Raw genomic sequence first — 72,089 nt, forward strand, 5'->3', positions numbered from 1 at the left:
AATATATTCAGAGATTTCATAATGTCCGCAGCCAATGTTATGGTTTGAGCCTAAGTGATGAGCAACTAGCCGATCTCGCATTCCAAGGATTGTCAGCACCTATCAGAGAGAGATTCTTTTGCCACGAGTTTGACAGCCTTGTTCATCTAATGGAAACAGTATCGGCTCATGAAAGCCGATTGCAAGAAGCAAAGGAAGATTAGTTTTGGAGTTATCAAGACAAGAAATTTTGAAGCATGAATTCTCATACTCCAAAACTGGGGGGGCATGTGTTAACAGTGAAATTTGGAAAGCCTGGAGTAATCATCGGTTTAGAGTCAGCATCGGCTTCGAAGTCCTAAGATTAGCCGATGAGAGTTATCAAGTCGTCGGTTATCGGATTCTTGCTATATTCGGTTAAGGAAATTGATCTACTAAAGGAAGCTTATCCAGAAGAGACCGAGTTCAAAGAGAATGCGGCATGGCAAGTTATCTATTAATTAGGAATAGTTTGTTAGTTTCCTTTTTTCGGAAAGTTTGTTTAGTGTCCTATAAGGACTTTATCTTTTCCTTTTTTTTCTTTAGTTTCTTTCTTGTCCGACAAGGACTAGTGTCTCCCTATGGGTATAAATATGTATACTCGGGGTCATTGTAATCTATCAATCTATCGATCAATATAACTACTCTCGGCGCATCGCCACCCTCTTTACCGAGGTTTTTACTTATCATCCGATGGAACTTGGCACCTCACGCGGGGCTGCATCGATTCAGTTTGATCTCCGGCGAACGGGTAAGTCCTACGTTCCGCCGGCCCTGTTGAATCTATCGGCTACGTTGGTGTTGTTCAAGGGTTTTGTTGATATATTTGCGTACTTGATATCTCAATTCTATCTCTAGTTGCATTGTGTTTAGAGACGCATCGGTTTAGTTGGAACTGTCTCGGTTAGGTTCGATCTCCTGTCTTAGCCAATATATCTGTACAATCACAATGCTGTTATAAATAGATTTGTTATATCTATCACATTAGACAGATCTATCGGCTCATCGAGTACTATATTATCATATACAATCTCGTGCAACATCGGTTAGGTTCGACCAACTAGATTGTTGTTGATAATATAAGTCTTGTTAAGCCGATAGGTTCATGCTAGTGTTTTATCGGGGTGCTAGCCGATAAGTTATCTGGATGTTGCATCGGCTTATAAGGATTGCATATACATATAAGTTGGATTTAGCCAATCGCAGCAAAGGCTTCATTGATCAATTTAATCTTGTGGATTTTATGACATCGGACCTCCAGCCGATGTATGCTTTAACCTTCGGATCAATGCTTGTTCTACTATATCATATTGTTAGCCGATTGGTTTCTACTGGATTATATTGCTATATTATATTATCATCAGCCGATTGCCTTCATATCATTATATACATTGGACATATAGCCAATAGCTCAAAACCCTATCGCTATCAGCTGGCATTTGCTATCGGCTGGCATCGGCTATCAGCTGGAATTACTACGTCGGCTTATCAGCCGATCGGCTATTTGATCTACTATTTACATATCTTGTCAGTTGCAGGATCAAACTGACTAGCATGCCCGCATCTCATCAACCTTTAGACCTACACTGGAGCTAAGCAGATCTCCCATGCCAGTGTGTGTTTTTCGCATCAACAAACCACCTATTCAGCCCCCCTCTAGTCGGCCTCCTTGATCCTATAGCTCTGCCCTCTTTCCTTTGCACGCCTTCCTCCGCACATCGCCACAGCTGCGCCCCCGCCCAGTCCGCCGCCAAATTTGCCCCTCAAGCCACAGCGTCCTTGCCCAGAACGGCGCCGGCGCCGACCTAACGCTCGCCCTTGCGCATTTATCAACACCACCATCTACCCACCGCACCAACTCGCCCTAGCGCCATCGCCGATTCAACTTTAGCACCGTCGCCGTTTCACCACCGCCACGTCGCGTAAATCGTCTACCCGATTCACCGGCGGTCTCCGGTCCCATCAACGACAATGACAAACTAATATACTGCAACGGGTGAAAAACTTATATACGTTTTTCATACATAACAATGCCAATGACAATATTTGTATGGATCATTTGTAGCTAAGACAATAAAAAAATGGAACATCTTCAATGAAATAGCCCAACCTCGATGATGACAACATCACCGATGCTTGCTTTACCCAAAAATAATTGGATTATTCATGTGATAACATGAATATAATCTAAAAACTCTTTGAATCTCATTCTTGCAACCAATAATAGGATCAATCAAATCATATATTGTCTCGCATGGTCAAGTCTACACAAAATAGAGTCACTGTGCACTCTTCTCTAAATAACAATTAAAAATATGTTTATTTTTAATATTATATCCATATCATATGTTATCAAGAATAGTAGCTATACTTAACAAATATAGTCTGATAATTGCATATAGATACATGCAGGGTCTCCAATACAGGAGAATAGATAACGAAACAAAAGTCGTGTAGGAGATGCAAAAAAAATCGATGGATGCTATCTAACCCAAGCGTCTATCAATTTAGCTTTTTTTTCTGACAGTTTTTTCATAGCAGCTTGTTTTTTTACGGTGTTTTTTCTTGCGAGGTTTTTTCAAACCAGTTTTTAGAAAATTTTTTCCTCGCATGTACTTTTTTAAAATTTTTACAAATGATGGAAATATTTTTTTTCTCGCCCATTTTTTTATTTTTTACGGACGATGGAAACCTTTTTTAGCACTTTTCTCTGGCATTTTTTTCTCACGCGTTTTTTAACCGTTTTAATTTCTCACGCCTTTTTTTCTTTTTAGTTGTACGATGAAAACATCTATTTTTAAATAGTTAGATTATATTAGAGATAGAGAAGAGATATATATGGACTACTAAAATGAATAGAAATCGAACTTTTTTGCCGCGCTTTTTTCCACCCTTATTATTATTTTTTTCTCGTTCGTTTTTTATTTTTAGGAACCCTTTTTTTGCCACTTCCTTAGGGAATCGAACAGACCTTTTTAGATGTGAATTTTTTAAGTAGGGATGAAAGTAGAGATAAAGATGTATACAAAGTTTATATATGAATGCATAAAAAAATATAAATGTATACAAAGTTTGTATACGTGTATATAAAGTTTGTATACGTAAATAGTATTAAGAAACAAAAAAAGGAAAAAAGGAAAGAAAAAACTGAATAGAAGTGAAAAAAAGGAAGAAAAAAGAAAAACCGTGCCTGGGAATAGGATTTTTTTCCCCCTTTTTAAGGGATTGTATTTTTTTCGCCACTTTTTCTGTTTTTCGAATCGGACTTTTTTTTTTGTTTTTCCCCTTTTTAGGGAATCAGATCTATTTTTTTGGCTATTTTCTCCGATTTTTTTGTTTTTCCTTTTTAAGGGGAATCGGACTTTCTTTTTAGTTTTTTTGCTGTTTTTTTTATTTGTGATGGACGAAGGAAACATCTCTTAAAAAACTTATTTTTTAAGTAGTACTAGAAAATAGGCCCGTGCGTTGCAACGGGTGAAGACTATTTTAATCATATTATTGTTAGATTTTTTCTGAAAAGTATATGGGATTTTTATTTGATAGTATTGATATCTAATTTAGCACCCTTATTTGGAATGCTGGTCATATCATGTACGATGCTTTCTTATGCTCTGACAAGAATTCTGAAGCAATTAGGAGTACAACTCCCGTCCCAAGTTAGATGCGAGTTTTTAAAAGGAATTGTTGTACGACTCCTTATGTATTTTCAAAAACGGATAAACTTAAAAACCGACTTAAATACGAATGACGAATGACGTAGCAAGGTATCAACAGAAACATGTACATTTTTTATAAAAATAGAGATTTCCGTTTGATTTGAGTGTTGTGCTGTATATTTTCTTATTGGTGAAAAAAAAAAGTTCATTGGAGCAATTTATGTGGTATACTTACATACATGCAACATTCTTTGCTGTTGCTGGCCCGTTGGATACGTGGGCAACTTTAAAGAGTGAAATTCACGGCGCCCATGAAGAATGGATATAGATATAATAGTCGGATGATAAAATTAAAAACCAATTCAAATACGAATGATGTATCAAAATTCTGACGAAAACATCTTTAGTTTTATAATAGAAGAGATAGAAATATAGTCATATAGAGATAAAGGTGTAGAATATTCAATTTCGGTGCAGATAATATCTTAATTCAATCCATATGCAGATTCCATGATTTCTCTCGATAATCTATAGGAAAGGGAAACAATTTTATCCAAAGAGAATTACAATCATTAATCATTAATCGATAAGGAGCAGAAAATCTCCTTGTATTAGTAGCACCAACTAATAGCAGTGCAGCATGTATCAACACCGATCCGATCCATTACGTGACTGATTAATTAAATGCAACCGTAATCAATCAAGTCTTGGTTACGAAGTAAATCCATGCGGACGCGCGACGCCAACCAACACAGGAGACGACGCATCGTCGCACGCAGAGGCGATACGTACGAAAATCAGACAAAAACATCTTAAATTTTTATAATAGATAAAGATAAGTAGACAGATTTATTTTAGTTAGTAACCAGGATTAATTTGCATATATCACGTTTGCCATTTCATCTAACGCCATCTGAATTGATTTCCCTGCTATGCTGTGTTCCATACGGTGCAGGATACAATACCACGAGCTGATTATCCCTCCTGACTTATTCCTGGTCTAGCTACGAACAAAGATTCTATAAAGATGTATTTGCTATTAATGTAAGCGAACGCCCAGCTTTTCTATATTGTTGAGAGGTGAATCAGCAATGTGTGCCTTAGTGCACCATTTACCTCTATATAGGGGTGGAAACGAGCCTGGCTCGGCTCGGCTTGTAATGGCTTGCAACAAGCTAGGCTTGGCTTGGCTCGGCTCGGTTAGGGAAACGAGTTAAAACATGAGCTCGGCTCGTTTCTTGGCTCGAGCTGGCTTGCGAGCCTTCCGTTGAAGCTATATAATTTGTAATCATTAAGAAAAACAATAACAAATCATCAACATGTAAAATTAAAATAACTTTATATATTAAATTCATCAAAATATAGATGATAAATTACATATTGACAAATAATATATTGGAAATATCGTCATATATCGGCATATTTTAATCCAAAATATTAAGACAATCATAGCATGAACAATATGGGGTGATTTAGTGATAAAATCAAACATAAATAGGAGCATGCTTAAGATAGAATAAGCATCATCATCATACATAGAACGCAATAGCATTGCGACTAACAGAAATATCAAAAACCGAAATAACAGTAGAGGGTTATACCCTGTGAATTGAAAGTCCCTCCGCTAGATTGTGAGGCAGAACTGCCTCCGTTGGTGTTGTCGATCGGTGCACCAGCTCTGGCTCCCACTCCCGGCGCGCCATCTCCAGGCGCCGCAGACATGGGTGATGCAGACGAACGGTCGAAGACGAACAGAGGACGAGGAGCAGTCGTGCGGAAGCACTCCCCAAAAACCTGATCACCCACCTACCCGGTGCAGATCTTAGGCGAAGGTGTGGTTCCGGAGGCCCTGCTCGTTCCGATCTCTCGTGCACGCAAGCGATCAGAACCGGGGAAGCAGTAGTAGCAGCACAGGCAGCGGCAGCGCAAGGAGGAGGAGGAACCAGTGTTTGGAAAGTAACCGAGGAGATCTGATCGGGTTGCCTCTTTCCCTATAGCGCAGGCAGCGGCAGCGCGAGGAGGAGGAGGAACCAGTGTTTGGAAAGTAACCGAGGAGATCTGATCGGGTTGCCTCTTTCCCTATAGCGCAGGAGAGAAATCCACCCGTTGTCGCAGTAACGACACGATCAATAGGTATTGAATTGCCTACCCATTAAAGAGGCAATCACGTGGGGTTGGATTCCGATCCGTTGCAAAAGGATAGAGAGAGTCGCAGTCGCAACGCACGCCACGCCTACGCCCCGCCCGGCCGGCTCGGCGTGCGCGCGCATGTGGCTTTCCGGTCCTCACCTCAACCGGTCAACAGGGAGCCTCCAATAACTCCCTATTTAAGTTGAGATACTTCTCTTTTAATTCCCAGGGTGATATTATTATCCTTAACATTTATTATGGGCCCTTGAGATTTAATAGAAAAATCGGGCCTAGCCCATTTATTCTAACAATCCCCACCAAATTTCATGGCACATAAGAAATGTTCTCAAAGTTGTGCCTATTTGATATACCAGTGTTTTGGTGGAGACTGTTAAGTTGAACTTCCACCTAGGAAATGAGCTACATCAGACCACAACTGAACAATGGACTATGCCTTGAATTGTCAGTCTTGTGTGATCAGGTTTCACTCAAACCCTTGACTGGTACTGGGATGCCGTTTGCATCCCCTCTGTTTGGAGCATATAAGTCAAACTCCAGGCCCTTTCATGAGTATCTAGAGATCGCCCAAATCTCATAGACTGTGACTAGCAATCGAACTCATATAGGTGTGTTCCTTCTGAGATGTTCTGCAGGTCAACATCTCTGCTTAGAAAAGCCACTCGGATCACATTAAGGCATAAGCCATCCTACAATGCAGAGTAGAAGAGAAGTACATCATGAAAATGAGCCCTTTTCAAGGGTCTCTTATCTCAGCCACACAATAGTTTGTTTCGCCATCCAAATTCACGGGATCTCCGATCACAATGGACAGGTTTCCACTATTGTGCAACCTTAGGTGGGTATCAAGCCAATTTCCCTCAATGCACTGTCTATCACATTACGTAGTAGCCCCTTGGTAAACTAATCTGCTAGATTTTTATCCGTTTAGACATAGTCCAATGCTATCACTCCGGAGTTTTTCTGCTTTCTGACAGATTTCAGTCTTCTTTTGATATGCCTAGATGACTTCACGTTGTCCTTTGAACTGTTCACTTTAATAATCACTGTTTGATTATCACAGTTCATTAGGATAGCTGGCACTGGTTTTTCAACCACCGGCAAATCCATCAGGAGTTCACGAAGCCACTCAGCCTCAACTGTCGCAGTATCTAGTCCTGTAAGTTCTGCTTCCATTGTTGACCTCGTTAAGATGGTCTGCTTGAAAGACTTCCAGGAAACAGCGCCACCTCCAAGTGTGAACACATATCCACTTGTGGCTTTTATCTCATCAGCATCAGATATCCAGTTTGAGTCACTATACCCTTCCAGTACTTTTGGGTACCCGGTATAGTGAATTCCATAGCTCATAGTGCCCTTTAGATAGCGCATTACTCTTTCCAAAGCCTGCCAATGATCATCTCCCGGATTTGAGACAAACCGGCTCAGCTTGCTTACAGCAAATGAGATGTCAGGCCTCGTTGCACTAGCCAAGTACATCAATGAACCTATGATTTGTGAGTATCTCAGTTGATCCCTTGCTATTCTTCGGTTTTTCCTTAATAGCACGCTGGGATCATAAGGAGTAGGAGCTAGCTTGCAGTCGTTGTGTCCAAAGCGACTCAGAACCTTGTCCACATAGTGGGATTGCACAAGTGTAATCCCACCCTCATCTCCTCTTAGTAGCTTAATGTTAAGAATAACATCAGCCTCTCCCAAATCCTTCATTTCAAAACTCTTGGACAGAAAGTCCTTGACCTCCTCAATCACATTGAGGCTGGTCCCAAAGATCAATATGTCATCGACATATAAACACAAGATCACTCCTTCTCCCCCACCATAGCGATAGTACACGCATTTGTCAGTTTCGTTCACAATAAAGCCAGCAGATGTAAGTGTGGTGTCAAACTTCTCATGCCATTGCTTAGGTGCTTGCTTAAGGCCATACAAGGATTTCAACAGTTTACACACCATTCCCTCCCGACCTTCTAGTACATACCCGTTTGGTTGATCCATATAGATCTCCTCCTCCAGCTCTCCGTTTAGGAAAGCTGTCTTAACGTCCATCTAATGGACGAGAAGACCATGAGAGGCTGCCAGAGCAAGTAGTACTCGAATCGTGGTCAAATGGGCAACTGATGAGTAGGTGTCGAAAAAATCCTCGCCTTCCTTTTGGGTATAACCCTTGGCCACAAGCCTTGCCTTGTACTTTTCAATTGTAACCTCTGGCCTAAGCTTTTTCTTGAAAACCCATTTGCATCCTACAGGCTTGGACCCATATAGACGCTCAACGACTTCCCAAGTACCATTAGACATAATTGAGTCTATCTCACTACGTACTGCTTCCTTCCAGTAGTCAGCGTCAGGAGATGAATATTGTCACGTCCTGGTAAATTCATCCCGAAATAAAAAAAACATTCTCTAAAAGGAATAATAGAATTAATTAAAATTCGAAAAGAAATTGGCAAACATTAAAATGCGCACAAGAAAAATTCGAATGTGGCCGGAGAATTTTTGTTAAATTCTCCTTGGTCTAAAATGAGCTCTCAAATTTTACTTGAATTTTCAGAGCACCGGAAATAATTATTAAGCAACAAAAACAATTATCACAGTTTATTAAAAAGAAAAACTAAAAATTAATCCCTCCTTCCTCCTTGGGCCGAGCCCAGCCCAAAGTCCTCCCTTCCTCCCTCTCTTTCTCTCCCTCTCCTTCTCTCTCTCCTTCTCTTGGGCCTCCCCTCCCCCTCCCGACCCAGCTCCCTCCCCTTCCCCTCTCTCTCCCGGGCCTCCCCTCCCTCCTCTCCTCCTAGGCCGGCCGCCCGGCCCCAGCCGCTCCCTCCAGGCCAAGCCGAGCCAACCGCGCGCCCCACGCGGGCCCCGCCTGTCAGGCGCAACCTCAACCTCCAGCCGCCCGGCCTCCTCCTCTCTCACCCGTGAACCCTAGCGCCGATTCCTCCTCTAAATCCACCCTATTCAAGCCGGCTCTTTCCAAATTAATTGGGGGGTTTTAATCCCCATTGATTCCTCTTTGATTTCCCCTGCTTTCCCCCTTGATTAGTGCTCCCAATCGCCGGGAACGGATGCGCCAATCCCGGCCGCTTTCCATGGCCGCCGGCCAACTTTTCCGTCGCCGTTCCCCGCCTCTCCCGTGCCCGGCTCCCTGCCCTATCCTATAAAATGGAACCCCCTCCATGCGTTCTCTCGTTCTAGCCCCCTCCCGCGCTCCCCCGTAGCCGCACCACCTCTCCCCGCCTTCTCCTTCTCTCTCCGGCGCTGGCCGACCTCCAGCCGCACCTCCCGCCACGACCGTGCGCTGTCCGGCTGCGCCGTCGCCACCCTCGGCCTCGCAGGTGCATCCTCTTCCCCGGCGTCGCCTCCGTTTCGCGGGGGAACCACCGGAGACGCGTCCTCGCCAACGACCAATGGTGTCGCCACCACTCCACCGCCTCCAGCCGCCTCTGCCGCCTCGCCGGTGCGGCGGCTGTCGTCGTCGCCTCCTTCCCTGGCACCGCGGCGTCGACCTCCACCCCGGCCTGCCCTCGGATTCGTCTGGAGACCGCCGCCGCCGCACCGGTCTCTCCTTCCTCCTCGTCGACGTTTTCTCCGGCAGCCCCTTCCGCTGTCGACGTCGCGGTCTCCTCCTCCGGCATCGCAGCGGCGTGTTTCACGTCGTCCTCGCCTCCCCGCTGGCGTTCGTCGTCGCCTCCTCACCGGTTCCCATCGTCGTCCTCTCGTCGTTCCCGCTCGTCGTGGCGTTCGTCCCTCCGCCAAGCCGATCGCGTTCGTCATCCGCGTCCGTCAAGTGAGCCGCTGCAGCCCCATCGTCGTCTTCGTCCTCGGCTCCGCGTCGTCAAGCCTTGTGCCGGCCTCGTCTCGCCTTCGTCCAAGGATCGCCGCCGAAGTCGTTCCCTCGCCGTTCGCCTCCGTCGTCCCAGCCGTCTCCGTCGTCCCCGAGCCGTCTCCGCCGCGCCCGTTCGCCGTCGTTGTTCCCACGCCTCGTTGCGTGGTAGTAAGGGTCCGTCCTCTCGCTGCCCCCGTCCTCGTCATTTCGGTGTCGCCCGTGCCCGTTGTGCGGTTGTCGACCCCAGTACCCGTGTACCGGTGTCGGTAGTCGTTCGTATGTGCGTGTGGTGACCGTGTTAGTGTGCCCGCCCGGTAGCCGCGTGGTTTCCACGTGTGCAGCCCCCATGGTGTTTAGTGGAGTCGGTTTGTTGGCCACTCGCCTCGGTTGACATACGGGGTCCGCTTCCGTCGACCCGTGGACCGTCTCTGTGTACTCAGTCTACCGTGGTCCATTAGGTTGACATGTGGGGTCCGCATGTCAACAGCGCAGCCTTCCTGTCTTTTACAGGCTAGCGCTTACACATGTTTTATAGTTGCAAAACCTAATAATAATAATCCGCAAATCTCCATATAACAGCATTAAACTTCGGATGACCATATCTTGGTCATACGAACTCCGAATCGACCCGTTCAAGTCTCTTAATGTTTGTTATAATCTAAAGAACCATGTGCCTTTCTTTTTATGTATTGTTATTCCTTCTTTATAGGCTTGTAGCTTTGCTTGTTTGCTTCGCGTAGCTTCAATCGTTTCGAAGGTTCCCAAAGCGTGGTTCACGGTCGTCGCCGAAGGTTCGGGAGGCCGTTCTCTCTGAGCAAGGCAAGTCACATCATCCTTGAGCATATTGAATCCAAGTTTATAAAATTATTTTGATTTAAACTGTGGCATTACCGCTTTATTTAAATTCCCATGTTATCATGGTTTTATTTAGCACTTCCAATTAATCCTTGTTATAGCCTTATCACTGCTATTGTTTATTATCACCTTGTTCACCCTAGGAAAATAAAACCCCAACTAGTGGGTACTCTATTAATGGTTCCACTAGTATGAATTTAGGTAGATGCTTCGCTGATTAATTAGGCAACATTATGTGGTTTTATAACTTTAGACTTTGGGAATTCTCATATCATTTGGACAGTATGGAATGGTTGGCTTGTGATGGAATTGAACACACACCTCCCCTCCCCCCCCCCCCCCCCTCTATTCAAAACTCCCAAAATGGTTTTAGGCTGGGCTCGAGGTGCATGGTTCTGCTAGTAGCACCTCGGCCACTATAAGGACCTGTCTTCGGGCCTCTGTTGCAAAGCACTACCGTACTAACCACATGTCTAATGGGTAAGGCTTAACTCGGTGCTCAGTCTAGTTCTAGCAAGAGTACACAGAGATGGACGAAGTCGGGGCTCGATGGACATCTCTAGGGCAAATGAAGGCTACACAGGCTGCGGCTTGGTAGTCGAGATGTCATGGCACAGGGCTGGTGTCCTGCTGCTAGGGGCTAATCTTACCTACCTGTCTCGAGATTCCGGCCGTAGGCGAGGTTGGGCGGTGCTTTTGTCACGGCTAGGATGGGTAAAGTGGTTATGTCACATTCTTTACTACGGGTTCCACGGCCGTGGAATGCGGAGTAAAGATGTGTCTTGTGGGTAAAGATGTACACCTCTGATCAGAGTATAATCTATTCGAATAGCCGCGCCTTTGCTTATGGGCAAGCCTAGCAATGTACCCAAGTTAGTGGTTTAATTCTAAAAACTTAACAACTAAAATGTAGAATGGTTGGCCTGGGTTGGCTTGGGACGAGCTGGGACCTGGGTCTGGTTGCCAGTTCGGTCTGAATCATCGTAGGCCTTGGGTTAAGGCAGGTTCGTTTGGGTTCACGGCCTTGATTAATAATATTGTGTAGCTCTAGGATCGTGTTTACAAAATAGCTTTGGGCAACTAAGTGACATTTAAATGCTGTTTACTGCAAAACCTAACCCTATATTATTACTCCTTGTACCCCCCTTGCATTAATCATGCGTCTCCCGGTGTGGCTTGCTGAGTACGGTGGTTGTACTCATTTTTGCTCTATCTCCCCCCCCCCCCCCTTCAGTAAGAGAAGCTTTGGAAAATAACTCCTAGGTGGAGTCCTGGCTTATACCCCAGTTGAGCGCCTGTGAAGATGGAGCCGTAGACCCGCTAGTCCGCTGCTGTTTATTTTTGTTTGTCAGGCCTGGAGTGCCTTTGTAATAATGTAAATATTATCGATATAATAAAGATGTGTCTTTTATATCATGTTTGTGTGGTGTACCCCGGCTTTTCCTGGGACGGGGATTAATACACTAGCGTTCTGGAAAAGGTATTTTTCCGGGCGCGACAAATATGCTTCTTCTGTGGTTCTTGGAGTGTCATCCACGAAGTATACAATGTAGTCATCTCCAAAGTATTTTGCAACCCTTTATCTCTTACTCTTACGAGTATCTATAATGTTATCCTCCTCAGGATTTCCCTCAGGCGTTTGATCATTGTGTTCTATCGGTGCAAAGTGCTCATGGGGTATGACAATTTCTTGACTAGAAGTGCTAGGTGTATTTTTCATGGGAAATTCATTCTCAAAGAATTTAGCATCTCTGGACTCAATAATTGTACCAACACGCATGTCAGGTACTCCAGAGTTTACTATTAAGAATCTATAACCCACGCTGTGAATAGCATAACCAAGGAACACACAATCAACAGTATTCGGTTCAAGTTTACGCTTTTTGGCTATAGGTACATTTACCTTGGCCAAACAGCCCCATGTTCGTAGGTATGAGAGATTTAATTTCTTCCTTTCCCATTCCTCGAATAGTGTTACTTCCTTATGCTTCATTGGAATTTTATTCAGGACATGACACGCAGTCAAAACTGCCTCACCCCACTATTCCTTAGAAAGTTCCGCAGTGTCTAACATGGCATTTACCATCTCAGTTAGAGTACGGTTCTTTCTTTCGGCTACCCCATTTGATTGGGGTGAATAGGGAGGCGTCCTCATGAATAATTCCAAACTCTTCGCAAAAGGATGTAAACTCATTGGAAAAATACTCTCCACCCCTGTCAGACCTCAACCGTTTGATTTTCCTTTCAAGTTGGTTTTCTACCTCAGCTTTATAGGTCTTAAAGTAATGCAATGCTTCATCCTTTGTTTTCAATAGATACACATAACAAAATCTAGTGCAATCATCTATCAATGTCATGAAATGTTTCTTTCCCCCTTTAGTCAACACGCCGTTCATTTCGCACAAATCGGAATGAACAAGTTCTAGAGGTGCCAAATCCCTCGCCTCAGATGCCTTGTGAGGCTTGCGAGGTTGTTTCGATTGAACATAAGTATGGCACTTGGAACCTTTGACCAAAGTGAATTTTGGAATTAAACTCATGTTAGCCAAGCGCGTCATACAACTGAAATTCACATGACAGAGTCGCGAATGCCACACATTGGACTCATCATTCTCGCTAATATGGTTCACAACATTATTATTATTACACATGTCATCCAAAGAAAAGCGGAACATGCCTCCGCTGTCATAACCTTTTCCAATAAAAGTTCCATATTTAGATACAACACATTTATTGGATTCAAACACAAGTCTAAAACCTTCTCTACATAGTAGAGAGCCGCTAACTAGATTCTTCTTTATTGAAGGGACATGCTGCACGTTCTTCAGCTCCACGGTCTTTCCTAAAGTAAACTTCATATCGACTGTACCAACACCATGAACAGCCGCAACTGACCCGTTTCCCATCAACAAGGAGAAACCTCTCCCGACCTGATAAGAAGAAAACAGGGAAATATCAGCACATACATGAATATTAGCACCAGTATCAACCCACCAATCAGGTGAATGAAAAACAGAGAGAACTGTAGGTAAAATTTTACTGTATCCCGATGTTGGCAGACTTCCTGTCTTTGCTCTCAGGCCAGTCCTTGGCCCAATGCCCAGACTTGCCACACACAAAGCAGTCTCCCTTTGCCCTTCACTTGCCTTTCTTCTTAAAATTGGTTGTAGCCTTGGGTTTGACATCAGGTTTGACTTTCTTGTTGTTGTGGGATGCATGAGGGTTCTTCTGTACCATATTGGCACTAGAACCTCCCTCAACCTTTTTGCCCCAGTTGTCCTTTGCCCTCGCCTTCTCTTCAACACCCAAAGAGCCAATGAGATCAGAAACACTAAACTCTTGTCTCTTGTGCTTTAGAGAAGTGGCAAAGTCCGACCAAGAAGGTGGCAATTTGGCAATAATGCCACCCGCCACAAACTTGTCCGGCAACTCATAGTTGTTGTTCTCAAGTTCCTTAGCCAGCATCTGAATCTCATGAACTTGTTCCACTACAGAACGGTCATCTACCATCTTGTAGTCATAGAACTGCTCCATGACATACAACTCACTGCCGGCGTTGGAAACTCCGAACTTGGCCTCAAGTGCATCCCACATGTCCTTCCCTGAAGGCATGTGCATATACACGTCCACTATATTGTCAGCGAGTACACTGATCAATGATCCACGGAACAGGCAATCCGAAGCCTCGAACTTAACCTCTTCCTGAGGAAGAGAGGTGGTTCACTTCGTTTACCCCGTGAAACATAGAAACATTGCATCGCTATCAACTACAGTATTGCACGTGCTTTCCACCTCTTATAATTAGAACCATCAAAAGCATGTAGTTTCAGTGCAGCAGCAAAGCCAACTACCAAAAATGACCTAAACTACCGAAATGACCTATCAGGTTTTTGGGTTGTTGGAAATATAGTTATATATTAGCATATTTTAATCCAAAATATTAAGACAGTAATCATGGCATGAACAATGCGGGTGATCTAGTGATAAAATCCAACATAAACAGGAGCATGCTTAAGATAGAATAAGCATCATCATCATACATAGAACGCAATAGCATTGCGACTAACAGAAATATCAAAAACCGAAATAACAGTAGAGGGTTATACCCTGTGAAAGTCCCTCCGCTGGATTGTGAGGCAGAACTGCCTCCGTTGGTGTTGTCGATCGGTGCACCAGCTCCGGCTCCCGCTCCCGGCGCGCCATCTCCAGGCGCGGCAGACATGGGTGATGCAGACGAATGGTCGAAGACGAACAGAGGACGAGGAGCAGTCGTGCGGAAGCACTTCCCAAAAACCTTATCACCCGACTACCCGGTGCAGATCTCAGGCGAAGGTGTAGTTCCGGAGGCTACAGAGGCAATCAGGCGAAGGTGTGGTTCCAGAGGCTACAGAGGCAATCGCCTGCCCGTTACAGAGTCAATCACGCGAAGGTGTGGTTCCGGAGGCTACAGAGGCAATCACGTGGGGTTGGATTCCGATCCGTTGCAAAAGGATAGAGAGAGTCGCACTCGCAACGCATGCCACGCCTACGCCCCGCCCGGCCGGCTCGGCGTGCGCGCGCATGTGGCTTTCCGGTCCCCACCTCAACCGGTCAACAGGGAGCCTCCAATAACTCCCTTTTTAAGTTGAGATACTTCTCTTTTAATTCCCAGGGTGGTATTATTATCCTTAACATTTATTATGGGCCCTTGAGATTTAATAGAAAAATCGGGCCTAGCCCATTTATTCTAACATAATAACTCCACTAGAAAATAAAATCATCCATATAAATACATTGTGGCCTAGGCTCACGAGCCAAATCAAGCGGCTCACAAGCCAGCTCGGGCTCGGCTCGTTTCAGAACCGAGCTAAAAAGGAAGGTTGGGCTTGGCTCGTTTGGCATTCAAGCCGAGCCGAGCTAAGCGAACTCGAGCCAAGCCCGAGCTGAGCTCATGAGCCCAAGCTTTTTTTCCACCCCTCTATATATGGATTTTTAGATAAACATATCCCCTTTCTTTTTTTATTTGTGCCTTTAGTGACCTCCTGCGTGATCGGTACTCCATCACCAGAATTAGGCTTTCACCTGACAATATGACAACAGTGTGACAACTCTTCATCCAATTTTGATCTATACGACTCTACTCCCTGAGTGAATATCTTCTTTCCCTGGTTATGTCTTTTATTTGTTTTACAGGGTAGTTCAAAGTTGACTGTTTGAGCAGAAAATACTTACCCTGTAACAGTAAGTGGCTTTGCAATTTCTTACCTTTAAGTACTGCGTTGTTGGGGTCAAACTACATTAGCAAAATGGTTTCCATAGTCCATAAAGGAGCTTCCATAGTCTATGAGCAGATATCGTCCAATATTTATGTATGTTGTTGGCTTTGGATCTTACTATTGGAACTGTTGGATAATGAAGCTAACATATAAAGAGTGGTTTGGTTAGGCTTTGGGCCTGAAGTTTCAACATTATTGATTTGATTATTTGATCACATTTTCTACTTGCCATACTAATCAAAATGCCATGGCTAGTTACCTGCAGGATTTGATTATTTTTCCTCTGATTTACAAACAAAACTGAATCTGCAAGCTACCTTGTTCAGGCCTCATTCGGATCACTTCCATGGCTTGCTACCTGCAGGTGACCTCTTACTGAACCGAAGATCACGACGCAGCGCTAGCATAGTACGTATTGAACAATTGAGTGTCACTGCCAGGAGCTCTATGGCCTAGGCCAACAGGCAACCAATTTTCATTGTATGGAAACTGAAAGCAGTGAACAAACTCTGGAAAGATGGACTGCATTCCTTCATGTAAGAGCATTTTACATTTTCGTCATTTTTTCTTATTTGATTATTAACATTGTTCTTGTCAGAATGAGCATAGCTTATTTGTGAAAGCTAGCATTGGACTAATTTTTCCGTCATCATTTATAAGAGATGTTTCAGTGTATGGAAACTGAAAGCAGTGAACAAGCACTTGGGAGGAGGACGACGGATTGCATACTTCCATCTAAAAGCATTTTACAATTTTGTCATTTATGATCTTATATTGATTATTGTCATTGTTCTGGTCAAAATGAACATAGCTTATTTCTGAAAGCTAGCATTGGACTATTTTTTTTCAATCACTTATAAGGGATGGTTCACTGTTAAGCGTTCACTTATGTTCGCTGTTGTGCTTATAATAGTGAATTATCTCTTCTGACTGTAATTTTAGCACTGGAATTTTTTTTTCACTATTTGTACTGCTTACAAATTACATCATAGATTTTGGGAAACAAAATGTTTGCATGGTAAGACCTTTTTGCAGTTTTGTTTCTTATGTGGCATTCACTTTGTACTGTGGATTATTAATTTTAATTCTACAGCTCTCGTTTCACGTCTTCTTTGGCAATTATAAGTTCACAGTTCTGGTCCTAAACTCCTTGTTTGGGTCACGTCCGCAGCTTGCAAGGAATCCGGGGAAACAGGTTCACACTTCAATACAAGCAGTCATCTATTCCAACCAAATGATAAAGAACGATGTGATGACATCAACTACATCCTGGCTAGAAATGGGTTGGGATTCTCGATGGTTTGACCTTTGTGATGGGGCCTCTTAAAGATGTTAAAGCTCTATATTGTTCCTCATATGGTATTAATGTATTCTTTTGATACATGTTTGTTTTTTAGGCTACGAGGAAAGTATTGACTGCCATAGCATATAATACAGTTCGATTATGTAGTGTGCCATATACTTGTGGGAATTAATCTATATTGACAGCTTCTGTTGGCATGTTATATTTTACTATTTGGTTGACATCTTCTAAACTGGTATTTTTTTCTCTTTTTTTTTACTGAAGTGTGCAAATAAAGTATGATAATATTCCAGAAATACTGGTGCATACCTCGTAAGCTTACTTTAGGTAACCATAAATCTGTTGTGCCTTACCATCATCAGTAGACATACTGAAAAGATAAGTTAATTAACCAATTTTATTTATTGTCATCTTATTTTCTGAATAGGAATGTAACAGTACCATAAAAATTTATTGTGCGGTTCCTGAATCAAACGATTTATTTTGCATGTTACCTGGCGATTTGCTCAACCATTTTTTGCTCCAATAAAAAAAACATGTATGTCTCTGAGATGCTTTATGATATGAAAATTTTCCTGTACTTGGAAAAGCTGATAACTATTAACCAATTATTATATTTTGTTTACTCAAGCCTGCAATTGCCTCAATATCATTCTTATGAAATGTTTCTCTCCTGAATCACTAACTTCTTGATTGATTCTCTAAAGCCTCTGACTATATTATAACTAACTTAAAAAAATCTTACCACAAGACTTATCATGACCCAAGGCCATGACGAGATAACTATCGCCTGAAAGATAGCCAGACGGTGTCGGCTACTAGAGAAGGGATGTGGATTTAAACTAGGGAGAAGAACATTATAAGGAGGGAGACACTAGACTACTTCATATTCATTGCTTAATTGATAATAGCTACAATCCCATTCTTATATAGATGATATAACTTTGACCCCTTAGCAAGGACATAATTTTATCTCTAATTAATATTTTCTCTAGCAATAATAGAAGCCCCTCCTAAGGGTTCTATGTATTTTCTCTTCTCTTTTGACTGATTACAGAACCTTTGTATTTCCTTTAGGGCACAATAAAACCACATGATGTAAGCACCCGAGATATCATGTCCTTTTTGGTGCAACAACAAAGGCGCTGGCACAAACAATGGGTTGATTGTTGAAGCTGGCCTATGTCTCCATAAGGGACAGAGAAATATGGATTTGCTGATGAGCAAAAAGAATAACAGTGTTACTCCTACTAACAGTATCTGGGCCATATGAACAAGATAAATTAGAAGGAATATTACAGATTAAATAATGTGTTTATATTATACTATTTTTGGGCTTATATGTTAATTTCTTAATTTCTTGAATACAAATTAATATGTCGTTTGGCTCTTCAAAAGAAAATAGAACAATAAAAACATCCGCTGGGATTTTTTTGTTATCACCATTGTACTATCACCGTAGCGTTAGCACGGGCAATTACTAGTTATGATAGTTTGTTTAATAATAAGTCTAGTAACATCAATTTTACATGACTAAACTTTTTATTTTTTCTGTTCGTAGTCAAAGTTGAAAATGTTTGACTTATCACTATGCTAAAAATACTTATATTTTGGGACGGAGAGAGTATGACTTACTATATTTTTCCGCTGTCTAAGATTCTCTTAGTACAGCAATCATCCAACTGAATTTTGAAGTTACTAAAATTACCAGATGTGCAGGGTGTTCATTACATGTAAGATTGACACTTACCGTTTCTTTTGTATGCATGCATGTTTTATTTTTGTTCATGAGATCAGAGAATCATTAATTTTCTTCAAGGTCGACATTTCTTGTTTTTGTTTAGGCATGTATAGTTAACAAGGCCTTTGCTAACATGCTGATGACAGTCTAGCAATTTGGTCCAACACAAAAATGTTAAGTTTATGAGGGATCTGTTTATTTGAAAGTAATGATTTTTCTGAAGAAAAGATTTCTTTAATTTAGTAATTTGAGGAGTCTTACCATTCTTGAGGAGGTAACACTAGGAACAGGTACCAGAGATACCTACCATTCATATCTAACCAACCATTTTAGGGCCTCTTTGAATCAAAGAATTTATGTAGGAATTTCATAGGATTCAAATTCTATAGGAAATTTTTTTATTTGGCCCTTTGATTCAAAGGATTGAAGCTTTCCAATTCCTCTGGAATGACACATTGCATATAGGTTTTGGAGGAAATTTAGCACGAGCTCAAACCTCTTAGAAAATTTCCTTTGAGTCTATCTCTCTCATCCGATTCCTGCATTTTTCCTGCGCTCCAATCTAACGACCATTCCTGTGTTTTTCCTGTGTTTTGTAATCATCTGTTTTACACTTCAATTCCTGTCAGAATTATATGTTTTTTATATTCCTCCATTTTTTCAACTCTGCAATTCAAAGGGGGTAGGATTGGAGGGGCTGTTTAGATTGTAGCCAAAATAAACCTTACCAAAAATTACTAAAATTTTAGCAGAATTTCTTATGTATTTACCAAAATTTGACAACAAATTAAATATAGCCACTTTTTGACAACTTTACTTTAAAAAAGAGAGTAAATTTTAGAAAACTGCACTTTTATTGACTAAACTATCACTTTGCTGCAACCCTTGCACCACATTTCAGAAAACTGCAACATTAGCGTTGGAAATTATCACATAGCTACAATTCCGTCGAGATACCCCGTTACTGACATTTCGGGTCCACATGTCATACATATATGATTGAGAGGGGGAGGAACGGAGGGCCACGCCAGCATGCCACCTCATGGTTTTTTACTGTAGCGATGCCACATCAGTGCACGCTTGGGTAGAAAAAATACGTGGTCTAGCTGCACCACTTTGGCTCGGTTAGGGGCACAGGCCAATGGGGTTGAGGTGCCCCTGACCGAGCCAAAGTGGTGCAGCCGGACCGCGTATTTTTCCCGCCCAAGCGCGCACTGATGTGGCATCGCTACAGTAAAAACATGATGTGGCATGCTGACGTGGCCCTCTTTTCCTCCCTCTCTCAAGCATATATATGTATGACATGTGGGCCCAGAATGTCAGTAACGGGGTATCTCAACGAAATTGCAGCTATGTGATAATTTCTAACGCTAATTTTGCAGTTTTCTGAAATGTGGCGTAAAGGTTGCAGCAAAGTGATAGTTTAGTCAATAAAAGTGCAGTTTTCTAAAATTTATTTTAAAAAATAGTATACATGAAAATGTCATATATCTGAATAGCCCCGAAATGTGTAATCTTTCTCTCTGCGGTGCGCTGCCGTGCGCCCATGCTGCATGCTCCGGCGCCGTATGCCTCGTGAGGCCGTGCTCCTGTGCCGCCCGCCAAAGGAGCTGTCTGGAAACATTCTTCGAAGTTGCTGCTGTGCAGGCGAACCACGAAGGGTTTGGGATATATAGGAACAAGCTACGGAAGCTGAGACTACGTAGCTGCTGCCAAGGGGGATGGTGAGTTGGTGACGATACCGTCGTTGGACTTCACCACGGGCGTCGACTAGAGCGGACCTTCGCTGGCTGCTGGCAATGGCGAAAATACCTATCTTGTCATCTCGGGAGAATAAGGATGAGATTGTGGATCGCTAAAGGTTGAAGAGTTTCTGTAGCAGGAAAATTTTCTAACACTGAATTTTGCCGTCCATTTTAAAGTACAAAATTTTCAGTTCTATAAATATCCAAACAGAAAATACAAAATCCACACAGGACAAAGAACATTCAGATCGACTGAAATCCAAAGCAAAAGCAGCATCCACATGTGTTAGAAATGGTCATCAATTCTAGTTCATTGCAGAAACAAATGGCCGATTCTTCATTGCTACAACAGATTCTGTATGTTCTAGTGAAAAGACACAAATTGCCACACGTCCCAGATCTAAAAATTTTACAGAGGAACAAAAGGGATTAGAGTAGCAGCTGTCAGTCGGGAGGTTTGGTCGCATAAAGCAGTTGAGCGGTTGAAATCGAGTTGGTGGAGCACCGGCGCCAAAGTCGACACCTCCGCCACCCGAGAGATCTCCGCCATCGCTCGCTACCACTGCCGCCCACTCCTTTATTTCTAGCGCAATGGAGGAGGGGCAAGGAGGAGATCAGGAAGTACTAGCCAATCCCGACTCCCGGTTTCCGTACCTCCCCAAGAAGTCACCACCAGAACCAAGGTCACGGCCACATCTCGATTTGCGCTAGTGACTGCTTCGCTCAATTTGCGGCGGCGATTGTAGCGGATGGACAATTAGGGAGCGATTTGGTATGCGAAAGTACAACTCTACCCTTACACTACCAAAAGTCATTTGGTACATGCTCTCAAGGAGAAGCGGTACCGCTCGGTACCAAGACATCCTGATCGTTGGATCACCTGTAATGGATGGCTAGGAAATGGCACCACACCCTCTTGAGGACCGTGAAAAGACTACTAGTAATTTAGATATTAAAGCCTTCAAAATCACATAGCACAAAACTGAGCTAGAATTTACCAAAAACAACATAATTGCATAGGATGTGTCTCAAAATATAGTAATGTAGAAATAAATTAGACACATTATAATATTATAAATCTGAAAAACAACGTGCCTAATTTAGTTGTAGATTGTTGTATTTTAGGAGTAGTACATGATTATTACATTTCAATAAATTAGCCTCATAATGGCATGTACGACCACTCACAATAGATCGGTGGCAAGTATGTACTCCCTCTGTCTAAAAAAAAGAGTATTCCTAACATCTTAATGCAAATTTAGTGAGGAGTAAAGATGGCAAAAATGCATCTTATTATTAAAAAAAGTAGTAATGGTGATAGATAGGTAAATGGTATTTAAGAGATAAAACTTATTGTTTTATGTGTTGAGAGTATGTAGGATGGTAGAAGTTGGTTTTTTGTGGGACAAAATTTAAATTCTAGAAGTTGAGTTTTTTGCTTGACGGAGGGAGTACTCCTTCTCTTAGGGCCTGTTTGGGGGAGTTTTTAGCAGCTGTAGCTCCTCCTAGAATCTCCAGTTGCCAGAAGCTTCCCCAAACTGTCCAGCTTTTTACCCAGATTCTGAGAATCTGTAGTTGTAGAATCTGGAAAATGAACTAGAAGCCAAAAACTGGGTTTTCCAGCTTCTCCAGATTCTCACCAGCTAGCTTTTTAGCATCTGCTTCTCAGAATCTTAAGCTCCCCCAAATAGACCCTTAACCTCTTTTGAGTTTTGACTACAAAAGTGCGGCACTTTGGCTGACGACGACGATTTGATTCGTTTTGGTTGATGGTCAATCTTTATTAGTCTATGTTTAATACTTTAAATGTGTGTCCGTGTATCTTATGTGACACGGGAAAACTTTTCACCTCTAGGGATGTGTTTAGTTCACGCCAAAATTGTAAGTTTGGTTAAAATTGAAACGATGTGACGGAAAAGTTAGAAGTTTATGTGTGTAGGTAAGTTTTAATGTGATAGAAAAGTTAAAAGTTTAAAGAAAAATTTTGAAACTAAACTCGGGCCTCTAAACATACGAAATACGGCTGCAATTTGAAAAGGCTGCAACCTGACGGCGAAACGTGCAGGGTGGCAGGGAGCCATTGAGGATGATCCTCTCGCCGTCTCGCCGCGAGCACACAGCGCGCCGATGTGACCGATTCCGATCGGATCCTGACACCTGAGCCAGTGGGCCGACTGGCTTCTTGCAGTGCTACGAAAGACCACATGGACATGTGAAGTCCTAACTGACAAGTGACAACCGGTAGTTGGACTATTGGTCAAATAATACAAGGAACCAATTACTCCATCTATCCTAAAATTAAATTATTTTTACCACCTCTTATTTATCTCAAAATAACTTTATTTTAGAAATTATTGTATTAGTATTTGTGATAGTAAACAAATCCGTAGTATAGTGAAAGTAGAGAAAGGGGAAGGATAATTACATTGCAAGTAGAGAAAGTACTCCCTCCATTTTAGGTTACAAGATGTTTGACTTTGGTAAAAGTCAAACTACTTTAAATTTGATTAAGTTTATACACAAATATAATAAGATTTATAGTACCAAATTAGTTTCATTAAATTAATAATTGAATACATTTCATAATAAATTTATCTTAAGTTAAAAATTTTATTATTATTTTATAAGGTTTATTTTAGCTACAATATAAACATACGCCCTTATTTTACAGAGGTAATTTTCCCTATTAACGAAATGTAACGGAAAATCAAGGTACCTGGCAACATCAATTAAAATAATCTGCCAACTACCTGCCCTACCATCAAAGATCGCCTGATGATGGACTGGAATTCTGCTTTCCCTCTGCCGCTTTGCCCTTGGCTCTGCGTCTCCCAGTTCAAACTCAAGTCCAGTCAATCAGGATCCTTTTGTGTACCGTTCTTTTTTAGGACATTTACAACGTCATGGCCTTAGCACATGGTCGTAAGCATCTTCAATAGCATCCCAAATATTTATTTGACCAGTTTTAAAAAATTAAAGAGTTAAGGGTGTGTTTGGTTCTTTGGGTGTAAAGTTCTTGATGTATACGTACACATATTTAAAGTATTAAACATAGACTAATAATAAAACTAATTACAGATTCTGCCTGTAAACTGCGAGACGAATTTATTAAGCCTAATTAATCCGTCATTAGCAAATGTTTACTGTAGCATCACATTGTTAAATCATGGTATAATTAGGCTCAAAAGATTCATCTCACAATTTACATACAAACTGTGCAATTACTTTTTTCCCACATTTAGTGCTCCATGCATGTGTCCAAACATTTCATGTGATGTTTTTTGCCAATATTTTTTGGGATCTAAACAAGGCCAAAATTTATCTTTTACTTCAATAGTCTCTTTATTATGCTCTCTAATCTAACTGTGGGTTCCACATCCAGTCTCTCTTTACTTCTTCCTTCCTCCCTCATCTTTCTCTTCCCAAGTCACCCACCCATCCCTTTCCCTTTCGATGGCACGCTCAGGTTTGATGATGCTGGAGAGTAGATATGGTGGTGGGCGTTGGAGGGTGGGAGGTGACATCACGACGACGACGAGGATGAGGCGGCACAGAAGGGCGAGAGACGACGATGACAAGGGTGTGAAGTAGCGATGGTTAGGGAAGCGAAGGCGACACAGCTAAGGCTTGGAGCGCTTCTTCACTAGGCATCCTCGAGGTGTTCTCGCTTACGGCCGATGGCGGTGGCGAGGTTGGGATCTTGGCTGAGGAGTACGGAGAGGTCGATGCTTGGTGCAGACGCCGATCCGCTCCTCATTGGCCTCAACGAGATCGGGTTGACAGCAGTGGAGCCGGAGCTCGGCACGGGATGCCAGATGGAGCTTGATGGGGATGCATGGTAGAGCTTTGTGAACCAAGGCTCCTCGCTGGCCTCGCTGAGATCAGGTCTTTGGTGGAAAAGACGGCACTAGATCCGACTCTCTGGCACCTATTGTCTCTCGAAGATAGATTGTCCTCATGGCCAATGGATTGGGAAGAGAGGCGGGTGCTCATTGGAGGAGCTGATCGATGCAACTTGCATCGAGGGAAGGATGCAACAACGACGAGAATGACGGGAGGCCATGAGCAAAAGGAGAGGCCGAGGCCATGTGGCCATTGCTACCCATGAAAGAAGAAAGCACATGGTGGAACCCATCTTTAACAAGCTGAGGGGTAGTTTTGACCAACTAGATGGCTTGGCAAGCCAAATAGCAAGTCCATTGGAGGATGTTTTCTGCCTTTGTCAAATTTTAGCTTGGAGAGCTAAATAGCTATTCTCTTGGAATGCCTAAGCTCTAGCTAGGCTTAGATATTACTCCCTCCTTCCCAAAATAGTTGTCGTTTTAGGATTTAAACTTTGTCCTAAAAAGCTTATCACTTTAAAGTAACTTTTGTCACATCAATCGCCTCCCATTCAAAATTTTCTCAATTCTACCCCGGAACTATCCTCTTACTCCCAACCCCATATCATTTAGTAGGGGGCGCTAGTCTTTTTTGCTAAAACTTACGACTCATCATTTGGACGACATATTTGCAAACGAAAAGTAATTTGTGAATAAAACTTTTATATATGTGTTCTTAGATATCTAAAAGAAAAGACTGAAAAATAAACTTTGATGAAAAAACTCTCAAAACTAGCTTTAAGGTTGAAAATTCAGATTTTGGCTGATAAGCATAAGCATAAACGAAAAGATGAGGTCGTTAGTTTTTGCTAAATACTTCCTCCTTCCAAAAGTCTAAGACCTATTACATTCTTTGGTTTTTCCAGAAGTCTAAGTCCTATTTGTAGTCACCATGTGCTAAATTAAATTCCCAAGAAGTCATTCTATTACTTATTGGTTGCATGTTCATTGGTTTTATCACATAGTGAATGAATTAATTGCTTCTTGGTCTTGGTGCAAAAAGAAATAGGTCTTAGACTTTTCAAAGGAGGGAGCAACATATAATGGGATTCATATCCTTTACCATGATGGCACTACCATTATCGATATTGACGTGTAGGGTAATAGGAGAGTGGGTCCATGTACCAGTGACTGTGATGGTAGTGATATTATGATAGAGGATCCTCACCGACGAAAAACAGTGGTTCAACAAAGATAGGCGAAAGAGTGTGCTAGCTCAAGTTCCCGAGCGAGATGGACAAAATACATCGATTGCCATGTGGGCGTCTTGCTTGAGGAGAATGGCCACCACCGAGGAGAACTTTGGCAGTGGCCAGATTTGGATCGGAAGTTCACTTGGGGTAGCCACAGCCAGAACGGCTTGGTGGTAGCCGGATCCGCCAAGCTCAACCATCTGACCTTGCTGGCTAGGAAACTCATCGACTCGAGATAGAAGAGGGTGAGATGTTGGGTTTAGTCCCATATTGTTAATTGATAATAGAGTAGCATGAGTTAAAAGGTATTATTCATCCATTAAACTAGTCTTTTGGGTTGTATAGGCTTAGACCTAAAGTTATGGCTTTGGTTGCTCTAGGTTGCGCACTCTAATCAGAGGAACCGATGTCTAGGGGCTAGTGGAGATGGGCCTAGGATGGCCGACTAGAGGGCCATTAACAAGGGTGTGCGACAGAACAAGACCCCTAATAATTGTCGAGAGGGGTTGGGGGGGTGTGATTTTTCATATTTCAATCCATGCATATTTTCTTTAAAACAATAGTTTCACTCTTACTCCTTTCGTTTCATATTATAAATCGTTTTGACTTTTTTAAATCAAACTTCTTGAAAGTTTGATCATGTTTATAGAAAAATATAACAATACTTAAAACACCAAATTAGTTTTATTATATCTAACATTAAACGTATTAAAACTTTTTCTATATTTTTCTATAAAGTTGGTCGAAAGAAAAATGATTTAGAAAATGGTCCAAACGACTTATAATATAATATAAAATCCATGTAGTACTACTTTAATGATTTGTCTAGAATAGGTTTAATTTCTTCGGTTTCGATGAGTGCTTGATGGAGACACTAAAGAGCAATGGCTCATGATGAATATATGAAGGAACGTGCGCTACAGGAATTAAAGATTCCATTTTCTCGCTTAATAAAAAGAAATATCTATATCATGACATAATTATTTTTCTAACTATTTCTTGAAAAAGAAAAAAAATCTTCTAACTTAGGTAAAGCGCAACTGCTAAACTATTATGTTGTTTCTTACAAGTCCTCAATTTGTATTTTGCATCATAGCCTTAAATTCTTAGACTTGCATTCCGATAACAGTGAATCAATTTAATATTATGAATATCGAATCTACCAAATCAATTTATGGTCGAAAGTGGAAAAATATAACATATGAAGTATGGAACTATATAGGTTAACGGAGGTGTGGGGATCCTATTAGAATTATTAGAACCCTAAAGGAACTTTGGCTATATTTGCAGTTTACAGTCCTAGTCGATGGTCCCAGGACACTGTATATAGCATGGTGGTAATGGCAGAGGAAAATGGGTATCTATATCTATACTATTTTAAATGATATTAGTGGTGGTGGTGGTGAGTTTGTCTCCATCATCACCGACTGATATGTGGAGCCATCATATCATATACACTGTTTGTGCATACTATAGTGCAAGTTCATGAGAAATAACTAGATAGATATGTGTGCATGTGCATTTCACTGGTGTATGCTAAAATGAAGCTTTTTTTTTAGTACTTTTACGATACAATATATTGGTAGTATATACTGATAGTATAATCAATTTAACTGTATAGATTGATTTGATCTTTCACTTAATTAGATTGCATTATAAAATTTGAAAGGGTAAAATTATCTTTCTTTGTTCTAACGTTTCCTCTGCTGTAGCTCAGCCAAAAAAAAGTCCCTGTTCGTTCCCCTTCCAAGATTCCTTCGTCTTCACGACGGGCGACCGCCGTCGCCGGCGCGTGCCACGCCGCGCCGTTGCCGCCAGCCACCATGAACACTAGAGATATTGCAATAGACAAATACAGTAGTAGATTAGCAGTCTCCTGCCTTATGGCTTGCCTAGCGCCCGGCGATCTATGGATCGATCTGCCTCTCGTGGCTTGTGCTCGCACCGGATTCTCCGCATCGCCGTCGTAGTCGTATCGCTCGTTAGGCTACTGGTACGCCCGCGCAATCACATGCCCCGCCAGCGTCGTGCCGCCGCAATGGCTCGCACTTACGCAAAGGCAGCTAGCCAGTCGTTCTCCAGCACTCCGCGGCCTAATTAGGCCACATGGCCAGACCAAAGTACTATCGTTCTCTGCCATTTGATTCTGAACAATTTAATCTGAAGATGGCAAAGGTACATGCAGCAATAGATTAGTACATAATCAGCACATGCTTAAGCATGGACTAGTCGTCACACAGCTTGATGACACAAGTCAGTGCCAGTAGTACGTGACCATCAGGTAGAGATCAAACATTAACACTTTAACACTGACAACAAAGCTAACTATCTACTATGTACTACTCGCAGTCTCTCGTGAACACAGGCAGGATGTAAGGGACGCGGTAGCAGCTGAAGTGCTGAACGGGAATCGCCGCTGCGCGCCTGTTCGCTGTCGAATCACGCTGGCGCCGTTGCCATGGAATCGCGCAGGCGAACGTATGAGAACCAACAGCACAGGCGAACGAGTACTAATTAATTGGATTGGATTAACTCTGAACCATAAAATTACTAGAAAACCCTTCCTAATTTTCGGCCAAATTCCTAACATGCTCTTACATATACTGCCAGTATATACTGGCAGTATAATGTGTTTACTGTTTTTCCTAGCGTGCATACTTTGATGCTGTGTTGCATCCTTATTAGGTGTATTATTATAGGTTTACTATCGATATTACTAATCTTAAGTGATATTATAATTATCAGTGTCCACTACGCATTTTGAAGAGCTTGATTAGAATGTGTTTACTGTTTTGCTTGACAATCGTCTCTTTATTTGTGAAAATCAGTTGGAGTCTTCGAACTACACTATCAATTACTAGCCGAGCTAGGAACGTGAGTTTTTGCTTTTATCTCTTCAAATATCCGTTGCAACGGGTGAACCTTTAGCTAGTACTGGAGAAATGAGGAGAGAAAAGTGATTTTGGCGGTGGACGGCCCAGGCTACCCATGTACTGTAAATGCAACAGGTTTGACTATGTGGAGATTGGAGCCACCCGTTGTCCTTAAAAATGAGTGAGGACTGGAGTACTGCAATTCAGTTCCAGTGACATCGTCATGGCAGGACAAATCCAGTTGCATATATATATTGTTGATATGCCAACCACACAGGTGTGCATACTGCATCCGCCGCTCTTCCCGGAAACCAAGCCACCAATCTCCATCGATGGCAGGGCAATCCGGTTGGTTTTCTCACTTCCATATGCATGTATGTGCATGTAAGTCAGCTTGTTTGAGTAAAGGTCTGATATTCACTAGTAATTTTCTTTACCTTTTTGTGTCTTGTGCAGGCAATGGGGATGACAACAGGTATTTATGCATGATTAGCAACAATTAATTCTAGATTTTCTTTTAAGGAACAATCGTAGATATACCGATAGCTTATGTTCAAATTGTCGATCTGCCATCATTTCCTTTAATTGCTTCCGTGCCATTGGTTTTGCATGAAGTTTTCTATAATGCCACTATCACAAAGCAATTCATTAGTTGTTGACGGAGCTTTTAGGAAGCACGGGTAGTTTATAGAAGAATAATTAGATAAGACTATTATTAACTGCTTCGTTTATTTACAGGACATTAAATTTCTTTAAGAAAGGAACATGTCATTTTATTTCAAATAAGGTTAGAGCATAGAGGGAAACTCCCTCCTTTTTTAACAGTTGAGATTGGATGGAAGTTGGGAGGAAATTTGTCTAGGCAAATCGACCATTTATTTTCGCTTAAAATATAATGGTATCTCTCTAACCAACCAACTAATACCCACTGTATTTCTATTGCACAAGGGACTAGAACTTTTAAAAAATAAATTATTATGCAAATTTCACCATTAATTCCCATATAAATTCCCAAACATTTTTGCCGAAGTTTGTCAAACACGTAGGGGTGTCCAAAATGGGAGTGGCTAGCACGCGCGTGCGCGCCAAGAAAGCAGCTGGCGAGCACTCCCCTTCTCTTTAGTCTTAACTACCTATATTAGTTAATATATACTTAACACTAATGATAGTAATTAGGAAAGATTCCAGAGATTTTTTTGGGAGATTTTTTTACTAACAGATTAAAAAACTTTTAAGTTAGATTTAAAAACTTTCGATTTAAGTTTTAAATTTTAAAGTCAAATTTTAAAAACTTTCAACTCAGATTTGAAAACTTTCTACTTAGATTTGAAAACTTTCAACTTAGAATCGAAACTTTCAACTCGAGAATTGAGATTCGAAAACTTTCAAGTCCAGATTTGAAAAATTTGAAAATTTTCAATTTGAGATTTGAAAACTTTCAACTCAACATTCGAAAACTTTCAAATCAAGATTTGAAAAAAAATTGAAAATTTTCAAATCGAGATTTGAAAACTTTTGAATCGAGATTCAAAAACTTTCAAGTTCAGATTTGAAAATTTTTAACTCAAAATTTAAAAACTTTCAAACTCAAAACATGCTAAAAGATTAAAAAAATAATCAGAAAAAAGTGTGAAAAAACGAAAAAATGGGTAAAAAAAGAAAAAAAAAGGTCAGATGACGCGCGCGCGCCGGCGCTAGGCCTCTGGGCCAAAACGCGCGCCGCCCGGCGGCGGCGCATTAGCTTTTCCGGTCCAAAATACCCTTCCTAGGCCATATCTCTCTCGCTCACGGCGACTGGACTGAAGGCAGCGTTCAAATTCCAATCCGCGCACGGCCGGATCAGGGCGGACGACGGCGCCGTCAGGGCCAGGATGGAGGCCGAACTCTCCTCTTCAATCGCGGCCTCGTCGAGCTCGTGCGGAGAGCCGGAGAGAGGCCAAGACGGAGGTGCTCGTCGTGCGTAGCATATCTGGCGGAGCTCCTCGACGCGCGCGACGGCCTCCTTCATCTCCCGCGACGCGCGTGCCGCCTGCTAGATCTCCTCGTGCCGCCGCAACCATCCGCTCGTTGTCCTCTCGCTGCCGCCGCCGTGCTCAATATTCTCGTGTCACCGCAGCCATCCACTACAAGTCCTCGCGCCACAGCCTCCACTGTCCGTCGACCTCCTCGCGGCTCGCGCTGCCGCCGCCGCAACCCGCTCAACCTCCTCGCACCGTGGCGGCAAATCCGATCACAGGCGCCGCCGGGTTGGATTTGAGGCGCCGGAATCAGTGGGCTTCGTTGTCTCGCGGCTAGGGCCAGCTGCGTTGTCCTGCTAGATTTGCTACAGCCAGCGACCCGCGAGCTACGCAAGCCGCCGGGAGGCAGACAGTAAAGAGCGGTGCTATTTTTTCCCTTGGTTTTTTTTTTAAAAAAAAATCCCTTGGCGCACCTTGCTCTAATAAGAAAGTCAAATTCTTTTTAGGGGACGGTGTTAAGGCAATTTAACGATAGATTGCCATTCTTACAAATATAGAAAAAAAATCTAATGGCATTCAGTGGCGGATTTAGGCCATTTCTGTGGGGTCGGCTGACCCCACGGCTTTTTGAAAAACGTCCTATAAACCTCAATTTTTATGTATAAATCCAAAAGAATTTAGAGAAATGATCCCACTTAAATACTAACCACTACTAATTGACCCTATAGGTTTAAATTCCTGCCTCCGCCACTGATGACATTTAAGCAATTAGATATAGTTGCAAGAATAATCACAAAACCTAGTGTCATATATGCAATTGATCTTTTTTATATAAAAAAATTCTCGCGATTTAACTTTTTTCTTTCACATGTGGACTTCCCTGCACATATAGCTATATCAATGACTTGGTGTCTCGATATGGGGCGAGCTACAAGGAACCTGAGACGAAAACTGAGTATGAGCAGAACAAAGACAAGAGTCAGACCAGTACTTGCGCCGGACTCGCGATTCAATACTACGAGGATAATGAGGTATATTCGCTTTTGCATGGTACCAGCGGCAATAGCTAAACTATGTCTTATGCGATAGATTATACATGGACTTCTAAAGTTGAATATTAATGCACTTTATTAGAACCCAGTACTTAATCATGTTATACTTACAACTATTATGTACTCCATTCATATATAGGGAGTTAAGTTAAAGGAGGTGTCTCTGGTGGACAGTAATGTGTTCGAGTGCAAGTGGGTGGACCCGAACGACGATCGGCTCTGTTTCCATGTCAGCTTTAAGGCGAAGGCGCCGTCATACCCTACGAAGAAATTTTTCTTCGCCGAGGTCGTCGGCAGAGGTCACCCACAGGAAGTAACCAGTTGCACCATACTCACTTCAAAGGATGGTAATTAGCTCGCTGCTCGCCCGTACTCCCCCCATCATCCGTCTTGCCTACACATACGTTTGTACACACTTAGTTAATCTTTTTTCCCTCGTGCATATTTGCAGATAGTACCGTGAACAACTGCAGATTCTGCACGGGTCTGTGGCACCCGATGGATGGTGGCTTCATAGGTTATGACGAGTGAACCGGCCCGCCGGACAACGTGCATGCAACAGGCATAAACGGCCTCATTCAGCTCGACGCAGCTAGTCATCAAATTAATCTATCTCAACTAGATTTCCTGTGTTTCTTAATTTGCATTCTACCATGCATGTAATAAGGAACTCAACAAATTATCCTCTGTGAGGTGCCCAATGCATTTTTGGGCATTTAATCATGCTATGCGCAGCCGTATGTGACAGAATGCACTGAACATTTTCCGCATAATGCAATCACGATCTTGTGCTATAGTTCTTTTATGAGAAAATCCATGAAATGCTATTGACAAATATTCTAATTCCAGAAATGCCATCGACAAAGACAACTTCCCAAATATGCTATTGCACAAGCCTCTTTCTCCCAAAAATGCTATCACCGTCAACTCCACACCGTTACATCTGTTATTTTTTTTGATAATGTCTATTTTGCCCTCAATGCAATATATACTCCCTATTTTCACTGTCACAGGAAAAATTCAAGGGAAAAAGAACCCTAACCCTACCTATCGATCCCGATCCAGCGAGGAGGCCTGGCGGCGGCTCGGCGGTGGTCCACGGCGGCGCCGCCGCTATGCCGGCGGCCCACGGGGGCGGTGCGCAGGGGAGGCCTAGGGCGGCGTCGCGGAGAGGAGTCCTAGGGTGGCGGCTCGGCGGTGGTCCACGGCGGTGCCACCGCTATGCCGGCGGCCCACGGGGGCGTCGTGCAAGTGAGGCCCAAGGCGGCGGCGGGGCGAGGAGGCCCACGGCGCAGCGAGGAGGCCCGCGACGCCGACGCAGCAGGGAGCAGCGAGGAGGCCCGCGACGCCGGCGTGACAGGGAGCGGCGAAGAGGCCCGCGGCAGGGAGCGGCGAGGAGGCCCGCGGCGGCAGCGCGACAGGGCGTGTCGATGCGGTTCACGGCAGTGCGGTGGTCGCAGGTTGCGGCGCGGGGGCCGTAGGCGCCAGTGATGAGGGAAATTTCTGTGTGCTTGTTGTTTCTTGTTGTCCTTGTTATTTCTGTGTGCTTTACTTAGAAATTTTAGGTACCCATGATTCACAATTGAGCTCAGGGGGTGAATTTAGATGTCTGTGAATTTAGATGTGGACAGAAATATGCATGAATGCAAAATAATTTTGTGTGAGCAAACATTACCGAATGATGTGTGAGCAAATGGATGCCTAAGGGTAAGATTGTCTTTTCATACAACTTAACGGAGAGGAGTTAACGGCAATTACGGTGTGATGGCATTTTTGGGAGAAAGAGGCTTGTGCAATGGCATTTTTAGGAAGTTATCTTTGTCAATGGCATTTCTGAGATTATGGTGCTTGTCAATGGTATTTCATGGATTTTCTCTTCTTTTATGTGTGAAGGAGACGGTAATTTACCCCCTCCTCACGTACAAATTGTAGTTTTAGAATTGTGATTATTGTTGAGAATATAGGCTTTGTTCATATATGAAAAATAACAAAGCTAAACTTGTTACCATAACAAAAGTAAAAAGTTATCTCCTCACATCACAAATAATTGTAGTTATTGCTCAGAATATAGGCTTTGGTCATATGAAAATGGCAGGCATAGCTATTCTGTACTCACTCTGTTTCATATTACTGCTGAGGAAATGAGGTTTTTGTTGCTGACCCAGCAAAAAGGCTCCCTGTCGTCCTCGCGCGGGTGACTGGGGGCGAACCCTAGCCCCCGGCCGCCGCCACACCCCTCCTCTCCCCGGCCTCGCCGCCGCCGGAGCGCGTCGCCGGAAACCGTGCGGCCGCCTCGGCGCGAAGGGGCGGCGCGGAGCTTCGGGAAGGCCGCGGCGGCGGCGAGGCGAGGGGCGGCGGATCCGGCGCCGCCACCACCGGATCCGGCGCCCAGCATCGGCCACGAGGCGAGTGGCGGCTGGATCCGGTGTCTCCGCTGCCGGATCTGAGCCATGGTGCGAGAGCACGGCGGATGCGGCGACGCTGGTGGCGCGACGGTCGTGGCTGGTCGGCGGTGGTGCGGGAGTGTGGCGTCAGCGGGGAGACGCGGCGTTGGTGGCAAGCGCTACAGCCGGGGGCGCGGGCGGCCGCAGCAGGCGCAGTGGCGCGACAACCGTGGCTGGCCGGCGGGCGGTTGTGGCCGGCAGCGCGACATGACGGTCGTGGCTGGCTGGTGACGGCGAGGCCGCCACGGCAGCGATATTGCCGGCGAGCTGGCGGATGGTGGCGGGGTTGAGTTGGGCGTCTATGGTTCTGGTGGTGGTGGTGACGGCGTCATGGTGGTTCAAGGCACGCGGGGATGGCGATGGCGGCGGGGATGGCGTCAGTCGAGGGCGCGAAGGCGGCATCATTGGTCCCTGCGCGGCGACGTCGCAGTGCTTGGTGGTGGCGGCGCCTCTCGGCTGGATCTGGAGGGTGGCCGGCTGTGGTGGTCGGCGACGGCGGGCGACTTGCGATGGCTGGCGACGGCAGTTGGCGACGGCGGCGAGGTGGTCGCGGCAATTGGCAGCGACGGCGTCGGCCAACAACGCCGGCGAAGGAATTGGCGGCAGCATGGCGGAGGGCGACAACGAAAAGGCCGCTGGCAGTGGCGGCGGCTCGCGGAGGCGCTGGCTGGTGGCCGCGACAGCGGTCACCGGAGGCATGGCGGCCCTTGACGGCTAGCCGAGGGCGTGGGAGACGGCTGCATTTGGCCAGCGCGGCATCGTTTGGTAGAAGGGTCGGAGACCGGCTTGGCGCAGAGAGACGCAGTCGATGGCAGTGGAGGCCGGCTCGACGCGAGAGGCGCGGGCGGCGGAGTTGGAGGCTGGCTTGGCGCGAGAGCCGCAGCCGATGGAGGGAGGCCGGATTAGCGCGAGAGGCGCGTCCGGTGGAGGAGGCCGGCTTGGCGCGAGAGGCGCGGTCGGCGGTGGACGAGGCGACCTAGGTGTGAGGAGGAGCTGCCGGTGGGTGTGGCACGGTCTTCGGCGCACGAAAGCTGGCCGGCGGGGGACGCCGATATAGGGGTCTCACATGTCGGCAGAGCTTGTGTGGTGGTGGAGCATCGGTGTGTCAGCCGTGGGTCTCACCCCTCAAGGGTGATTGCCGGGCGAAAGCCCAGTCTTGGCTCCTTTGAGTCCTGACGGACGGCGGTGGCGGTTTTTCCGTCACTTTTCTTCTTGAAGACGTCGTTTTGGCATCCCCTAAGGAGCGATCTCGGCTGTGTCCCTTTATTGGTCTAGTGGCGGCCGGTCACGCTTAGCGGCGGCTGGTCCGGTGCTAGCCTTTTCCTGGGCTTGTGTGTTGGCGATGTCGGTGTGTGGGTGGTGGTATTTTTTTTCTTTTTCCTGGTTACAACTCTCCAGGGTTATAATCTTGTAATTTTTTCCTGCTCTATCAATAGAACTTCGCACCGTCTCGTGCAAGTCGTTAAAAAAACTCGCACGAGACATAAAACAAATATAAATTTAATGAAATAATAGTATTTAATGACATAAAACAAATATAAGTTTATAAAAAGTATAATAGTATTTTTGACATAAAACAAATATATTATTAAAATATATTCAATGTTATATTTAATGAAATTAATTTAACATTTTATATGTTGCTAAATTGTTCTATAAATTTGATTAAATTTAATAAAGTTTGATTAGAAAATAGTCAAATGACTTATAATATAAATCGGAGGGAGTATAACAAAAGCTTTAACAATATTACAATGACTTTCGCAAACGACAAGTGACCTGCTGATTGTTTCGAGGAAAATTTTTTTTGAACGGAAATTGTTTCGAGGAATTTGGTTTTTTTTGGTCCATTCACATAGCAAAATGTGATGGCACAGCAAGCTGCACCGATCAGACAATTAATTAACCGGTTCCGATGCGACTCAAATCACTCAACTGCTACACAATCTGAAGCATTTTTTTATGCTCTTCTGCCTCCGGACATGCGTGACAACGTACTCATTTATAAGTTCGATGTAACCATACTGAACATTATATTTGCAGATGCAAAGCTTCTAACATGACTCAGTTCATCGAGCAAACGTAGCTATTTGAACGAAATAATCAAGAAGCTTACGAAAATAACTCTAGTTAGCTGTGTTCTTTGCTCAAGTTACCAACCCCTCGCCCTCGGGTTCCACGCGCACGTTTTTTAAACTGCTAAATGGTGTGTTTTTTTGCAAAAAGTTTCTATATGGAAGTTGTTTAAAACAATCAAATTAATCCATTTTTTAAAAAAATTAGCTAATACTTAATTAATCACGTGCTAATGGATCGCTCCGTTTTTCATGCGTACTGTTTTAGTTGGGAACCAAAGATAACGAACACAGCCTTAATCAACAATTAGAACTGTGGAATGATTTACGGGGGAAATTGGGAGTGGAGCTAGCTGACCGCACATAAAGATGTGATGACTCGGAAAATGAATCCAAATGGGAGATTCACAACCAGATCCATACTAGTAATATATCCGTGCTAACACTATGATCCTTAATTTTTTTTAATAAATGACTAAAATTTTGTGTTAGAAAAAATAATCAGTTTAATGGGATTTTTAATTCAAATTATGCCATATAATTAAGGCAAATTACAATGTAGGTACTTCACTGCACCTATTTTCAGTAATTTTCAATTATACATATTCTGCCATATTGAACAATCAGACTACTATCATTCATGGTAATGTAGGTTGATCCTGCAATGGAAACAAATTATTCCACAACAGACATAACCTCTTGCTTTACTTTTGTGATTTGTACTAAACTTAATTACAAAATGGGTTCTGGAATAGTTTGATCCTAATCACTGGTCATCAACCATTGCTATAGACAAGAGTTTTCTTCATCCTCACATATCATCAGATAAGAAAAGGACCAGCAGTGTTCTTAAAAACTCCATTTCAGTGACACCTAACAAAATACAGAGGAACAAATCCTTCTTGTCTGCTAGCAACCAAGAACTCTACAGACTACAGCAACATTCTGTGATTGCCGCCATAACCCATGTGGTAAATGTCAACCGAAAGTAAACGAAAAAAATTCCAGAGAAAATATTCAAACGTTTGATAAAAATAGGAAAAAAAAAGTAGAACTAATCATCCAACAAACCCATATCTTCTTGTTTGATATTCATATTCTCTTCCTGCTCAGTCTTGAGACCTCATTTTCAGTTTTGACAAGTAAAACTAAAAAAATAGAACATATCATGTTCAGGTGAAAACATTGAGAAAACGTGGGCGATCCATTATCTAAAATTGCTTATTAGCAGTATCAGAAACACGCAATTCATCCATCACATTCAGATATGCAGCAAAGAAATCGCAATTTCAGATATGCAGTATATTGTAGAAAAGCGGCTCATTTAGCAAGAAAGAGGAACATAATAACAAGAGAAATAAACTAACAAAAGATGAGCATCAATCGGATGCTTTTCCTGATTCCCGATGCAACTGAGAAAAAAAAATAGGAGCCAAGGATCGAGGCTTGTAAGTTTCATGGATTTTGCCAAAAGTACGGAATAACGGCAGCCAGCAAATACAAATAACACCATAATAAGGTCATCTAGTCTTCCAGCACAAAAAAATACACAAGACACTTTGGACCAATGGCCTGCGTTGTTCATCCAGACTTCAGAGCATCAGTATCTCAGTAATAAAACTCCCGCTTGCGAGGAAATAGAAATATACCAATTTAACTAAGAACTAGTATGGTTATATTTTTTTTCACATAGTAACATATATATTTTCACAGAATATAATTATCATATATTAAAATAGCAACATAATTTTAAATTTTGTACTAACTTAGCTGCACCAACCAATATGTAATATTCATATTGTATTGTATATCACATGTAATATTCATATTGTATTGTATATCACATGTAATATTCATATTGTATTATATACATGATAGTTACTAACTACTTTTAAATTTTAAATTTTTGTTATTTCTAAATTGGATTTCTGTATGTACTCTAGACTCCTCTTCCAATATTTCTTCTTTTCTAATTTAAATGCTCTATTATTTAAAAAATTTACTCCCATATGGACTCTAAACCTTTCTTTCAATAAGTATTTCTTATTTTTAATTCTGAATTTCAATTATTTTTAAATTGTATTCCTATATAAACTATAGAGTACTCTTCCAATATTTGTAAATTATATTTCTATAATGACTTTAAAATATTATTTCAATATTTTTTATTTTTAATTCCGAATATTAGTTATTTCTAAATTTTATTTTTTATGGACTCTAACTTTAGTTCTTAATTTTAATTAGTTCTACATTGTATACATGTATGGAGTCTAGTCTTATTTTCGAATATTTTATTTTTTTAATTAGGAATTTCAGTTATTTTTAAATTATATTTTTATATGGACTCCTTTTCAAGTTAAATTCTATATACCTTTGGTCTCAATATTAGATTTTCTAAAAAAATATGTAATTTCAGATTAGTCTGAATTGTATTTATACATAGATTCATCTTGCAATAGTTAGTTATATTTTGAATTTCAGGTTTTTTTTTTTTTACTTTTGGACTCTAAACGATATTAATGCATTGTGACCGGAGTCTGTTTTTATACTTGTATAGTTGTATTTCCGTTTCCACACACTAAGTCTGTTTCTTATTGATGTTTGGCACTTTGACAGTTTCCATGAATCGGTGTCCGATTGCTTTACTACTTCTTTTCATATTTTCATTCGATTAACATATCCTTCTCCGCTTGTCTTTTTTATTTTTCTTATTTTCTTTGATTAACGTGGTAATCTCTAGACCTTGGGAGCGAACGTGGTAGCTCCTTTTTCTATTACTTTATTAAGGTAATAAATTGATACCTATGAGTATTCAAGTGTCAAGAACATTGGCTGATGGAATGATTGATATAGTCATTTGGTCACCATTATCAAACAGTAAAGCAATGTAAGGTGTAAGCAAAACTCACTGCACTAACTGAGGGCCTATTTAGATCTCACCTCGAAATTTTACACCCTACCACATCAAGCGTTTGAACACATGCATAAAGTATTAAATATACGCTAAAACTAATTGCACATATTGCGCCTATTTTACGAGACGAATTTTTTAAGTCTAATTGCTCCATGATTTGATAATGTGGTGCTACAGTAAATATTTGCTAATGACGGATTAATTAGGCTTAATAAATTTGTCTCACGGTTTACTTACGGATTCTGTAATTATTTTTTTATTAGTGCCCGAACACCCACATGCGATACCCTATAATATCCGATATGACACAGCAAAACTTTACACCCATGGATACACCCTTGAATTATGTATCAGTGTTTCAAGGGGAAGAAATAGATAGCATTCAGAGAGTTGTGGCTTGTCAGCAAATACCACAACACCATGATCAGATCATCTAAGGCTTCTAGCATAGAAAAACACAAGACGCTATGGACCAATTGTTTGCCTTGGGTTTAAGGCAAAGTATGTGTTAAGTTTATTCAGAGCATCAGGGATCTCAGAAGTAAACTCCTGCCTACAGGGAAACAGAAATTTAACAATTTCAACTAAGAATTGGTACCCACTACCTACTATTCAACAGCCAAGAACATCAACGTATGGATCATAGAATGGTATGGCCGCCAATATCATAAAGATACAGTAAACATGACCCATTGCATTACTGTGAGGTGCAAGCAAAACTCATTGCATTAACTGAAAACAGGAACAGCAATACATGGCTCACCTCGCATCCATGACATCGTGCATTGTGACCATGTTATCCTGCTCCACGTGGATCCCTGATCGCACGCGGTGCAGCTCCTGCATATGCGCGCCGACACCGAGCAACAGGCCAAGGTGGACACAGAGCGTCCTGACATACGTCCCGGCCTCGCAGGAGATCCAGAACACGGCAAGGTGTCGCTCGGCATCGTGCTCGAGCAGCTTGCTCTCATAGATAGTCCTCACCCTGAGCGGCCGCTTCACGGCGGAGATGAGCGGGAGGCGCTGGAACACGGCGCCTGTGAGCGCCTCGAGCGCGCGGGCGGTGTCGGGGACGGCGGCGTGGAAGCGCGCGACGCAGACGTACTCCTTGCCGGCGCCCTGCTGCGACTTGACGAGGCGGGTGGCGCGGTCGACGCAGACGATGAGGTTGCCGGTGACCTTGGGATCGAGCGTGCCGCTGTGCCCGGTCTTGTTGACGCGGAGGAGGCGCTTGATCCACGCGACGACCCAGCGCCGATCTAAGCGAACTCGCGGCGGACGGGACGGGAACGCCGCGATGAGCGGATGAAGGTTGCGGAGGGAGGCGTGCGAAGGAAAAGGGGCGGCGACTGATTTGCTGGCGTGCGTGACTTTCGGCCGGTGACCCCGCGTGCGCAATCTCGTACTGGGTGATCCCGCGTGCGTGCACTGTCGTCGGATCTCATGCGTTAGATGATTTTCGATTGTTTGATGTGTCACATGATAAATGATAAATGATAAATGATGAATGAGTAAAACAACTTGTTAAACTATAGAGTAGATGGAGTAATATAGAGCTCTGTCTTTTGGAGGTGTTGAGGACAGAAGAATTAATTAAATATTTTGTGCCTTTTAAAATCAATATTTTCAGTGGCTAGCTAGTATTTAAAGGCAGAATCGAAGCTACTAAACAACTTAAGACAGATGAACCGGTCTGGAAGTCCTAATTGCAAAGTATGTGGAGTATGTAAAACAGTCCTGCACATTTTGCTTTGGTGTTGTTTAGATAAAAAAAAAGATTTGGAGAGAGAAACGTCTCTCCAAATATTTTTTAAAAAAGAAATTATGAGCGTGTTAGGATTAAACAAGGATCTCAGGGTCGAAATCATACACCTCTTGCCCTTTGCCATTACAGTATCAAGTGTATTTTGGTATTGTTTAGATATGTGCTTATGATGATCAAGAACCCCTTTCTTCTGGGAGGTTTTTTTTTTTTGCAAGAATATGTAGGTGCTCCTGACAAAGAACAGAATCAGACTTTGCCCATAAGTAATGATCGGGTTCTCAAAAACAAGCTGGTTAATTCAAGGGCTTTGTTTGCTTGTCTGGTTTCAGTTTCTGCGCGAGGAGGAGCAAGCCGGAAGAAGGGCGTTATGGGAGAAGAAACCAGAAGAAGATCCAAAGTTGGCTGGTTGCGAAGATCTGGAGTTGATGAAGCTGTCCTGTTCTTTTCGTCTGATGCTTATTTGGATGTCTGGTAGTGTTCCGGGCTGTATGGCTGTATGGATAGCTGGTAATCCCAGCCGTCTGTAGAAGCAGAACCAATTTGTACTCTCGTTATAATTTACTCCCTCAGTTATAGGTTATAAGATCTTTTGATTTTGGTCAAAATTAAACTGCTTTAAGTTTAACTAAATTTATAGATAAATATAATAATATTTACACTAGCAAATTAGTTTTATTAAATTAATAATTAAATATATTTTTATACTAAATTTATCTTGGGGAAAAAATGTTACTATTTTTTTTTATATATTATAACCTGAGACGCTTGATGTAAAGCCTCCTTTCCCCCTCCCCTCCCCTCCCAAAAAAGAAGAAAGAAACAAATTTGCCAGCCGCCCCGCCGATGAGTATGAGTGTATGACTGTTGCCACGTTGTCTACGGCCATCACTTTTTTTCACCGGGACGGCCAAACGTTAGCTGCCCTACGTATATTAAGGACTAAGGAGGAAGAGGGTATTACAAGTTTTACAAATAGGGGAAAGTGATTTTATCCCTCAAAGAAATATTCTCTCGTTTCGTGCATACCACCTAAATAGTTATTAAAATAATTAAAAAATATTTGGTAATATAGTTTAATATTAAATATATCACTCCACAAACATACAATTTTAAATTCAACTTCTACAAGTTGTAACAAAAATAACAAATATAGCTACAAGTACTATAATTATTTTCAGTTTAATTTGTTCTTTTTTGTTACAACTTTTAGAAGTTAAATTTGAATTTGGTTTTACATATTTGTGGAGTGATATATTCCATATTAATCTATGTTGTCGATTTTTTAAATTATTTTAATAACTATTTAGATAACATGTAAATAATGAGAGGATGTTCTCTCAAACAATAGTGAGAGGATGTTCTCTCAAACAATAGGAATCCACATCGACATTAAACTGTCGAGAAGGAGGAAACAAACAAACTGCCGGACGGGTAAGCCGCCCGACAGGTGGAGAACCCTCTAGTCTACTCTCTCAAAGATGCCCGCTTCTTTCCAGGTCATCAGAATCTCTTCCCTGATCGCGTTGTAAACCTGCTCCGACTTTGATTTTTGCTCGGATATGCTAGCATTTCGTTCTTTCCATATAAGACTTGTTTAGTTGGAAAAAAATTCTAGATTTAGTTATCACATCGAATATACGGACACATATTTAAAGTATTAACGTAGTCTAATAACAAAACAAATTATAGATTCCACCAGAAAACTACGAGACAAATTTATTAAGACTAATTAATCTATCATTAGCAAATGTTTACTTTAGCACTATATTGTCAAATCATGGCGCAATTAGACTTAAAAGATTTGTCTCGCAATTTACACGTAATATGTGTAATTGATTTTTTCCTAAATTTAATACTCTATGCATGCCTAAATATTTAATATGATAGCGTGAAAAATTTTGTTTTGGGAACTAAACATGCCTAAGCCAACAAACCAAGACGCGGAGGGAGTCAAAGCATCTTTTAGCTCGTCTGAAAAACACCTCGCGACTGTAACCATCAGTTCGCGAATTCAGTTCCACCTTCCTCTGGCAACGGGAATGGCGTTCAGATCCACTCTCTTCGATCATGCGCCAAACTCTGTTCGTCAAAGGGCAAGCTAGAAGCAGGTGCTGACAGGTTTCCGGTTCTCTGTTGTAGAGAACGCAGGTTGGCTTGTGCTCCCAACCTCTCTTTTGCAAGTTATCGGCAGGGAGACAGCGGCCCTTGATAGTGAGCCTGAGCCACATGAAGAATTTGATTCTTGACGGTGCTCGTGTCTGCCAGATCAGCTCAGCACACCAGAATTTTATTTATCAGTTTTACTTTTAGATCAGTAATAACGCGTATATTCACAAATTACTTTTCATTTGTAAATATATCGAATGAAACGATGGGTCCGTAGGATCTTGTGTGCGCCATGAAGAACAGCTGATAAGCCGATGCCGCGTTGTATCTCCCGTAGGCAGTGAGCTTCCAATTGATCGAGTCATGCTCTTGTTCACCTATCTGCTACGGCCATGACTTCACTGTCGTCGACTCGACGGTGCCGACCGCCGCCGGCGAGGCACGCATCGCATCTTCACGGCTGCATATCGGAGGCCACGGCGGCGGGCGGCGGCCACGAGGTCATCGGTGATTTGGTGTGGAGCGGATCGGCCGCCGAGGGCGAGCAGTAGTGGGCTAGTGGCTGCTGCCGTTGGCTGGGGGGTCCTTGGGGACGGCTTCGCCAGAAATTTTTATATTTTAGTCCTTTATAAAAACTTTTAAAATAAACATCTATAAAACTTATTTCTGTGAATAGACGTTTTATTGATGCCAGGGTTCAATGTTCCGAAATTTTGACATTTTTACCCTTTCACAAAACTTATTTTATAAATAAAGCTTGATAAAAACTATAATAAAAAAGTAGGCCTCAGTGTTAAGATTATAGGCGCTGAGGTATGTACATATTAATTACGGAGGATGAATGTTTTTTCAAATTCAATTGAGTAGCCTAGTGGTTAGTTACTTCCCTTTTAACCAAAGGTGGTGTGTTCGAATCATATTTCACTTTTTTTCTATATTTTTTTTACTTTTCAGTTTTCACCATTTTTTTTTATCACTGAGCGTTGCTTTTTTTTTTTAACTAGACCAAGTTACAGAAGTGGATTGTTTTATCACTGAGCGTTGCTTTTTTTTTTTTAACTAGACCAAGTTACAGAAGTGGATTGTTTTCAATGTATTGATGCTTGGGGCTTAACAAGCATGGAGCATTGGAGCCTGATGCTTTTTATAAGTTCAGAGCATCATCGTATGGATCGGGAAAGCAGAGGTTCCACGATCACTTGTTAATCCCAACCTGGATGGGTGGCTCATTGAATAATACCAGCACACAGGGGCGGACCTACCACTATGGCATGCTGTGGCGCATGCCATAGGTAACCTTCGTCGCGAATACTCCCACCCCAGCTTCCCAGAGGTGGTTTTTTATCGTGAGTAGCGTATGGAGCAGCAGACAGCTGTGTCGTTGGCTGTAGACACTCAAGGAAGAAGACGAACAGCTCCCTTCGCTGTGTTAGTGGGCTGATATGGGGGTGTGAGAGATAATGGGCTGTACATGATAATGTGACCGGTTGGCTGGCCTATATGCCAAAGCCCACTTCTCATTTTTCCATTAACAATTCCCTAATCCCCAATTCCCCATCAACTTGCTAGGGCTGCTGCCTGCTGCTCGATTTTTGGCATTGGCGGCGGCCGACGGGCGACGGTGATTGTGCTACATTGAGCGGGATTTGTTCAGAAAACTTGATAGTAATGCCATCAAGAAGCGGTTTCAAAACATGAGAGCTAGCAAAATACAACTACCTAAGTCTCCTAGGAAAAACAGCCAAAACTAGTGCTTTAGTAAGTCTTTTGATTTCCTTTTCTTTTAAAAACATCAAGTACTAAGTGCTAATCCATCTACTTTGCTTATTTGACAGGTTCTTGTTACAATTTTTCTCTTTTTTTAGGACTAAAAATCTCAAACTGTGTTGTCCAGCACATCTGCAAGGTAATTTCTTATATATGATGTGTTCATATTTTGCATGTTTGCATTCCCATAATAGATGTTGACTCGAACCACTTGATTAGTGACTGCAATGTGGGCATTTTTACGTTTTTTTCTTCGCTTGGAATGAAATGCTTTGAGTCAACTCGTTTGTCTACGCCATAGCTATATTTTTATCCTGGGTCCACCACTGTCTGCACATACTTGGTTTAGTCCAAATGCAGGTAATCAATTTGTATATGAACACAATTGGATGAGACGGAGATTCTGTGAGGTCCTTCAAATTGAGGATTCACCATATCACCATACAGGAGCGAAGCCACGTGTGGGGCAGCTTGGGCTTGGGTCTCAAATGTGGCAAAGAATTTCAATGACAAAATACCAAAATTTAGATAGAAACTCAGTGAAAATTTTGAAACAGCATAGCTCGGTCCTACTCTCGGTGAAATCTTGCCTCCGCCCTTGTCACCATATCCACCTATCCTGATGTAATTGAATATCTTCTTGCCTGTTTATTCCATAGTGACATGTTTGAAATTCCATTGTTGTGTACTCATCTGATGCCATTTTGGTTTGGTAAAATGTCTTTTTTTTAAAAAAAAAATCCAATGTCTGGTTACTTTAGCCTTTTGCACTGAACACCTAGGTTTTTTTTTTAGTGAGGACATTACGTCCTTCAGAGCAGTTTCATCATCGGAGCATACCCAGGGTACCCTGAGCATACCACCACACAACAGATTAGAGAGGTTCGCTTGATGAATTACGAGGAGGACAAAGGGGAGCTTTGCTTCAGTGAAGAGCAAGTTTCATTATCTAGGTTGCGAAAACGTCCTATTCCAGACTAATTCCAGATAATTTAAGGATCTATTTAGATTGTAGCCAAAATAAACCTTACCAAATTTTAGCAATACCAAAATTTTGGCAAGTAAGTAATATTGTCAAATTTTTGACATGATTTCTTATATATTTACTAAATTTAGCAACAAACTAAACATATACACTTTTTTGGCAAGTTTGCCAAAAATAAATAGTATGGTTGAAAATGGCATCAATCTAAACAACCCATAAAATACATGGAGCACGAATAGAAAACTGAGAATAATAGAACATCGGTTAGGGGAAGAACAACGTCGTATCAAACGAGCAGGAAATAGCGCTGTTGCTGGTGATGCTTGGGTCCAGATCCCCTGGAGTTGGGGCCAACTCCACCGGATGGATTTGGCCTAATCTCAACCGTCCTTTTGACTTATATGGCTGAGATTTTCTCTAATTTCTGCAACCGTGTTTCTTTCCTTTCCTAATTAAATTACAAGTACCAAAGCAGCAGACCATCGTTTCCCCTCCAGAGCCACGACAGCTTTGTCTTTGTCATCGAATTTTAGTTCAGCTATGGTGATAATATTGGCATATTGTTCTTCTTTGCCTCAAACAGTCAAACTGAAGATTAAGGGTATTCCACCCACCATCTCCACCTCCAACCATGGTGAAGAACATAATGCTAATGTTTATTTAGATGGTTTTGTGATGGCCAGCGTTGTTTTATTGATATTATTGGCCGGAGAATAATCATGGTTATGGTGGGAAGTACTAAAAAACTAAATATTTTCCTCTAAATCTATATGATTAAGATAGTTGATTAGAAGAAGAGTAGGTGCCATGATCCCAGCCGTAGAAGTCAAAAGAACGATTAAGATTGAGCCAAATCCACCGGTGGAGTTGGCCCCAACTCCAGGGGATCTGGACCCCTAACTAGTTTACGAAGAGATTATGCAGGGCTCAAGAAAAGGATATGGATACAAATATAAAAGGCTAAGGGGCGATCGATCACCCCTAGCAATCAGCCGATCCCCCTTCCCTCAACGTGGTTTCCTTTTTTGGCACCGCATTATTTTTCTATTTTAGTAAATTTATGCACCTAAAGTTTGTACCCCTAAAGTTTACACATCAAAAGTTTAGAAACCCAAGGTTTATAAGTCAAAAGTCTATATATCCGATTTAAATTTAAATTTAAATTCAAATATTTTTTAATATAGTATTTCTATACATCTAAAGTTTATACACCTAAAATTTATAAACCCAAAGTTTATAAGTTAAAAGTTTACATACCCGTTTCAATTTTGAATTTGAATTCAAATATTAGTTTGTAGACCCAAAGTTTATAAGTCAAAATTTTACATACCCGTTTCAAATTTGAATTTGAATTCAAATATTATTTATAGACCCAAAGTTTATAAGTCAAAAGTTTGCATACCCGTTCAAATTTGAATTTGAATTCAAATATTAGTTTATAGACCCAAAGTTTATAAGTCAAAAGTTTACATACATGTTTCAAATTTGAATTTGAATTTAAATATTAGTTTATAGACCTAAAGTTTATAAGTCAAAAGTTTACACACCCATTTCAAATCTGAATTTGAATTCAAATATCAAATATTTTTTATATATAGTATTTCTATGCATAATTTTTTTTAACTTTGTTTTTTTATTTTTTAAAAAATTTATGATGTAATAGGAAGAGAAGAAGGGGAGGAGGAAAGAGGAGAGGAGGAGCGTATAGGAGGGATGGGAGGTGATCGCTCCGCCTATTAGCCACGCCCGATACAAATACCATTGTCCGAAACATTGAATTTCTCCTTTCCGGAGCACTGGGGTATCTAAGCATCAGTGCATGTAGAAAATCCGCGTTGCCCTCTCATAGCATCTCCATGCAAGGTGCTACATAATAAGAGCATCTTTATAAATATCCTCTTCTCCAATTTAGAAATTCATATGCCTTATGGAATATTGTTTTATCTAAGAGCCGTGGGATCGCGGAGAAATTAGGGCCGCCACGTCAGCGTATTAGTCTAACAGCGATCGTGCATCTTGCCTCTTCGTGCATGCACGCGGCCGCCGTTGAGGAAAAAAAAACAGCCTCGTGCGTGCGTTCCTAGGCCTCCAATCTTATTGGGCTGTATTACCTGTGCCGGCCCTTCCTTGTTCATACTAAAGCACCACATGTCTACGAGACCCATCGGTTACCCTAAAAAGGATAACCCAAAACCAAAGTTTGAATTTTAAAACTTAATTTTAAGATATTTTTAACGTAATTTATTTTTTCATATTAGCTTTAAATCAGTTTTATGCACAAATTATTGTTTTTTAATAACTAGAAAAAAATCCGTGCGTTGTAATCGATGAATGCTATGTTAATCTTATTATTGTTATATGATATATATATAGAGAGAGAGTGAGAGAGAGAGAGAGAATAATGAGCTGTAGTTAGTAGTCCGATCATCTCCGGTTAGCATGCGAGTATTCTTTTTTTAAAGAGATTTCTTATATGAGTTCTTATGTATTTCAAAAACCGACTCAAATGCGGATATGTATTTCTAAAAGCGAACAAAATTAAAAGCCGACTCATACACGGATGACGTACCAAAGTACCGACAAATACATCAATTTTCATAATAGTAGAGATATAGATTCACTATCAGCGTTGCGGTTTTTTTTCGCACGGAAGAAAAAGGGAGCAAATATTGCAGCAGCTGAGGTTTGAACCCTGATCTCCAAGATACATCAAAACACCATTCACCACAAAACCACACAAGGCATCACATGCTTATAGGTCTATTACTCTTTTCATAGTGTTTCATGGCCTCGGCGTCAATGGGCTCAGTGTTATGATATTGGGCCTCAACGCCAAGGTCCATGGCGCTGAGGTGAAGGCCTATTTTTAAGTTATAGTTTTTGGCAAGGTCTACTTATAGAATAAGTTTGTTAAAAATATCAAAATGTCAAAATTACGGTTCAATGTTTCAGCGCCAAAGACATCGGCGTTGGCACTCTCGTCCTGTGGTAGCTAAGTCACTTATGTGAAAAGGATTTGTGTCAAAGAGATTGGCACTACGGACCTATTTATAATTTCTTTCTAAAAAAAGTCAAATGTAAATACCTTTTCTTACAAATAGACCCTCAGTTCTAGTCTTTCTTGGATGTTAAGGGTCCTAATTTAGAGGAAAAACATAGCAATTTTGAAAGATTTCAACTATAGAAAAATTTTAAGTGAGGATCTTTGAAACAAAGGATTGAATCCTGCCATATCCTTTTAGCGTTCCTTTGAATCAAAGGATTGAGAAAATAGAGAAATAGAAAAAACATATGATTATTATAGAAAAAATATAGGAATGATTGTTAGATTGAATCTCAGAAAAAACATAGAAATTATATGAGAGAGATAAACACATAGGAAACGTTTCACGAAGTTGGACATCATGTTAAAAATTCTCCAAAACTTGTTTGGATTGAGATATTCCTTAAGAATTTCTTATGAGTTTGATAAGATCCAATAGTTTTCAATCCTTTGTTTCAAAAGGGTCATATATGCAGATACATGCACTGTGCGTGTACTTGCTGTGTGTTTCGTGCATTAGTAGGAGACGAGCACAATGGTTCCCGCCCCCGTCTCCTCGCGTTGCACTCGCCCCCACCATAGCTGCTGCCATCGCACTTGCCTTCGCCAGTTCGCTGTAGTAGCCTTCCCTGTCGCAGTCGCTGCTATTAGGGCCGGATCCAAGCATCATCAGCACGCAGGTTATCATCAGCCCTGTTTGGATCCTCCGGGCTATTAAATAGCTCTTTAGAATCTTACTATTTAGAAGTATTAAACGTAAATTACTGACAAAATTTATTCCATAATCTCTGGGCTATTTTGCGAGACGAATCTAACGAGGTATATTAATCCATGATTTGCTACAGTGATGCTACAGTAATTATCCGCTAACCATAGATTAATATACCTCGTTAGATTCATCTTGCAAAATAGCCTATGGGTTATGAAATATGTTTTGTCAGTAATCTACATTTAATATTCCTAAATAGCAAGATTCTGGAGGGCTATTTAATAGCCCGAAGAATCCAAACAAGATCATCGTCCTATTTGGCTTTCGGCGGCCAGCCCGCCTCCTCCCCGATGCCTTTGCATCGCTTTGCACTCTCCGCGCCCCTCCTGTGTCTTCACGCTTTTCTCCTCCTCCTCCCTCGCCCACCATGCCTCCACCACTGACAGTAGGCCCACGAGCCCTCTCCTCTGCCGCCGCCACAATCGTCAAATGAGGCAAGAGGAAGGGGGATAGCGGGGAAGAATACATATTTCACTGATAGGTGGGCCCCACTAACTAACTAAGCAAGTCAACGCTCTTTAAAGTTGAGGGAGGCGTTTTACCTGGTTTTGCGGTCGAGGGATTCAGCGAGGGTATGAAATCAGGAAGGCACAATAGACTTATTCTTATTCAGCCAGAGAGTGGCCCACAATCTATGGCCCAGGCCCAGGCCCTCTTCTAACTCTTCCCCCACAAGCCACACAGGAAGATTTTTTCACGGTGCGGCGGCGGGGCCAAACCCCAGATAGAACCCTACGCCGCGTGGTGCCTAGCCCCGCGGCCGCCGCCGCCGTGGTGCTGCCCGGGGCTTGACGGCGTCGCTCCTCAGTTCCTGCCTCCGCCGACTGTTTCTTCTTCTTTGAGGTAAGCCGGAAGGGAGTGGGGGAGATGGATCTTGTAGCTATCGCCTCTCGCTCCTTGCCTCTAACCCTATTCGCCTCATTCGCTCTCTCGCTCTAATCTCGCCCCCAACCCGACGTCCTCGGCAGCGGCGGAGTGAGTAATTTGAGTGGGTTTGCCCTAGTTTTGGGGATTTGATTTCCCTCTCTTCTCTTTACTTTGTCTGTTTGATTTCGTTGGACGTTTGATGTGCAATCGATGCTTCTGTTCCAGTCCAAGGAATTTTATTCCGTTGAATATTGAATCCCCTGGTCAGGTTTCAAAGAAAAGAAAAATCCCCAGTTCTTTTCCTGCCAAGACGCCTTTCCTCTGGATTTCGATTTTATTTGAACTGATAGTTTGATTTTACCCCAGTGGGTGACTTTGACGGCAAGCAACCCTGATTTTTTTGGCAGAGTTACATATCTCCTGAATTCCCACTTTGATTTCATCTTTACTTTTTTTTTTTCGTGGGATGCTCTCTTTGGGGATCTCGATTTCGACAGTTTAGTTTTACTTCATTTCATTACTTCATTCAGTGGATGATTTTGGTTTTAAATGGATTGCGTGTTTGACATGGGTATTCCTCCTTGCAGAGCAAGCTGGTAAAGCAAAGTAGTATACGATCTCCAGTCCAAACATCCATTCGTGTGAGCAGTCAAACAGTTAATCCTTAAGGTATGGTGCAATGTTTTTTTTTCTAGTTATTGACAAGTTTGGAGTAGTCTCTGCTGTCCTGATTTAATCCATTTGGTTGGCAATGGCATTAAAATGAGTTAATTGCAATGTAAGATAAGTTGCAATCTTTTTGACAAAAACGCGATTCACAACTGTAGTTACATAGTAAGTGCAAGAAGATTACAAGATAACAAGAATGCAAAAGTTAATGGAACCTATGTTGGTTAGTCTATAGTGGCTGTAGATACATCACTACCTTTATAGAAATTTCCAGATTTGCATAGTATAGAGTAAAATACATGGCTGATCCTTAAAGTTGGACGAGGATATATGGAGGACTTTGAGATCTTCCATTCTTCGACAATGAAAGATCAGCCATATGGCATATCTAGATATGGTTCATCGATTTGTATAAATGCATATCTAGGTCCCTAATCTCAGTTTAATGTTTTCCCAAGGTCCAAAATACATACGACATAGCTTGGGTGCTGACGTAGTTATCCACTACAGTATTTTGCATTTAGACCCCTCCACCTCAATATGCCCCAACCCGACCCCCCACCGCTTCCACCATACCCGTGGGCGTGGGGAAGGAGGCGAAGAGACATCAATTAGGCAGTATTTGATCATCAGCGATATGAGGTCCTCGGAGCTGGGATAGATGGTACGATAGGGAGAGGGTGATCCCGTGAGTCCAGTATGGTGTGATTGTCACCTTGACCTCAGATTGTGGGAGGATCACATCGACAATAAATGCCACACCTGACTCACGGGATCACCCACTTCGTAATAAGCTATTTATCTTGACCTCCAGGACCTTTGATTGCTGATAATCGCCACAGCTATAATCACTATCTCTTCATCTCCTCTCCCACTGGTGCGGTAGGAGTCAATTTGGAAGTGGTGAGAGTCAATTTGGGGGGTATACTGTAGCGGAGGGACATAAATGCGAAATCTGTGCCACTGTGGACAACTACGTCAGCGCCCGAGTGGTGTCATCTGCATTTTGGACTTTGGGTTATACATTAAATCAAAATCAGGGACATAGATGTGCATTTTACAAGTTAATGGACCTAGATGGCACCTCTGTCCAAGTTTAAGGACTGTCCGTGGAGGATTTTAATTTTTTTAATCATAATGTGATGATACAGATTTACCCACAATATTAATGTACTCATAGTTTGTTCACTTTTTCAGTATGGTTTCTGTATACGAAGAAGCACGGGAAAGGTGGACTTGGAAAAATCAAGTAACAGAAGAAGGGCCTTATGGCTTTAAAATTCTCTCCCAAATAAGACGCCAGGACCATGGTATGTACTATAATATTGAAGACCATGATTCTGCTTGGTCCTTCTTTGTATTATAATGCAAAACGATTTTATATTTTACTTAACTGATTCTTCGCTTAAAAAGGGCAAAATTTTCTTTAGACTAACTTTTTGACATTTCCTATAGGATACTGTTAGTTTTGTGGTTCTTTGAGCAATATTTATTCAAACTCAGATCTTGCAAGGTGGCTAAGGGTAAAATCATCTTTTGTAAAGTTTTATCTCTCCATTAGAAGAGGATATATTAAAATAATGGTTGGGAGTGTCTTTTGGCAAAAAAAAAAAAGATTGTCCTAAGGCAAAATGATTTTCACGACAACAGAGCGTTGATAAACTAAAGCAATTAAAGCTATGAATCACTTGTATTTTTCTAGTACCGAGAAACCCAGTTGCTTGTAGACTAGTCTGAACTGAAGCTAGCTACATAGTGCATGCTACGACTTATACATTATCGAAAAGATCGAAGCACGAACTGCAAGCACGTTACCATATGGTTTCTGAAGAAAGTACAAAGCTACATAACCTCATGTTGTGCAAAATCAAACTCAAAAAGAGCCTGTACTGTAAATCTAATCACATCACAATCACTGACCATTGAAATCTGAACATGGTGCATCAAATTTTGCCCTTAGAAAACGTAGGTTGTGTTTTTTTTTTCATTTTGTAATGATGCATTGCTTTAACTTATTGTTGTATTACTCCCAATTGCAGACTGCTGTACCTTCTCTGCTATGGCTTCAACTCTCGAGGCCAATGTAAGAGTTCAGCATGGAAGGAACGATCAATTTTCCATACCTCACCTGCAATTTATAGATGCTCAATCAAAAATCAGTGCACCAAATACCAATGAGACAAAGGTACTGAGGCTTTTGAAAAGTCTAAAAGAGAGAGACGGTGGGGTTTACTTGGATGAAGACTATGATAGTGAGGTACCTTGTTTAATTCACTTCTATGCCTATTTTCTAAACATAATGTAGAAAAAATGTGATTGCCTGGTGCCTATATTAAGCATACTATGTTTTGTTTTTCAGGGGAATCTCCGAGCCTTAGATGCTAAAGTTTGCAGGGTATGGAAGTTCAATCTCTACCATGTGAAGGACATTATTCATCTTCGAAGTGCTCTTCCTCGGCTGCGCAGGCAAGGGCCTTTACTGGCTGTTATCCGCATCAGCCGTAATTATGATGAGTGCCGCAAGTCAGGCCATGTCTACAAATATGATCCTGCCCGAATCTGCACATATGATGATGGGAAACCCAAGACGCACGCGTTGTGTGTTGTTTCGTTTGTAACTGAGAAGGGTACACCATGCCTTGAGTGTCAGGACTCTCACGGCACAGCTTGGGGTATTGGCGGTTACTTAACTGTGGAAATCAGGTCACTAAAAGAGCTATACAGTGTTAGAGTTACGTAGCTGGTGGCTGTCAAGTCAATGCAACTCAAGACTCTACGTATGCACTCATTTTCTATCATTTTAATACTTCCTGCTTACAGTACGTGGCCAATGCAAAGATTTCGTGGCTCAGAAGAAAGGGATCTTTGGAATTAATACTTTGTATTTAAGTGATAATGGCCTGTTGCTTCTCTTGACCTTTTGTCCCTTTTTTGGATGTGAGAGTTATGGAAGTTAGATTTGGGGAACAGAAGATTTTGTGATTCTATCAAAGCGAGATCATTTCTTTAATTTGAATATCCACATGCCTGAGGGTATGGTTGTAGAGTGCCTGAATGCTGATATACGTGGAATTTTGCTCATTTGATCATCAACCAGCATGCCTCTTGTTCTCTAAACTGTTATACGTGGAATGTTACAACTCGCTGATATTTTTAGTGTACTGTATAGTATACATTATATATGATCTCCGGAGGTTTCGTTGGATTTATACCTTCAGATTTCAGAGCAAGGTTAACTAGTACATCAGGCTGAGTGTATGGCTGATACACCAGCGAACAAACTTTGATGGATGAGCAAGGTACTTTAAGCGTTAGGCAGATGGACTGTATTGCACATCATATGCTAGTATTTCAGATTCAGCACATGACATACTCCAGAATCTGAATATATCTCAGTTTAAGTTTCAGATTGTAAATATGCACAACATATAGATGAAAAACCCAGTACATTCTGACTATGATAGAGTTGAGAAGTAGCTTCTTGCAGGTATAATTAGAACACATGATCCTGATCGGCATTTGAATCAGGAGCACTTCAGAATTCAAATCTGAATATTTCAGATTCACATTCTAAAGATAAACATGACCAAAACTTATACATGATGATCTCCCCCAATGTAGTTGGTTCTTAATTGTAAGTGCTAGTAGTCAAACCTGTTTGTATGTGCTAGTAGTCAAACCAATGGATGCACTCCATATTTCTTAAATAGTTCGATTGTCGCTTGATTAGGTAGGAATATTCTAAATAATATAACGTCTTTCATTCCAAGTAGAAATAAACAATAAGATGAACGTTTATGAACTGAAGAGAGAATAGGAACTAGGATAATAGTCCAACAAAAATTCTAAATACTATTGATTGTACCTTTCCCTTGGAAGAAAGTACGGCTCATTTGTAAGAGCAGGTACAATAGCAGGCTATAAGCCAGCTGCAAACATATTTTAAAAAGATAAATAAGGAGAGAGAAGGGCAGCGGGCTACAGATTTGTAGTCAGCTGTAGCACGGACTCTAAGACACAGTATGTGTATGATAGGTGGGACCATATATTAATAGTGTAGTATGTAACTATTATATGAATGAGCTATTAGATTAGCTATAGATGAATTGGAGCTAGTAGTTAGCTACACTGTTAAACTTGCTCTAAGTTTACGGTAGTTCACACAGATCAATGGAGTAGTTATGTAAATGACAGGCTAATGCTTCAGTGGCTACTGGCTAGATTGATTAATCAAAGATCCCATTTCCCTTGGAAGAAAGTACGGCTCATTTGTAAGTTTATGGTAGTTCACACAGATCAATAGTTATGTAAATGACAGGCTTATTTTTCAGTGATAAGATACTAGTGCGTTCGTTCCAGTGACATTGGGTGAGAAAACATCTCGTTTTCCGCATGCACGTTTCCTAAACTACTAAACGGTGCATTTTTTTGCAAAAAAAATTTCTATAGGAAAGTTGCTTTAAAAAATCATATTTGTCAGGGTTACGGATAAGATATACTCTCTATCCTTGAATATACGTTGTATACTGATATGGTATACCCGCGCGTATACGGATATTTCCTGTGTACGTTAAGGAAATCTATCACGTGATAGAAGCGGAGTCCATAGATGGAAGGAGTCCTACTCGAACAGAACTGGGTCGTTACCATATCGTGTGGGATCCGATATCCCTCAGTCCTACTTGGAGATCGACTGACCCGCGGTATAAAAGGGACCCTCGAGTAGGACCTAAGGCATCGAATCTTACCGCCAACACACCCACCACAGCCTACGAAACCAGAGCCTACAAGAGCCAAGTCGCCGGGTGATCTAGTCGAACCAACTCGACTATGATCTCGTCGGTATCACCGAGTTCTGTTATTCCCTTTGTAATCTGTGGTTTCCACTATATAATCCCATATCAACTGGATTAGGGCTATTACCTACCAAGGGGCCTGAACCAGTATAATCCTTGTCTTTTGTTTGCTTGATATCGTATTACGTAGATCCTCGTACCAGCATACCCCAATGCCCTCTATATCCAGTCTACGGGTATCCCCCGTCGACAATATTAATCCATTTTTGCAATTTAAAATAGTTAATACTCAATTAATCATGCGCTAATAATCCATCTCGTTTTACGTATCTTTCCAATCTTTTCAATCCCATCCTCCTCAAACTCATTATGCTTCTCAAAGATCCCATTTTTTTGGTGGGGACAGGACTGTAAGCTTGTTTACCTGTATAATGTGTATTTGACTTCGATGTATGCGTCTCGTCTTAGTTTGAATCACACCCATGCGCATAATTGCGGTGTTAAGCGTGTGAGGGTAATTTTTTGAACAAGGATTATCCAAAAACTGCTATTCCCTCCGTCCAACGAAGTCTTTTTTTTTTATTATTTTCTGTGTCCAACGTTTGATCATCCATCTTATTTAAATTTTTTTAAAAAAAATAGTCACACATAAATTATTATTCATATTTTATCATCTAATAAAAATAAAAATACTAATCATAGAAAATTTTTAAATAAAATAAAGAGTCAAACGTTGTATAAAAACTAAAAAATGGAGTCTTTATAGGATGGAGGGAGTACTTCATTGCAGCAAGCCGACATGCTTTGCTCCCTGGCAACAAAAATAAATAATGAAATACAAGCTACTTTATTCCAGGTTTATGAGTAATTTTTACAGGAAAACTGTCATATTCCGATGCTTGAAAGGAGGTGGCCTAGTGAAAATTGGTGCACGTCCCGTTTTCTTTACTGGAGTACGTATTTAATCGAAGTTTAGGTTTTTGTTTGTTAATATGCTTATGAAACCCACAATTTTTAAATTATCCCTTCCTCTCTCTTGATTGTCTCAGGGCTACAAAGAGAAGGTTAGGTTAAGTTTAAGCTCGAGCTTATTATTATACCGAAATTGTTAGGCTGACACTGTTGGGATTTTCATGTCAGCTTGCTAAAAGTCAAAATGCTTGCTGTATGGCAGCAGCTTATTCAGATCATTTGGTCCTATGTATCTTCTTCGATTCATTAGTACTATTATGAAACCCCTGTGCTACATCCGTATTTCAGAGGGGTTGCATAATATCTATAAGAAGTGGAGACATAAAGATATAAGGTAGGACTCTCTTTTCATTCATCATTCTGTCATCCTCAACCACAAGTGTACAACAATGAGCAGCCCACCTCCCTCTTATATAGCCATACACCTCTCTCTTATATAGCCATACTTCATATTCAGAAGGTTTTGATGTGGGTCCAATTAGTATGTACATAGAATGTTTCTATATTGCTCATATGGAAAGTTTCCTAACAAGTACTAGTATATGAAGTCGTGCGTGCACGACCATGATCATCCTGTTATGAGTCGTGTGCAAGAAAACTTTTTAATGATATTATGTAGTTGAAGAATTAGTTATGGAAACATATAAAATATAGGTTACCTTTGAATCGTAGAAATGGAAAAACGTAGGATTCTGATAGTAATTCAAATACAAAACTTGAGGTTTGCAAAATGTATGAAAAACATAGAAATAGTTATTTGATTGAACCATAGGAAAAATGAAGGAATTGGATAAAAGATGTAGACTCAAAGGAGAATTTTCAAGAGGTTGGAGCTCTTGCTAAATTTTCTACAAAATCTCTATAGGATTGTCCATCCATATAGAGTTGGATGAATATTAAGATTTTCGTGACACGTTTTTCAAATTGCTAAATGGTGCGTTTCGTGTGAAAATTTTCTATACGAAAGTTGCTCTAAAATATCAAATTAATTTATTTTTCAAGTTTGTAACAATTAAAACTCAATCAATCATATGTTAATACCACCTCGTTTTGTGTAAAAAGCTTAATCTTCATCTTCAGGAGAAAAAAACACCACCTAAATTTCAAAGGATATGATATGATTCAATCATTTGTTTCAAAGGCCTTCATACGAAAATTCATAACTAAATCATCGTAACTCGGATTCGAGTGGTTCAAGTTGCTAAATTCATCTAAAATCGAGATCAACATGTTAAAAATATCCACATATACTGTTTATGCTTGTTTTTGTACTGTTTTGTTGATTTTGTTCATTTGCTTTAGTTTCCGACGTTCCGGAGGAGAGCGTTTACGTTGAGGAAGGTTCAGAAGTGTTTGAAGAAGCTCAAGGCAAGTCACACAGATCCCAAACAACCCTTTGAGCATATTAAACCCGTTTAAAACTAATGTTTTATTTCAACTTATGCATTATTTTTGAATGTCATCGGGTGGTGAGCCTTTCCCAATTAATTAATGGCCGAAGATGACTTTATTTTCCTAGGGGTTATAGTTTGATTAGCTTGAACCTTATGTATTGGATTGGTTCAGCTAAATGCTATATATATAATTGCTTAGTCGTGCTTAGAAACATAAGCTCATTAATGGGATGAATCATACTACATTATTACTTATGGTTATATTTAATGGTAGCTCACGATGGTTAATCGTGTTATGATAATTAATTGATAATTAAAACATGATTAAAGGTGGGTTGTGAGCACATGGTTTTGATGGTCGTGCTCATGACAATTAAGGACCGGTTTGCGAGCTACTGTTGTGAAACATTTACCGTGCCAACCACAAGCCAGCATGGGCAACGGCTTTACCTTTTATATAGCATGGTTCATTATGGGGTGCCAGACTGAGAAGCGGCGAGAAGTCCGTGAGTGTCGCTGGGGAGTCCATGCCTCTGGTTGTAGAGGGGGTGATTATGATCCAGGTATAGTGCACTATGGTGAGTTGTGTTGTGTGAGGGGTATTGTCACAGTTCCTTTCCGAGGTACCGTGGTGGTATTGAGGCGCATGGTAACATGTTATGGAACTGTGTCTTGTGGGTACAGTGGTACATCTCTGGCCAGAGTAAAACTATTCGAATAGCCGTGCCCGCGGTTATGGGTGGGTCTAACAATGTTTTTCGTGATTAGTCTCTCATTACTCATTATTGGTGATAATACTGTGACAATTAAATTGACTCCTAGTTTGGAATGGTATATTCCTGGTATGGAGGTTTGATTTGTACAACCGGGGTTGGTTGTTCAGATGAGGTTGGACCTATGCAACACGGGTGTGTTGTATAGTGTTTATTTAATATTGCTTACTTTAATTAATTGTTTACTATTCTCTCAAATGTTTATTAAATGTTGTTTATGCAAATGAGCTTTATTATGCCATCCTTTGTTATCCTGTGCACTTGCATATTTGCTGTGTGGCTTGTTGGGTATGTCATATGCTCATTATTGCAATATTCATTCATCAGAGGAGGAGTACTTCAGTGAAGGTGATGATCTGGAGGATTAGGCTTGTTCGGGTCAAGTTGCTTGTGGAGTGGGGTCGCCATAGCTGTTCCGTCTTTTGTTTTTATTTTCCGCTGCGTAGAATTTTATTCTTTTGAGAGGAATTATCCACCTCTGTAATAATTTATTATTTTGCGAATATTAATTAGTAGTTTGACAGTACTCTATTATCAATTTGTTATTGTGTGCCTCGGCTGATTCCTGGACGAGGATTTAACACACATGTAAGCGTTTGGAATTTTGGATAGAAATTCCGGGCGTGACACTCAGCCAGTCTTGTCTCTCTCAGATAGCTTCACCAACCTCTGAGACTTCGTCAAGCTCAGTACTCGGGGGCTACTATGGGGTACACGGTACCTAGGTACCCAACGACAAGCCTTGGACCGCACCACATGGGGTGGGCCGAGTGCGCTAGGCCCATGTGGCATACTTGTATACATAGAAGGAGATAAAAGATAAGGAAGTCTATCCTATCTCTTGTAAATAGATGGCAAGGTACCCAGATTATAAGGGATACGTTGCCATGTATGGAGTCGGCAGCCCTAGCTCTATATAAAGGGCACCGGTGGCAATCCTACGGAGGCTTTTTGACCATTTTTCCACCGGATACAGACAATTCATCCCACTAGACGTAGGTATTACCTCATCTCGAGGGCCTGAACCAAGATAATCATCTGTGTCACCATCTTTCCTTGATCTAGCGCACCCCATAAAATATATTGCCAATCATAGAATCGACAGAATTTATCTAGCAAGGTGTCGACTAGGGTTTGGTTATTTGCTAGTCGTTGATAAAGTTGGGTAGCATAACGACTAGGTTTGGTATCTTCTTGTTGATGCGAAAACACGAGGCCTGGAAGATCTGCTTAACTTCAGTGCAGGTCCAAAAAAATCTTGCCTTTAGGTTCGTGAGCGTGCCAGTTGATTTGATCATGCAATCAACAAGAAATAAAAATAAAGAAACTGCGGTTAAATCCATAAATGATAGCTGATCGGCCAGCCGCCAATGACGTATCATTTATCTTTGAGCCGATGTCATATTTGATTCGATCGGCAATCATAAACAAGCAAGAAAGAACTAAATCTATTCGATCGGCTGTAGGTATTAACGGTAAATAATCCCTACGTCGATATATACTTAAATCAAGTGATTGGGATAGATCGGTCGTCATGCCGAGACAGTATAAATCACTTAGATTGAAATATATACTAACGAGAGGACTATAAGCATTCATAACATAGCCGATTAGATAGATCTAGCATGTATCGGCTAATACTCCGATACCACTCTATATTAAGATATTAAAGCAGGCAAAGTATATCAAACAGAAGCCTAACATACCTAGATGCAACAAGATCTTAACATAAAGGGCAGATCTAGCATATCAATTAAGCATATGAAATATAAAGCTAAATCATGTAAGATCGGCTGAAACCCCGACACTACCCTAATCGGCAACCAAAGACAGGCTAGAGATCATGGTTCTAATCACGACTTATAAGGTCAAACTCAACTGATGCAGCTATAAGTATGAAAAGAACAACAATATCTAGACAATCAAGATGTTGGATGTTTCATAAGGTGGTAGATTTCCTATATAATCTAAGTCAATGTTGGTATTTAACCTAATCGGTTGCCTTCCCGCAATAGATGTTAGCCGATTGAAGGTTAAATAACAGTATTGCCAGAGATTATATAGGATATATGGTAACTCGACGAATTACATAAACAAGATTAGAGTATCATAACGATGGAAGCACTAATCCCGAGAACGCAAGCCGCCACAACGAGTTTTACCTCTAGTTGAAGATCGAAATCGATGCAGCTCAACCCGAAAGCTAAGAACTCGTCGAAACAAAACGAAAGTAAAAGGGTGGCGGTGCGCTGAGATTGTATTGAACGTGTGTGTTAGATTGATTACATGGGGCTCGGGGTCTATTTATACCCGAGATTACAAAATATGTCCATGTCAGACACGACTCTTATCTCTAACAAACTCTAAGATACCATAAGTCTTTGCGGCAGACTTTTGCCCAAACTTATCTCTAAGTAAATTACATAAAATATCCTAATTGATAGATACAATTGCCTTCTCAGGACTTAATCCGTGCATGGCAATCCACATGAAGCACATTAACTCAACCCGACAACGTGTATCGAGTTACATTGTCGAAATCGGTTTAATCGGCTAACCTTGTCCGACTCGAACTCTGCCGATTCTGGTTGCAGCCGATTCGGACTTCAGCTGATTCTTGCTCTGTTCCTGGAACGATCCATCCTTAGACTCCGCTTCGGTTTTATCTCCATCTCCGATACTGAAACTACCAAATTTGATCGTTAACACTTCTCTAGCCGGTGTCAACAGACAACATATCGACTAGAGAAGTAGGAGGCTCATGCAGGTTTAGCGAGGCGGAAGTGTTACTCCGACAACCGTGGGTGGTGACGGAGCGGCTTGGATCACACATAGCCCGAGAGCTAACTGTGCGGCGTGCTGTGGAGGTCGAGGGAATAGTAAAGCTCCAACCACAGTACGCATAGAGGCGTGGGGTGCTAGGAGCAGCACATTCGACCTTGCTGGGCTTTACAACCAACAGTCCGATGTAAGGGCCAGTAGACCGGGAAAACATCCCCATGGAAGGCGTAAAGTTCCAACAGGCGGCTCTTTAGGGGCTAATGGGTATTTTGGAATGAAAGAAGATATGTGATAATCAAATATAAGTTTAAAGTAAGAATTCAAATATAAGTTTGAATCAAATATAAATTCAAATGGTAATTAAGGAAATTCAAATAAATCTTAAAATAGCAAGTCTGATATCAAAATGTAGAGTTTGAATTTAGATGAATTTAGGTCAAGTTTCATTGGAATCGAATATATGGTTTAGGAGATATGGGCTTCTAAAGAATAGGATTTGGATTAAATCTAGAAAATACTAAAGGTTACTCCCTCCGTTTCATGTTATAAGACGTTTTGACTTTGGTCAAAGTCAAACTGTTTTAAGATTGATCAAGTTTGTGAAAAAAAGTAGTAACATTTTCAACATAAGACGAATTTACTATGAAAATATATTCAATTATTGATTTGTTGAAACTAATTTAGTATTATAAATATTATTATATTTGTCTATAAACTTAGTCAAACTAAACAGTTTAACTTTGACCAAAGTCAAAACGTCTTATAACTTGAAATGGAGAAATGGAGACAGTACTGTTTATGGGCCCACCTATCAGGCTTTTCTTTTCTCTCTCTTTTTCTTGTCCTTCCTCCCATCATCCTCTTCTCTGCTTCTTGCCAGGGAACTGAGAGGAGGGAGAGAAGGGCGCTGGTGCTCCGGTGGACAGGGAAAGGTAGTGTCGGCGGCAGATGATGTTCCCGAGCGACGCGCATCTAGGAAGGGTGGCTTCATACACAAGCACTGAGAGAGGAGGCCGGAACGGCGAGGGCAAGAGCTCAACTCCGGCAGCAAAAGAGGTAGCTGTGGTGGCTTGATCATGGAATGGGTAGGGAAGAGGGGAAAGTAGGAAAATGGATTCACTTCATTGAGGCGAAGCTATTGGCGCGAGTATTTGGTAGGCAATGCTCCGGTGAGGGAGATCAACCGATGGCTAGCATGGGAGAGAGAGAAGAGGAGAGCTCAGAGAGCTCGGTTGTGTGGAGGGGAGGGGCGAGCTTTTCGCCGTCTATTTATAGGCGTCAAGAGGCGGTTCGCAGAGGAAGAGAGGAAGGGAAACACGACATCGGCGGAGTGGGGAAAGAGAAAACGGCTGACGGCTTTGTCTCCGATTGGTCGACCGCGTCTGTTTGACGTAGTGGCTGAGATCAGGGTAGTGACGCAAAGCTGCGGGCGGAGGTGGAGGAGGAGGAGCACGGCACGGCGATGGCGCCTCTGGCTTGGCGAAGCAGCGGCGACGGCGGCTCCAACTCGATGCGACGGCGCCCATGGTATGTTGGCGACGGCGCCCACGGGACAGGGAGGAGGAGCGGCTGCCTCTGCTGAGAGGTTTCGGCCCACAACTGAAATAAAAGTATTTTTTAAATTTTTGTTGAAGATTTAGATGATTAGGTTTGAACACAATTTGAATTTGGAGGAGATTTTCAAAAGATAAAGTTTCTAATTTATATGAGAGTGATTTTTTGGAGGTGGAATATATTTAGAAGCACTCAAATAAGAAATAGGAATATTTTGCACTATAAATAATAGGGCTTCTAATTTGGATATATTTTTGGGAATGTGGTAGAAAATACATGAATGAAGATAAATAGGATTTTATCCCCACAAATGGGTGGTATGGATTTAGAGAAATATTTTGTGGCTAATAGGAGATTTGAATTTTGGATGAGGAGTATAAATTGGAATTTTCTTAGCACAAGAGCAATCATTCTAATATTTATAATATTGCTAATCTTGTGCCAAGAAGTATTAGATTATGGAAATTGGTACGGGAGGTTAGATCAAAATAGGAGCTTGAGTAAAGAATAAATGATAGAATATTTCGGATGGAGAAGAATTAAGGATTTTTAGAGGTAAACCTAGATCAAGGGTTTGGTAAAGAAATAATTCCAATTGGAATTCCTCTGGTTTAGGATTAAGGACAATATTGGAGGATTTCTTGGACCAATAATTCATAAAAGTAAAACGGGTTTTTAATAGATTTGCAACAAGGAATTTTAATCGAAAGAAAGTAATAAAGCCAAATCAAGAAATAACTCAATTTAAATGAAGATCAGAGAAGAACTAAAATGTCAAAGAGAGGGCTTATACAAACAAATTTTTAGGAGGTTACCTCTAATTATAATTTCTTAGGTTTTGGAAGTTATGAAGAACATAAGAATCGGCATAATGCATAATTAACAAATGGTTAATTTTCAGGATGTTACAAGTTACCAGTGACAACGTCGCGGAAGAAGGCGGCCACAGCTCTACCCGTCGCCGCGCTCGACCGCCACCGCTCTACTCCCGCGCTCGCCTACCATCGCTTCACCCGCCACCCGCCGCCCACTACCATGCTCGCTTGCCGCCCGCCGGCTCTCCTCCCGCTGCCTGCCGCCCGCGTCCGTTCTCGCCCATCGCCGCTCCGCTCGCTGCCAGCCTCCCTCACTGAAGAAGAGAAGAGAAGAGAGAAGAGAGAAAAGAGAAGAGAAGGAGAAGAAAAGAGAAGAAAAAAGATGTGCCGCTAACATGTGGGCCCCACGTACTTTTTTTAAATTTTTTTTGCTGCCTAAGATTCCACGTCAGTGAAACCACCCATATTACTACCATAGGACCTTGAGTAAACAATTTATGTGAGTTTAGGGGTACACATTTCTAGTTTTGAGGTTAAGGGACCTCAAAAAATCTCGCTATTAAGTTGAGGGACCACCAGTGAACTTACTCTAAAACCAAATCCTGGAGGAATAAGTACACGAAGGTCCCTCAACTTGTCATCGAATTACAAAATCATCCCCCAACCGCAAAACCATATATATGACATCCTTTAACTTGCAAAACCGTTCGCTTTACATCCTTTGGAGGTTTTGACCCCGGTTTTATCCGACGTGGCGGGCGAGTCAGCGTGGGACCCACATGTCAGGACGCCACATCATTAGGCTCTCTCTTTTCCCTCCTCTCCCTTCCTCCTCCTCTCTCTCACTCTCTCACTCATCTCCCACCCCTCACGCCCAAGTGCTCCCCGCCGCCGTTCTGGCCATTGGCCGGCGAGCTGATCAGTGGAGTGACGCCGGAGGTGTTCGACCTGTGCAGATCATGGCCAATTTCGTCAGAGTGCCAGAGTTCAGGTGAAGAGAAGAAATAAATGGTTGATGAATTGAGTTACCTAGTGGGAGGGAGGCAGAAGGTGATGGTGTAGGCGGCGGCATTGCAGGTGAAGGTGCTCATGCCGTCGTTGTAGGCGTAGCTGTAGGCGCGCGGGCACGCTGACTTGAAGATGGTCGAGTACGCCGTCGGCCGGCTGTCGATGCATAAAACATAGACTGGCCGGAGAGGTTTGCTTTACTCTAGTGCAGGTCCAAAGAGATCACTTTCGGGTTCAGGGCGTGCCAGTTGGTTTGATCCTGCAAATAACAAGAAACAAAGAAACCAAAGTTAAACCCGTAAATGATAGCCGATCGGTTGGATTGCCGATGACATATCCTTTATGCCAGGCCAATATGATACAGATCAGATCGGCCGTATAGTATGTGATGAAAGAGATAATTGAGTTTGTTCTATCGGTTGTATATGTCAATAACACATAATATGTGTTTCAAAGTATGCTTAAACCAAGTGTTTAGGAAAGATCGGTCAGCACGTCAAGACAGTATAAACCATTCGAGTCCAAGAATACTTTAAAGCAGGGATTATATGTACTCACAGCATAGCCGATAGGCAAACCCAACGTGTATCAGGTAGTACTCAGATACCACTTTATACTAAGATCTCGGTATAAGTCAAATATGCTAAACAAGAATCAATCTAGTGTCAGGGTGACCTAACAGACTGATGGCAAGCTTAACATATTTGGTCCAAGCGAGATATTAATATAAAGGGCAGATTTAGCGTATCAGGTAAACACATATGAAATGAGATAACTAAATCAGGTAAGATCGGCTGAAACCCCGATGCTATCTCTATTAACAATCATAGGACATGCTAGATATTATGGTTCTAAATGTTACTTAACAGATCAAACTTAACTGATGCAACATTAAGCACATGGAGAAACATAGGATCTAAACAAGTCCATGAGAGCCTTTTCGAGATGGTAGATATGCTATATAATCTGATTCGACACAGCTATCTAACCCTATCGGCTATTTTCGATGATAGAGGCTAGCCGACACGGTTATATAGCAAGATCGATCTAGATTATATAGCATACTAGAGAATGCCCCGCGCGTTGCTGCGGGACTTGGTTAACATCAATTTGTTAGATAAGAGGTATAATCTCAAGAAGAAATAGAAGAAACAAATAGCTTTCTTGGAGAAATTCTTTTTTAGCCCTATCAAAAATTTGTAGATAATTTAGGTAGCACATGTCAACTGAAGGAGCGTTCAGCCATAAAGCTCTTTTATACGATTGACGGGCTAGATACATGTAGATGTGTGTGGAGATGGGCCAATGTGTTCATGTGGGCTACATTTGGCACTGAGGAGGCTAAGAGACTCACCCGGTTGGTGACGGATGGGTTGGGCTCTATGCTGCATTCCATCCAACGTCTGAGAAGCAATCTAATACATTCATCCAACGGTTCACAATTTGATGATGATGTGGAAGCACGAGGCTTGAGCTTTTGGCTTTAACTTTATAGAAAGAAGGGATATGATAACTCAGCGGTTTTGCATAGGCAGGGCTAGAGTGTCATGAAGATGGAAGCACTAGCCCCGAGAACGCAAACCGCCATAACAAGCTTTACCTCTTCGTCGGAGATCGAAATCGATGTAACCCAACTCGAAAGCAAGAACTTGCCGAAAACAAAGAAAAGTAGAAAAGGTGGCAATGCGTCGAGAGTGTATTTAACTTGATGTTATTTGTTTACAGGGTCTTGGGTCATATTTATACCCAAAATACATGATATGTCCTTGCCGGACACGACTCCACTTCTTTTACAACTCAAAAATGCGAGCAAGTCCCTTAGACGGACTCTTACCAAAAATATCTATAAGGAAACTATTAAAATATCCTAATTAATAGATACAATTGCCTTCTTCGGACTCAATCCATACTTGGCAGTACTTGTATAGCACTTCAACCGATCCCGACAATGTTTTCATGATCTTCTTGCCAAAATCGACTACATCGGCTTCTCCCTATCTGGTTCGGTATCAGCCGATCCAGACGGAAGCCGATGCAGTCCGTAGCCGATGCGTACTCTGTTTCTGTGATCATCAATTTCCTCCCAAATCTACTTCGGTTTTGATTTCAGATCCGATCTATGATTTACCAATTTTGGTCGTTAACACCGGCACGTCACCAGCGTCGCGTACGCGCCGCTGCAGCAGTACTCCTCCTCCCCGAACGCCTCGCACGCGCTCCGGCATGCCGCCGTCCACCTACCACTCCTTCGAACTCACTACACATATGCTCATGTCAGCACAAACACGTTCGACATATACGACATGCGTGCATGACACACGGATGTGTGACACGCTTGCTTGGGCGAAGGAAAAGAGACTGTAACATCCCGCCACTCCCTAGCCGGGCCCGCTTACATCTGGCAGCTTTCATAGATCAAGCACGCTTAACCCTGGAGTTCTTTGAAGATCGGCTTCCAGAAAAGAAGTTGCAACTTGTTTATATGAGTATTCTATTAATCTTATTAAGCCCTAGGCCGGGATTTCACAGAGACCGAGCGTAATGAATGCATGGATGATCAAAGAAGCTGATTGGGGACCAAACCAAGACCCTCTCCAAGTCTACTTCTACCTCATCACGTCACTTTTGGTCCACAGAAGACAAGATATAAAATTTTACACGTTTTGGATTCGGATTCGGGCCTTCTGGCAGCATCAACTTCAAATGGACCTAGCCACTGATTAGAAGGAATTTCGGGGCCCATGAGTACTTGTTGGAAAGCTTATGGAGTCTACTTTCAGATGGTTTTGGTTCCACGTCAAAATTCCTACCGAGCTGCCGGCAATCTGAAAAACAAGCCACCTATCTCATCCAGTCTGAATATGATTTGGGTTTTGGGCCTTGTAACTGTGTCGCGGGCTTAGTCTAAGGGGGTGTGCGCCCTGGGGCAACCCTAGGATGTCACTAATCATATTTAGTCAGTAGCCGTCATCGTTTAGAGTCGGGTTTTACTTAGATTAATCTGTCAAGAACAGTTTCACCGCTAGATCAGTTTATGGAACCCCAAATTTGAGTGCTTAATCATTCATATGCAATTTTTTTGCAATCTATCTTGTTCTTGCTTGTGTTCTTCGATTCGCATACAGGGATTAGCCTTCTCGGCGAGGTCAACCGGGTTTCGGCACGATTGATAACCAGAGGAGACGTCGTGCTGCGATTCCAGGGCTCAGTAGCGTGATTGTTCAGAAGCCGGATCGAGTTGTGTCGCGACTCCGCCCAAATCGACTATTTATCAATACCTATCGGAAGATCGGGAACCCTAGTCAACATCATTTGGTATCAGAGCTAAGCCCTTGTTTAAGGGGGTGGGAATGATGAGGACATCCTGTCACGCCCAGAAATTCACGAACCAGAATTTCTAAGCTGAATGTGCATTAATTCCCTGTCCAGGACCAGCCAGGGTACACAAACGACAATTGTTGACATACAAACCCACGTCTTATAAAAATATAGAAGATTACAAATGCACGGAAAAGATAAAACAAGCTAAACTTGGAAGCTTGACTTCAGTAGCGGGCGACTCCACTCCACAGGCAACCCTTGACGGCAGCGACGAAACCAACCTTTCTGAGACAGCTCCAACTGGGAAGAACTTCCGCTCTGGTGTGAGGGAAAAGAGAGCAAGACTGAGTACTACCCACTGTACTCAGCGAGTCATACCGGAAGAGGAGGTATGATGCAGGATATAACCAAAGGAGGCTAAAGGTTCATTTGCAATAAAGCAGGCACTTAAAAGCAGTAGTTGAAAACAGTAAAACAATTGTAGTAATTAATTAGTATTAATCCATCACTGTCCAACGCTACACCACGTTGCAACAGGCCCAACCAACCACCTGAACTACACCAGTTCATTAAACTAAACTAGGGGTGAGACTAATCACAGTGAATCAGGTTGATCGCCCATAACCGCGGGCACGGCTATTCGAATAGTTTTTCTCTGGCCAGAGGTGTACAACTGTACCCACAAGACACGATTTCACACATGTCGCCATGCCCCGAAGTATCACCATGATACTACAAAGGGGGAAATCGTGACAAGACCCTCCGCATAACCCTCCCCTAACCATCCACACCACGCTAAGGTTTCACCCCCACCCCTCAAAAGGCAGTGGGCGGTCCCCTCTTGCGCCGCGGTGAATCCGGCAGCTGGACAACCGGACACCCCGGCCGACCCAACTCCATCACGCCCACCCTCGCCACCAGTGCCTTGGAAAGGGTCGAGCTATACTTCAGATCAAACAGTTACCCACTCCCGCTTGTGGTAAGCACGGTAAGTCTCCCAGGGTTTCCCGTGAACCGGTCCTTAACTGCCATGGGTGCGACCAGCCAAACCATGCACCCACAGCCCACCATTCAGTGTATTTTAATTAACTAACACCACTGCAGTGGCACCAATCCAAAGCTATGCTAATAGTCAAAGTCTATGTAATAATGTGATCCCCATTTGTGTACTAGTTGAACTAGGCATTGCTAAGCGTTTTCCTAAACCAACATCTAGTCATTTTGATACCCAAGCTATCAATGGCATAAGGTAAACAATAAATGGCTGAGTAATAGGACCCATCCCACATGACATTGTAAAAGGATGTAATATTTAATAGAAATGCGGGATATTTGTAAATTGGGTATAATATGATCAATTGTAATGCATGACTTGCCTTACTCTCGCACTGATGAGATCTCAGCAACGTCTTCGAGAAATCGCAGATCGACGAAACGACCGAAATCTACGAGACAAACAAAGCACACAAACAAAACATGCTATAAGACTATTGAAACAGGAAACAAAACCATTTTTAATGGATTCTAGGGATTTTTATGAATTTACTGAGACTTGAATGGACTTAAACGGAGCTCGAATGAATTACTTATGAATTTTAGAAGATAAGCTGTGTTTTTACTAATAAAGAAAAGTCCTCAATCAATTTATTGCGCAATAAAGCCCAGGGCTGACACCAGCGAAAGGGGGAGGCGGCGCCGGCAAGCGGGCCCCGCATGTCAGCGGCACAAAGGGTGGCCGGTCTACCGTGGACCAGGTCCACGGGGAAGAGGGGTGGTGGTGTACCATGTGGCGCCGACGTGGCACCACGTGGCTGGCCACGCGGGCCATGGGACGGACGGCCACGATCGGCCGAGGGCCGATCGGGCGGCTGGGGACGGGCGGCACCGAGGCCAGCCCGGGCATGGCGCACGGTGGCGACCGGCCGGCGGCAGCGGCCGGCGATGCGGACGGGCGGCGGCGGCACCTTAGGAGAGAGCAGAAAGGGGGTTAGGAGTAGGGAAGGCGACCACGGCGGACGCCATTGACGGCCGGAGGAGGAGGGGATGGGGAAGCTCACCGGCGTTCGGGACGAAGGGGGCTCCGGCGGCGATTGACGACAACCGGGCGGCGACCGAGGTGCGGGCGGGCTCGGTGAGCACGACAGCGGCGATTGCGCGGCGCGGTGGCGGCTCTAGCGGCGGCGGCGCACAGCCGGAGATGGGCGGCAGAGCTCGGCGAGCGCGGCGCGGCGGCGGTAGGAAGCACAGGAAAGACGGCGAGAGTGGGAAACGAGAGAGGGGGCCCGGGGGAGGGTTTTTATGGGCGAGGGAGGGACGGACGTGGCTAGGGAGGTGGCCGATTTGGCCGGCGACGTGGGGAGTAGAGGGAGAGAGAGGGGTGTTGGGGGATTTCAAATCCCCCACCACTTGTGGGCGCGCGCGTGTGCGGGAGAGGTGGAGGAGATGAGCGATGACGTGGGCGCGGGGTGTGGGCGCGGAGTGGGGGCGCGACGTGGAGCGGAGAAGGCGGCTGTGCGGGGCGGTTGGAGCTCGGGCTCCAACGGCCGGAGGTAGGAGACGACCGACAGGTGGGGCCTAACTGTCGGCGTCCCAGAGAGAGGAGGGAGGGAGCGGGCCGGCCCACAAGGGGAGGCCGAGTGCAGGGTGAGGTGGGGTGGACTGGGCCGACGGCCCAAGAAGGAAAAAGAAAGAAAAGAAAAAGAAGGAAATGGAAAAAAAGGATTTCCTGGGGTTTAAATATTGCGGTTAATGAATTTTAATTGGTTAAAATTACTCATATGGCTCTGAAAATTTCTCTAAAAATCATGTTAATGTATTGGAGCATGGGGAACTCAAGAAAAAATCCACCACACCGAATTCGATTATTAAATGCATTTATTAATTGAGGATTAGCTCTAGGTTAATTCGAATCATTTCTTCGGCCGATTTATTTAACAAATTTTTAAAGCAAGGAAAAGGGGAAACTTCAGGGTGTGACACATCCTCCACTATTAACCGCTGGTAAAGACGCAACAAGGGGCCAAGTGGTCCAGTTGTAGTTGGACAGCAACCGTATGAGCCTCTGAATAATCCACCTTGCTTAGCTTGGGAGGAGGAAGCCACCTTAAAAGAGAGAGCCACGAAGCCCTATTAGACTAGTCTTTTAGGGAGATTGGGCATTTCCCCGAATGGATGTGCCTAAGAACTGTTGGGGTTCGGGCAACTTTAATTATTGGGCCTCGGCCAACCTCACCTGGGCCGGATGTATTAGGTGGTGGCGCGGCTGCCGCCGCACTCCAAGCGATCGCCGCAGTCGCTGGTCTAGCACGTGGTCGCGCCACCACCGCCGACCGGCCTGCCTAGGGAGAGAGGAGCAGGGAGGGAGACGTGGGTCCTACACTGACTCACCCGCTATGTCGGACAAAACCGTGATCAAAACCACCGAAGGATGTAAAGCGAACGGTTTTGTAAATTAAGTGATGCCATTATATGGTTTTGCGGTTGGGAGACGATTTTGTAAGTCGATGACAAGTTGAGGGACCTTGGGTGTACTTTTTCCAATCCTGGAGTACAGTACAAAGACCGCCACTGCCTCTCGTGGAATCGTGGCCCGTGGGTATGTGTCAACGATCGGCATCGGCTGCTCTACTGTTGCTGTTTTGGGCTGAGCCACGTGAGCTGCTGTTTGCCGCTCGCGTCCGCCAGTAGAGGATGAAAGCCCATAAAGCCCACCACTACCGTCTTTCAAAGCCCACAAAGCTTCCTCGTGTTCGAGTCCGACTGCCTGTCGT

At 42.4% G+C, this 72,089-nt stretch overlaps 4 protein-coding genes across 4 annotated transcripts; 2 read left to right on the forward strand and 2 right to left on the reverse strand.

Moving 5' to 3' along the window:
* Positions 1 to 28,789: 28,789 nt before the first annotated feature.
* On the forward strand, positions 28,790 to 32,258 carry LOC127772142 (uncharacterized). Its single transcript, XM_052298131.1, has 5 exons — positions 28,790 to 28,836; positions 28,945 to 28,963; positions 31,339 to 31,477; positions 31,638 to 31,845; positions 31,950 to 32,258. The coding sequence occupies exons 1-5, from the start codon at positions 28,821 to 28,823 to the stop codon at positions 32,027 to 32,029; spliced, it is 462 nt and encodes a 153-aa protein (XP_052154091.1). The 5' UTR covers positions 28,790 to 28,820; the 3' UTR covers positions 32,030 to 32,258.
* A 1,771-nt stretch (positions 32,259 to 34,029) lies between these two features.
* Positions 34,030 to 34,641, reverse strand: LOC127770916 (uncharacterized). The gene has a single exon (XM_052296687.1). It carries the CDS (start codon positions 34,639 to 34,641, stop codon positions 34,030 to 34,032), a length of 612 nt encoding a protein of 203 aa, XP_052152647.1.
* Positions 34,642 to 39,396: 4,755 nt separating this feature from the next.
* Positions 39,397 to 49,288, reverse strand: LOC127770917 (H/ACA ribonucleoprotein complex subunit 4-like). Its single transcript, XM_052296689.1, has 3 exons — positions 49,202 to 49,288; positions 39,695 to 40,362; positions 39,397 to 39,484 (listed from the first exon to the last, which is right to left on the reverse strand). Exons 1-3 carry the CDS (start codon positions 49,286 to 49,288, stop codon positions 39,397 to 39,399), a joined length of 843 nt encoding a protein of 280 aa, XP_052152649.1.
* Positions 49,289 to 50,059: 771 nt separating this feature from the next.
* LOC127769310 (uncharacterized) lies at positions 50,060 to 53,998 on the forward strand. Its single transcript, XM_052294849.1, has 5 exons — positions 50,060 to 50,212; positions 50,824 to 50,905; positions 52,103 to 52,215; positions 52,945 to 53,162; positions 53,265 to 53,998. The coding sequence occupies exons 3-5, from the start codon at positions 52,104 to 52,106 to the stop codon at positions 53,643 to 53,645; spliced, it is 711 nt and encodes a 236-aa protein (XP_052150809.1). The 5' UTR covers positions 50,060 to 50,212; positions 50,824 to 50,905; position 52,103; the 3' UTR covers positions 53,646 to 53,998.
* The last annotated feature ends 18,091 nt before the right edge of the window (positions 53,999 to 72,089 follow it).

This window comes from Oryza glaberrima, chromosome 4 (assembly GCF_000147395.1).
Source record: "Oryza glaberrima chromosome 4, OglaRS2, whole genome shotgun sequence".
Taxonomy (NCBI): Eukaryota; Viridiplantae; Streptophyta; class Magnoliopsida; order Poales; family Poaceae; genus Oryza; species Oryza glaberrima.

Coding starts and splice junctions, on each gene's coding strand:
- LOC127770916 (XM_052296687.1), bottom strand. CDS start 34,641: ATGCCTCCGGTGACCGCTGTCGCGGCCACCAGCCAGCGCCTCCGCGAG.
- LOC127770917 (XM_052296689.1), bottom strand. CDS start 49,288: ATGATAACCTGCGTGCTGATGATGCTTGGATCCGGCCCTAATAGCAGC. Junction 40,363..49,201: donor ACTACAGCGAACTGGCGAAG/GCAAGTGCGATG, acceptor ATCCGACGACAG/TGCACGCACGCGGGATCACC. Junction 39,485..39,694: donor CACGATGTCATGGATGCGAG/GTGAGCCATGTA, acceptor GTTTCCCTGTAG/GCAGGAGTTTACTTCTGAGA.
- LOC127772142 (XM_052298131.1), top strand. Junction 31,478..31,637: donor AATACTACGAGGATAATGAG/GTATATTCGCTT, acceptor ATTCATATATAG/GGAGTTAAGTTAAAGGAGGT. Junction 31,846..31,949: donor CATACTCACTTCAAAGGATG/GTAATTAGCTCG, acceptor GCATATTTGCAG/ATAGTACCGTGAACAACTGC.
- LOC127769310 (XM_052294849.1), top strand. CDS start 52,104: ATGGTTTCTGTATACGAAGAAGCACGGGAAAGGTGGACTTGGAAAAAT. Junction 52,216..52,944: donor AATAAGACGCCAGGACCATG/GTATGTACTATA, acceptor TCCCAATTGCAG/ACTGCTGTACCTTCTCTGCT. Junction 53,163..53,264: donor ATGAAGACTATGATAGTGAG/GTACCTTGTTTA, acceptor TTTGTTTTTCAG/GGGAATCTCCGAGCCTTAGA.